This window comes from Lolium perenne, chromosome 7 (genome assembly GCF_019359855.2).
Source record: "Lolium perenne isolate Kyuss_39 chromosome 7, Kyuss_2.0, whole genome shotgun sequence".
Lineage (NCBI taxonomy): Eukaryota > Viridiplantae > Streptophyta > Magnoliopsida > Poales > Poaceae > Lolium > Lolium perenne.
Genome location: NC_067250.2, coordinates 42,449,986 through 42,520,651, shown reverse-complemented (window position 1 = coordinate 42,520,651; position 70,666 = coordinate 42,449,986). Strand labels below are relative to the sequence as shown.

Sequence of the window (70,666 nt, the reverse complement as noted above, 5' to 3'; positions counted from 1 at the left end):
TTTGTTGAAAGCTTAATTCTAGACACAAAATTCATCAAATTTCGAGTTTGTATGCCCTCGGTGGCGGTTTTACTAGAGGTTACAAAAGTTGTTTTGGAAATATATATGAAGGTTGGTGACATCATTGACTCAACTTCTTATCATATATGATAGATTTGACCATATATCAGTTTGGAGGACTTGTGGAAATAGAGGACCGCTAGGAAGCTTGTGGAAGTTTCGAATAGCCGTTAAATCAAAAGGGTTTAGATCCCATGTACAAGATAAAGTCTCCATGACTTTATATGTTTGAGAAACCCTATTTTACGGTGAAGCCACCAAAAGCCACGAATGTTTGTCCCTTAGCTGGCAGCTACATCCACATCACCAAGAAGCTCCAAGGAAGAAGGGGCAAAGAGCTGCCATCCCCAAGTTTGTCTGCCACCTCTAGGATGCCATTGGCGCCTCCCTGCTACGGGCTGCCACCACCATGACCATCTCCTTCATTGTGGCTGCCACTCCCCTGTGGGGAGGCACTTCTCCATCACCATTGTCTACAACACCTATACATCACATCCCCACTATAATATCTTTTCAACATGATGCATGGTTGATGCAAAATATTTTGTATGTTGTATTTGCCTCTATGTCTAGTTTTAAGTCGTAACTTGTTTGTGGCAACAGTAAAATAGTCTTCTTGGTTGCATACATGTTTTTTTATCTTCTACGATGCTATTATGTATGTACGGATGTGTATGAATGAATGCATATGTTGGGGGATCACATACGGTCATCACTATTTCCCGTAACTTTGATGAGGGTGTGTGGGAGTGATAGAAACCTCGGTGGCGGTTTTACTAGAGGGTACAAAAGTTGTTTTCGAAATATGAAGGTTGGTGACATCATTGACTCAACTTCTTATCATATATGATGGATTCGACCATATATCAGTTTGGAGGACTTGTGGGGAAATACAGAACCGCTAGGAAGCTTGTGGAAGTTTTGAATAGCCGTTAAATCAAAAGGGTTTAGATCCCATGTACAAGATGAAGTCTCCATGACTTTATATGTATGAGAAACCCTATTTTACGGTGAAGCCACCAAAAGCCACGAATGTCTGTCCCTTAGCTGGCAGCTACATCCACATCACCAAGAAGCTCCAAGGAAGAAGGGGGCAAAGAGCTGCCATCCCCAAGTTTGTCTGCCACCCCTAGGATGCCATCGGCGCCTCCCTGCTACGGGCTGCCACCGCCATGACCATCTCCTTCGTTGTGGCTGCCACTCCCCTGTGGGGAGGCACTTCTCCATCACCATCGTCTACAACACCTATACATCACATCCCCACTATAATCTCTTTTCAAACATGATGCATGGTTGATGCAAAATATTTTTTTATGTTGCATTTGCCTCTATGTCTAGTTTTAAGTCGTAACTTGTTTGTGGCAATAGTAAAATAATTTGTCTTCTTGGTTGCATACATGTTTTTTTATCTTCTACGATGCTATTATGTATGTACGGATGTGTATGAATGAATGCATATGTTGGGGGATCACATACGGTCATCACTATTTCCCGTAACTTTGATGAGGGTGTGTGGGAGTGATAGAAACCTACTCCTGATATTTAGTTTGCATGTAATAAGGAGTATGATTATGGGGAACTTTAAACTCACAACGGTGGTTGAACTTATATCTTAATAAATCTCTTTCTTTATCATGAACTTGGCCTTAACATCAATCACTAGTGGTCTAGTTGCTTATGTATATGACTGCGCCTGTTTATGGCTCTTCTCTTAAAAAACAATAACATCTTTATATCTAGAAGCTAATGTGATGGTTAGACATAACCTTAATTAATTCCTTGATTGCTCATGAACGTGGCGTGGGGTGTTTAATCCTCAAGTTCATTAATCTTATGGCTTGTTTACCTATAAGGGGCAGGTAGGGGAGTTGTGGGACGCGCACAACATAAACAACTCATGCATCCAGCTAATATAATCTGCGGTTCAGTTAGAGACAATCAAAACAAATAAAATACTAACTTTTTTCCAAGAACATTTAATCTTGTTGGTTACCATTTGCTCACACCTTTCGCACATCTTTTAAGTTTAAGTTATTTAAGTTAAGCTCTTTAAGTTAAATACTTTGTAGGTTCAAGTTTAATAGTGTTAAGAAAAAATTAACCTTGTGCATTGCACGAATGGTCATATAAAAAGATTATTATGACCTTAGAGAACATTGGCTTACCTTGAGCTTTTCGTGTGTTCAACACTCGATACTTATCAAATTGCGCTACGACTACTCCTTGCACTTGAGGATTGTCAAGTATTTTTCTAGCGCCGTTGCCGGGAAGCGTTATGGTAAGCCCTTTTCTTATTTGCATTTTTTCACTCACTTTAGTTTCACTAGCTTGCATATAAAACGAAAATTATAAAAAAAAAACTTGGACAATGGCATTACATGCTAGTGCTACTAACGCAATCAACGACTCTCTATTGATGTATATGGAATATGTTTGCAATATTCATGTTGGTGCTAATGTGTTAAGTGCAGTAAATCATGTTGAGTGTCAATGAAGTACATGTGAAGGAGCACGATGAAAGAAAAGCGAAGGAAGAATGAAGTAGCTACTCATCTATTCCATAAAACCCTTTTTTATACAAAGTGATGATTGTCTTTATTTTGATGAACCAATACTTAATCTTTTTATATAAAAACTTTCTGTGAAAAATCATATGATATTGGCGTAGAAAAGATATTTGGAAAGGATAAAAATGATTTTATTAGTTCTAGTTCTCCCATTAAAGATGAAGATGATGAGTTTTGTATTGACTTATTATATATGGTATAGTGGTATAGATAATGGTGCTTTCTTGTGGAGCTTCTTGTTTGATAACCTTCCATGTGCAATTGCGTCTTGTTTATGAGAGGATGAGAGCTATATAGAGGCGTGGCGTTTTGGCTCATAGGAGCAAATGCTCTCATAATATAAAATAATAAAAATTAATTTTAAATTCTTCAAAAAAGTTGACATAATTTTTTTGATGTACATCGTGTATTTTATGTCCGTACACAAATTTTCGTGGAAAAACAACATTTTGTGTGATGTATACAAAAAAGACAAAAAAATATGTTGTACGTAGTCGTGTTACAACATCAAAATTTATCTTTTTTACAGGAGCCACGGAACTTTTTTTTTTTTTTGAGAACTTGTGTACCAACATAAAATGTCTAGTTGTACATATAAAAATTTAGTTTAGAATTTTTTGACACTTCAAAATGTAGATTCATACAATAGGAGCAAATGCTCCTATGAGCCAAAGTGCATTTTCCCTGAACCTTTTGCTTTATAAATGACAAATCTTTATGTGGTGGTTCTAATAAAAACTTTGCAACTATTATTAGGAGAGAGGAAGAAATAAGAATCCTCCTTTTGTGTCCACTCTACTTAACATTTAAGCATATAATCACTACATGCAATTTGCCACTACTTATTTATGTATAAGATGCCAACAAGAGAGTTTGATTCGAAGTCACATGTTGTGTTGTGGTGTGTTCCGACTATTCAGTTTGAGCACTCCATATATTATCCTTGTATCATATGAACAAGTTTAGCTATTGTTTTCTAGTAACTGAATTAGAGGTTTGAATAAAAATAAAATTGGGAGTTTAAACAAGAAAAATTGGAGTTAAAACAAATTAGGAGTTTGAATGAAAATAAATAAGTTTAACTTATGTTTTCTAGTATGAATAGAGGTGCTTACAAAAATAAATTATTTTTATACGCACTAGTGCTTATTTATACTAAGTAGCTGCCTAACAAGGCAGCTCTTGTGTACAAATAAGCACTAGTGCTTAACAAAACCTTTATTTTTGTAAGCACCTCACTAAGCAACTTGCACTGTAAATGACAATAATGAACAACATTTGAAATGGACAGCTCCAGTGTTTTCCCAGCTATATATATATCATCATTACAACACGGGGAAGGCAAAGAACAAGAACAAAGACGTATACAAGCTCGTGAGTGTACTGAATCAACAGCTGCGATGGGCACCACATGAAGGATCGATTTTAAACAGGGGAGCTCATAATCGAAGGCATGGAGTGGAGAACTGGAGATGCCCCCGAGAATGCTACAGGTTGAAGTAACTGAAACTTCAGTTTAATATCTACGGTTGTAACTCACGAGCACTGTCCATGGCTTCTTGAAGACTGGAAACGGCTTTGTCATACATCAGAAAGCCCATAAACCAAAACTCGTGGCCTTCAACTGAGACGACCTGAATATACTTCTCGGCAGAATTTACTTTGCTCACTGAAGGATTAGCTGTCCTTAGCTGATGCAGAGGAATGACGACCTGATTTTTGGAAAGAGAAAAACATTTTAATATGAAGGGATCCTAAGCATAGACAATCAGACATCAAACCAAATCAAGCAACCAGCGTGGAAACGAACAAGCATCCACCCACATCAAGCTAGCAGTGTGTTAAGAAACCACATCCTTATTTTACTAGTTTCCTCGATAATACAAAAATCAAAGGCCACTAACTATTAATAGTTTAATACAAAAACCACATCCTTATTTGATGCGATAAGTTAGGCTTCATGAAGTAGAAAATGCAAGTCAGTGGACTTCACTTGATCACTTCTAGCAACGGACTAGGTAAAAAAGATGATAAACTCAAGCTACTAACAAACATGATTGATTTCATAATCTAATTTATTAGATAGATGCTAAAAGTTACTACCTCCAGTCAAGATTAATCGACGCATGATACTACTAAGCCGCTATGTACTTTGTGCGCGGGCCGCGTCAATCTAATCTGAACGGAGAAAGTACTTCGGTAGTGAATAACCCTTACCTTGTAGTAACTCCATTCAGTTTTATCTCCAGCTTTGTAAGAAAGAGGGTTGTCACTGCAGAATGCAATTTTCGCTGTAGAAATGTACATTACTCCCATGACAGGACCAGCAGATGTTGATAGATAGCATGCGTAAGATATTTTCAGCTGCTCATCCGGAAGAATCTCAAAAGTCTGCTTAAATATTTTCTCATAGCCACCTTCTGCTAAGACTTTAGTTCCTTGAGCAAGCCGTCCCATAGCCGCTTCAGTAAAACTCGGTCCAGTCTTGACTGTTAAGAAAAACAGTCATATTATTAGACATATACCATGTTAACAGGGAGTTACAAGGTACTAAATTATCCTACTGACTATATGTTCTGCCAGTCCAACACGTGTGTATATTCTCTAGTTAATACAATATCCTATAGAACATCAGGTTAGCTATGTACACAGAGGGGAGAGATCCTACAAAGTACCTAAACTTCATCATTCTATATATCAAGCTAACAATCTGAAACAAGCAAACTGGAAGATTATTCAAGGAGCAACAATCGCTATCTTCAGTTGGAAATATCATTGGTTGTTCATAAGGTATTGTGGCTTATTTGACAAATGTACACCCTACTTTGTGAATTCTTGAATCTTCTCTTTGAAATATGTTCTCGTAGAGAAAAAGGTGTTGGTTCCATGAAATGCTGGCATTAAAAATGCATCTCTGGAGTTGGGTACGCACCCATAAACCCCCAACTGAAAGGCTGTAACCTAAAGGTAAGTGCAGATCTGATGTCAACATGCCACAGATTCTAATAAAATAGTCTCTATTTCTCCTAAGGAATTTGCACCAATTGCAAGAAACAAAAAGCTACACATGCATATGCTGATTCGCACAGATGAACTGTGTAGTTAAATGTCTAATATTTAGCGCTCTTTTGACCATTTCATTAACAAAAATCATGATATAGAACCAATGACGTGAACTGCCTACATATGAATGATTAAGCATACTACATACTGGAAATTTTCTATGATTCTGAATTTAATAGAAAGATGAAGAAGGCCACCAGTACGATTATAAGTTTTCAGTGCCTTGTTGCACAAATATGAGGTTCCTATCCACCTAGTCTCATTATTTCAGAATATAGGTCTTCAGGTAGAGAATAAATTAGCATACACAATCCAAAAGGCCAGGTGGTTAACCCTGAGCCCCTAAGCAAATGGTCAGCACCTTAAAGTCAGAGAAAATCAAATGCCAATATGCCATGTTTCTCCTAAAGTGGTTTACATTATTTCCAGTGCATTTGTGCTAATTGCAGGGAAAGGCGTTCTACATGCATACGCTGACTTGCACTGATGAATAGATTGGGTAAACCTCTAATATTCGATGCTGCTGCGACTATCCACAGTAGAAACAATACAAAGTCCAGACACATGATGTGAACTGGATAACCCGAAGAAACACGCAAAAGGAAAGCTTCTTCTGCTTGAATACTATGTAATGGAAATTCACTAGATACTGGAAGAAGGTCATGGCCTCATGGGTATTAAGTTTCCGTAAGCTGGTCACAAATTTGAAGTTTTAAACACTAATGAACTTAAAACACATGCCAAGCATATAGAGTAGGCATGAAAAGCTACAGCTAAATACCAGGTACTTCTCTTCTTGGGGAAAAGATACCTATCCTGCTCCCCCAGCTATTCCAATCCCCGCATGCTCTTCAAAGAATCTCCTAAGGTTTTATTACTTTATTTAGTACTCATTATTTCTTTCATCATCCTTAAAAGGATGTAAAAGCCTAGAACCTTGGCCCACATGGCGCAATCCTGCCTCTCAAGAAATGAATCTTACGAACAATCGAACGAAGAAAGAACAAAGTGCTCCCTAAGAAATCGCAGGGGGTAACTGGGGGTGCTGAGATCTCACAGTGCTGCCACGTGTCGCGGCTGAGGCTCTCGACCATCTTGGTGGTCTCCCCCATCGACTTTCCCCACCTCGACAGCGTGTCCTTCATCGCCTCCACCGCGCCTGCGCAGAAACATAGTGAGAACCAAGAACTTGTCCCCCAAATAGAGTGCGGAACCGAGCGGATCAGCGGGTTTATTACCCTTGGACGAGGAGGCGGCGGGCCCGCGGGAGACGTACTGGCTGGACTCCGCGGCGGCGGCGGCCGGCACGTGGGTCGGCGACTCCGACGTCAGCTTCTCGCTCCACGTGACGGTCTTCGGCTGCCCCTGCGGCTGCAGCTGCACCGAGGCCAGCGAGGGTGCGGACGCGGGCGGATCGGCCGCCTCGGGAGCCGGTGCCGGCGGAGAGGATGGATCGGAGGGTGGAGGTGCCTGCGGAGGGTCGGATTGGGGCGCGGCGGGGGAGCCGACGGGCGGCTGCATCTCGGCGGCGGGCTGCATCTGGAGGGTTGTCTTGGCGGTGGGCGCTGTCGGGGCAAGAGGAAATGCGTTGGGTTCGAGCCTTGGAGCGGTGGTGGTGGGGAGGTTGGGCAGTAGTGGTGGGGTCAAACCTTCTCGCTTTTTCTTGTCTGTCAGAAAGTCGCCGGACGCACGCCAGCAACGGGCAACTGCGATTCCATTCGGCTCGACTTCCAAATTGGACCAGTGTTCTGGGCCCTGGCTTATCAGCTGCCTAGCCCATAGAAATTGTTCTGGACCCTGGCTTTTTTTGCGAGGACTAATAAGGGGCAAAACCTATACATCGCCCATTAACTATTACCGCACGCTAATGGGGTGACATAGGCCGCGGCCCATTACCAATGCATGGCAATGTTTTCTGCACAGTTTTCTGGTTTTTTCTTTTTCCTCGGATTTTCATGATTTGTACGGTTTTCTGTCTGTTTTTCTATTTTTCTAAACATTTTCGAAATTAATTTTTCCCTTTTTCCTTTTCCTGTTTTTTATTTTTTTCTGTATTTTCTTTAATATTTTTTAAATACGATAAGAAAATTGAGGATTTTCTTGAATTTTTTTGCTAAACAAAAAAATAGCAAATTTTAAGTTGGAGGATGAATGGGAGCAAAATTTAAACTGCAACAAATTTCAAAATTTTGTTCGATTTTGAAATTTGCTCAGATTTAAATTTTGCACGGTTTTTAAATTTCCTCATATTTAAATTTTGCTCGTTTCCGAAATTTGCTCATATTTAAATTTTGTTTAGCTAGAATTTGCTCAAAATTACAATTTGTTCAGATTCAAATAAATTATTGCAAATCGTCCACACTAGGTTTGAACTTGGGTCTCCTCACTCGTGGACAGTTGTTGTAACCAACAAGGCAGTGGTCTAATGTTGTACGAAAACGAAAAAATATTGCACTATTTCGTTAGCCAACCAACAAATTAATGGGCTGGCCCACTTAAAATTGCCTTCAGGCGATGCCTTGTAGCTCCCGCCAATGAGCAGCAACTAGGCGCTCTCCTCATAAGTTGGGTGGTGTGTCCCGACCTGGTCAACACGGAACAGGCGCCGCACACCCTCCACGCAGATGTTTGGGCCAGCCCAGTCGTTCCTCTCACCTTTCTTATTGTTTTTTTATTTTTTGTTTTCTCTTTTGCTTTCCTGTTTTTTCTTCTTACGTTTTTTAAAAACTGAAATATTTCTAAATACGATTTTAAATAATTAGTAATTTTTGTTATTTAAATTCTAAAATTGTTAGAAATCGATTTTTTAATCTAAATATTTTAAAAAATTGAAAATTATTTTCATCGTACATTTTTTCAAATTTTCAATTTTTCCCAAAATTTGAATATTTTTTGAATACGAACATATTTAAAATTTGAACATTTTTGATATGAACATATTTCGAATAGGAACAATTTTTTACTTTGAACATTTTTCAAATTTGGACAGTTTTTGAATTTGGACATTTTTTACATTTGAATATTTTTCAAATTTGAACTATTTCAAAATCAAACTTTTTTGAATTTGAACAAAAGAAAATAAACAGAAAATAAAAGGAAACAAAAAAGAAAACAGAAAATAGAAAAAACAAACAAAAGAGAAAGAAAAAAGAAATAGAAAAGGAAAGGGAAAGGGAAAAACAGAAAAACAGGCCATGCCAAATACCCGACCAGGGTGTGCGGTGCCTACCCTGGTGTGCGATTTGTTGGGTGTATAGGGTTGGCCCTCATAAGGCAAGCTAGCTCCCCTCTTAAGGTAAAACAACAGGATTTCCTCCTTGGCACACGCAGTCAGCGCGACTAATTAGAACCCTACTGTAGGAGTGCGAGCTTTGGAGAGATGACCTAGCGGCACTGGTCCGGTGGAAGAAGTGCTCGACATAGATTAGGGCCGCGACGCATCAATACATGCAACTTGATTTATTGATGGTTGGCGCATGATATGGCACAATAATGATACATTAAGCGCAAAAGTACTTGGATTTAGTAAGGGATCGACAACATCCACATGGGCCATAGTGGACACCTCTGGTGGCATTCATGAGCTCGCTGTCGGCGCCATGGCCATCAACAATGACCACCGCCACCATCAGCACCACCACCAGGCAGTCTCCTTACCCTAGCACGATGGACTACTAGTGTGCCTTCCAACAAAATCATGTATCCCTCTTGTAGCTACATATATAATACATCATCCATTCATCGAGAAAACTATCATAAATCTTGCTTACATCGATAATGAATCCTTGCCAAAAAAAATTGTGAGATGGAGGGAACTAAGGAGGACATGTGGGAGACAACACTGCGCGGGTTAAAAAAGAATGACGTGGAGGCAGGAGACTGTAGCAAAATCAAGTAGTGGGGAACACCTATTTAGAAATAAAAGATTATAGAACCGAACCACTTTGGGTCATATTTCTTTTTATAGAGAAATATAAGGATTTAGTCCGGCCTGTTCATACAATTCTAAACAAGGAAGTTAGATTCGACAATGGGCGGGGGGCATTCTGATTTCCCTAGTATCATCACTTTTTGTTGCCCGAATTTATATTGCGTTCCTTTTTCTGTTGTTTGTATCCGGAGTACTTCACCTAATTTTCTCTGCTAGAATAAGAAAAAACGATTCTGAATTGATCTCATCCTTTATAATATACATAAAAATATTGACCCTATACATATGGCATGCGATTAAAAAACAATAGCAATAAATAAAATGTTGGTGCGCAATATTAGTCATCCATAGACCATGAAATTTGCTTGGCAAGGTATATATAAAGGGCGTCATGGATATTGCAGTGTGGTGCTTGAAGCTGTGGCAGATTATGACCTATGGATTTGACATTCTTTCTTTGGCATGGCGGGATCACACAATGACATTAACATGTTGCAGCAGTCTCCGGTGTTCGGTAAACTAGTGAAAGGTCATGTTCCACCATTCAACTATGAGATCAATGGACACCAATATACCAAAGGCTATTATCTACCCGATGGTATATATTCAAAATAGGCCACTTTTTTCAAAATAATCCCGGCTCCATCACGTCAGAAGAATTTTCACTTTGCTTCGCGAGAGGAGACTTGCAGGAAGGATGTCGAGCGGGCATTTGGTGTGCTTCAAGCTTAATTTGCAATTGTCTGGTACCCTACTCTAAGCTGGTCTCACAATCAAATGTGGGAGGTGATGCAGGCTTGTGTGATCATGCACAACATGATCATCTAAGATAACCGCAAGAATCAGGTGAGGTGATATGTTGGTCCCTATGAGTGTTAGGGCGCTCTTGCGGAGGTTGATCATGAGTTGCCTGCAGATTTTGCTGATTTTCTCGCCATGCACATAGAGATCCGTGACAGCAATGTTCACGAGCAACTTCAAAATGATCTTGTTGAGCATATGTGGAGGATCAAAGAATTATCAGCAAATGCCGCGGCGCCTTGATCTAGCCCCATTTATTACATTTGTTTAGTTATTTTATTGTTTGTTATATTTCAATTTGAAAACAATTTTGGCAAACATATTTCTTTGTATGCTATGATTAATAAATGGTTGTGTTTTCGAAAACCCTATAAAAAATAAAGACAGCGTTTGGGAGAAACGCGGCTGGGGAGTGACGTCTCTAAACGCACCACAAATAAAACATGTCCCTAAACCCTCGATGAGCGCCGTTTGAGGGACGCCCGTCCCGACGCCACCCTAGTCCAACGTATCCTCGACGTCTCGCAGCTAGGCCGGTGCCCAACCCGGCGTGTAGCTCGCTTTTTCCTTTGCGCGGATCGCAGGGATTAGCACGTCCAGTCGAGATCCTCGGAAGGCCGGGTCCGGGCCCCGGATCGCCGTGCATGCGACCACTCTGCTAACAAGATTGGGCGGTGCCGTGCATGCGACCACTCTGCTAACGAGATTGGGCGGGCAAAGGACGGCGATACAAGGACATGGCAAAGCCAAGCACGAACCGATCTTTTCTCTATTCCCGCTGTCCAGCTGAGTGAAACTGAGCGCCGGCCGGGCCGGCTAGCGTCGTCGCGCATAGTACCCGAACTCGCCCGGTGGTCGGTCGTGGCCTCGTGGGATATGCTTGAATAATTGGACGCGGACCACATTCACGTTACACATTGTACCTGAAGGGCACGTAGCCATCAAGCACGTACGTACGCGCCATGTACTATGTACTGACGCGAACATTTATTGGAGGACTTGACTGGCCATTGGCCTAGCTAGCTACTGTTGTTCAACACCACTTTCTTCTGCCGGGTATCCATCTATCTATGCACGCAGATCTTGACCGGAGGAGTACAGAGCAGAAAGTGTGTGTATTTGATTAGGGTATCTTCAGCAGGGCGTCGCATTTCGAACGCCTAAATTATCCGTGGGCGTTCGTTTGCGTCGTCAGGCTGACCGCGAGGGGCAAAATGTTCGTTTCCATCGGGTGCTACCTCCAGCCGTCCGACGCATTTTGGACATCCCAGTGCTTTGTTTTCTTGCTTTTTTTTTCTTTTTTATTGAATGCGCAAGTTTAAACGGTAAAATAAGTAGTACTGAATGTCTTGTTTCTCGAATCGAAACAATTCATCGGATAGATTACTTCAATCGAAAAAGTTCTAACATATTTAACATACAAATAAGAACAAATTTTAAAACATATATAAACTAAAAACTAATTTTTGGCCTTCTTTTTAGAAGGTCCTGCCTCGTCGTCCAAAATCCTGCGCCTCTTGCTTGTCACCTCCTCGTCGAAAGAGGAACTGGAGGCCGACGCGCCCATCGAGGAGTTGGAACTGGAAGAAATGACATCTTCGTCGTCGTCGTCGGTGAACGGACGACGACGACGACGCGCCTCCCGCGCCTGCACCCTTGCCCGGGCCATGGACTTCTTCCTTGCCGCCGCCTTGTTGTCTGCCGCCTCCTGCGCCTCCAGCCGGGCGAACTTGGCGTCAGAGTTCTCCTCCTCGTCCTCGGCGTCGCTGCCAGCGCGGCCTCCGTCCTCCTCCTGGCCTTCACTGGAATTGCCGCCTCCGTCCTCCTGCTCCTCACTTGGCGTGGAGGCAGGGTCGCTGGGCGTGGAGCCCGGATCGCTTGGCGTCGCAGGGGATTCCCACCAATGCAGAAATCCGGGCGACTTTTGCCCTCGCTCTTCGAGTCCGACGGCAGCGTGTAGTCGCTCATGGCGTGCTGGTGTTGGAGAAGAAGAAGAAGAAGAAGAGGAAGAAGAAGGAGGCGGTTCGACTTCAATTACCGTAGACGCAAGGGTTATAATCTGCGAGGATTAACGGCGGCACGTATAACGAAGAGGCCGGTGGTTGCTCTTCCACGGCGGTTCCGCGCTCCATTGCGGCGGTTGGCGGGTTGATCGGCGCGGTTGCCACACCGGCGGTTGACATTCGCGTGCTTGCTGTGAATTCGAGACCGGTCGAACCTGGGTCGCTGCCATACGGGCCTGTAGGTGAAGCGAGCGAACGCTAGGCGCGACCGCGCAGTGTCCACGGAGACGCAAACCTGACGCATATTTGCGTCGTGTTTGCGTCGCTGCGGATGCCCCGAACACGGTACGTCGCCCGCTGGAGCAGGGTGCAGACGTATTTTCGATCCGCGAGGACGCTGCGTCTGTTCAGGTCGCGCCACTGGAGATGCCTTTACCCAGCTAGCCGGCCGACTGGCTTGCTAGCTAGTACAAGCCTCATGCTACCTGTCGAAGGAGGCTGGGGTGACGCCGACTATACTGCTGGTACCGCCATTGATCTCGGTGCAGAGGCCTAGTACAAGGCAAGAAGGCTAGAGCACATGGCTCGTGATAGGTTGGTTATGCTATCCCTGCACGCCTGCACTGGAACCGGATCCGAAATGAACGATGGTACCGTGAGCTGTTAGGGCATGTCCAATGGGACGACGGATTTCGGAGCCTAAACGGACGTGCGCCGGCTAAAATTGTTGAAATCGTCTGCGCATCCGTTTGCGTTGGGTGGCTCCAGCGGCATGACGCATAATTTTTTCCCATTCATAAAAGTCATAATTTACATTAATAAAAAATATAAAAATGTCATAAAGGCATGGTAGGTACTGCCTACTGGTCGTTGTCATGGACGAGGTCGATGAGCTCACGCGTCGGCCATGGAAGCTGGTACGCCGGCGGTGGAGGAGGTAGGGCAGGCTGCGGCAACTGCGGCCAGGCCGTTGCATGCGCAGGAGGTTGTGGTGAAGGTGGCCAGGGATCCCAGGCCGAAGCAGCAGCCGGAGCGCGGTCGTTGGAATGCGTCGACGTGGCCGGAGTAGTCGTCGGCTCCCCTGCGCGAGCGCGCACTCGCGGAGCTGGATTGCGAGCCCGTCCCACAAAGCGAGCTTGTTGAGCTCGTCGAGCTCGCTGTTGGCCAGTGCCATGGCAATGGCCTCCTCCTCGGTAATGTCCGACAGCTGGGTCTCCGGATCCCACGCGCGGCCCGCCGTCGTCGTGGTCGTACTCTGCCATGTCCGTGTCCTCGTCCTCCTGGTCGTTCTCTTCTTCTTTCACGGTGATCTCGCGGTCGAAGTAGTCGACGTTGCCGAATATACTGCGGGACTTTGAGCCCGACGAAGACTACGGTGTCCTCGCCTCCGCCAGCCAGTGAGGACGAGGAGGAGGAGGAGGAGGAATACGACGGCGATGATGAAAACATGAAGGATGACGCGCATCCCACTTCGGTGAAGCTTGAGTAGTCCAAGACCAAGAAGGAGGCCAAGTGGTCCTGCCCAGGTCTGGAGCATGTCGACGATCTCACGGTCATGGTGGCGAACCACGTAGCCTCGTTGGTACAACCGCACACGCCTCCCCAGGATGAGTGGGACGGCCAAATGGTTACATCATAATTTTTCAATTTTTTTAATTTAGAAAAAAAATATTTTAATTTTTTTTTAACAAAGAAATAACTTATACCCATGTGCGCCAAATCTCTATCCACTATTACAAGGCCATACATTATCCAAGATAACCATACTCAAATTGAATTGAGCAAAATTCAGGTTGTTAGCGGAAACCTAGGCAATACATCGTTGGAAGACCTTTGGACGCTGGCAACGGAGGGAGAAGCCGGATGTGGGCGGAGGGGACCGTCGAGGCCAGCGACTCCTCTCACTTTCCCGCAACAAAGTCGAAGGTGCAGCCGGTGGTGGGGGAAGGGAACAACCAGAGGTTGGGGACACCGAGGTCCGAGCGACTCCCCTCCTTTCGCCGCAGCGGCGACGTAGGTGCAACCTGGCTGGCGGGGCCTGCAGCTGCAGCGGGAAGGGAAATCCCTGTTAGAGAAGACACACGAAAGTTTTCCCCTACCCACGATGTCCTAGGTATAGAATCTTGCGTGTTTGTAGGTGGAGACGCTGATGTTCGTTACTCCTCTGGTCGCAATTAATTGACGCAGCTAGCTGCCTGACACATGCATACAGAAGCCTCCTTCAGCGTCGATTAAATCCGACCGGAGGGAGTAGATGTGAACGAAGAACAAGGCAATGGATCTCGGTTGAGTAGTACAACCTTCGTGAGAGATTGTTTGGCACGATGTTGGCATCTCTTCGGCCGTCCTCGTAAATTTATGCGATGTTGATGCATACATCAACGAACAGAAAACAGAATGACATAGGCTTGAGATAAAACCAGGGTTGGAAACGTGATCCCACCAAAGTCCCACTTCTAGTTTAGCTTATTGTGTCATTCGTAGTGTAAAAAAAATTGGGTAAAATTTTAAACAAGAAATGACAAAATGGACTAGAACGAGACTTTCGCGTGATCCCGCTTCTAGCCCCATATACAACAACGATCCACATCGAGATATACCCAAGTTCGTCATCTGAAGCTTCGTGTATTGTACTGTACTAGCACAAAACCCGTGCGTTGCTACGGCGTTATGCTAAATTAAAATAAATGACCTTTTAAAATTCTTATGTCAATCGAATTAAAATTAAATTAGCAACATGCTCTCGACGACCACAGAGGTTACTACAAATTTAATGATGAAAGTTTCACTTTATCACTTGTAAGGACATCATGGTTAATTCAGCCTATAGTGACAAATTAGCACTTGTAAATATAGAAAAGAGCCCAAAATAAGTATTTTTTTTCAGGTTGTAGCCACGGTTCTGAGCTCAGGCCGGTAGTAAAAATCATATATCGCACAGGACACTCTGCTGGCGTCGGCCCGAGTAAAATTCGTGGATGAATTTGCTCAGCCACGTTCTGAGTCCGGCTGATCCTCATGCTCTTCAAATCAATGCTGTCACACTTGTGGAGAATCAAAATTAGACAATCGTTTTACTCCTCTAGTCTAGACCAAATCACTGGCCATGCAGTTACCCAGTCTGAAGAGATGGAGGATATGGCCATGGAGTCTGAACATACAGTTTGGCACGTATAATATTCATTGAAATAAAAGTACATTCCAGCATAATGAATCACCTAGAGTGAAACATTCGTTTTCTTTGTTGCTCTATTATCATCTGCTACTTCATCTTGTCTCTGCACTTAACATTTAACAACCAACTTCTGCGAAAATTTAGTGTGCAAGTGTAGGCATAGAAGAGAACAGAAACTGGCCATACTGAATATTAACAACCGAATTAATCAGTAAACCTACCTTGGTCCATAGCACTCCATATACCGGCTACATCGGAATATTGAATAGCCAATCAGAATGTTGTTCCTAATGATACACAGGGAAACACCAGCACTTCTGCAGTTCTGCTTATACAGGGGCAAAAGTAAGGTACCTGAATTCGTTGTTACTGAAATCCTTGTGTGCCTTGCTGAAGCTCAAGCGACGGGAAACACCAACACAAATGAAACTTGAGAATGAGACAAAGAGCAAGGCTAACTGAGTTTCAGTTCCTCACATGCCATCACAACTATACTCGATTAACTGGCGCGTGGTTGTCTCTTTTTGAACAGCAATTATGCTTGCACTTGCTGATGAATTAGGAGAAAAATATTCTAGGTCTTACTGCTGATTTATATATTATCTGCTGGGAAGAGTCCTCTTCATAGAATCTTGGTGAAATCCAGGAGTGGAGAGCGAAGCGAAGGATCAAATGCACTGAATTGGACAAATCGGGCCACCAGGTGCCGCAAGCAGCCCCAGGCAAGGCAAGTAGCGCTCACGGGCCGGTCTATTCCTTTTCAGCAAGAACCTTCACCGTATGTGCTCTGCTCCTGCCTGCTGCTTTGTGCGCCGGCGGCCACGGCCATATTCCTTGCCACTACTCACAAATTTGATTTCGCTGCTCCTCCTCAAACCTAACAAATCTAAGCTTAGGCGCACCACATCCTGCAACCATCATAGCTTCTCCTCACTCCTCAGTTGTTAAAAAAAACAATAAGGGAAGGCTTGAGATGCATCTGCTTCACCCTGTACAACACAGCCCGGGAGTATCCACCGCATCCTCGTTGTCTTCCTGCTCTATCTGCAATCGACCACGTCCCACTTCTGCCGCCGCTACTCAACCTTGTCATCCGTCGCCGTACTACGACCAGTGTTGGCGTTGGGCCCTTTTTCCTGCGCGCGCCGCCGGTCCCACCTCTGCCGCCGCTACTCAACCTCGTCGTCCATCGCAGTAACACGAAGCTTCGGACCGTTGGAGCTCCGTCGATGCTGGGAACTGGTCTGGCAGGAGAAAGAAAGCATGTCGGGACATTGACTCGGGAGGTTTCGGGGACGGCGGACGGGGGCTCGGCTGCAGGCACTCAGATCTCGGCGGGAGCAGAGGGATCGGGAGCGGGCGATTCCGTTCCTCCCACCGATTCCAATCGAAATCGAGGGCACCGGCGCCGCCCCGATTTGAGGAGCCGATTTGAGGGATAGATTGAAGGGACTGTGTATAAGTAGAGGAAGAGGTCGGTTACGGCAGGAGAGGAGATCGGGCCGAATTGGAGTTGGGATGAACACGGGGAGGTTGGGAATAGCGCGAGGATGAACGACACACGAACCGGTATAAGGGTATTTTGCTGTATTATGCGATTTGGTGGGAGGGCAAAACGGTCCAAAAAAAGTTGGACGAAAATTTTGGCAGAAACCTTAGCTCCTTTATTATTAGGTATAGATCACTATATCACCATGATTCTGTTGAAATATTGGGCCCACTTTTAGTGGCCCAAATTAGATTTCAGTTTTTCCTATAAATCTCAAAGCCCACATAGTGGCAGCCTTGTGAGTTTGAGCCCAAGTTGGTGGCAACTCACTAGGGAGTGGCAAGAGGTGGGAAGTTTAGTCCCACATGGAAAGTTGGGAGAAAGTTAGACCACCTTATAAGGTGGGTTGTTCCACCACTAGTAAGTGAGTGAGAATAGGAGTGCTACACGCGCGCTCCTCCTCCTCGCTCGTCTCGTCTCGACACGACACGACACGCCGCGCCGCGCCGCGCCGCGCCGCGCTCGTGGTTAGTGGATTGAGCCTCGAGCCGAGACTTTCCTTACTTTTTGCAGCTCAGGAAAACGAACAGAGTCCTAGACGAACGGGAGAGCAGGTCTCCGGAACCGCTCGTCCTTGCGATCCTGTACGGGAGGGTTGCCTTCCGTCCAAGTCGGGCGGTGCTACCTACCGTCGTCTTCGACCCGTCGTCCCCGTCGTCCCCGTCGTCAACAACGTTGTCATCAACAACGTTACTGCTGCGACATCATCTGCTACACCTCCACCGCCACCTCCACCAGATCGGTACGTGCGACATATCTCGATCTGTTTAGCGATGGATGCAATACCGTTTGCGCTGCTGCTACTCATGTTGATTAATGCATCTAGTATGTTTGAGTTTCACATGTTAGTAGTTGCTGCCATCATGTTTTATATTCTGGAACTAATCATGGAAATTGTGCCTAATTATCCAACAATCCAAAAACCTAATTGTAGGCAATTTCCTGAGTTAACAATGGCTGGTTTTGCTGATGCACTGAGGCCGGATAAGTTTACCGGTGTGCACTTTAAGAGGTGGCAAGTGAAGGCCACGCTCTGGCTTACTCATCTGAAAGTGTTCGAAGTTAATGATGGTTTACCTGAAGGAACTATATCTGACCAAGATCAGAACAAGTTCAAGGAAAACAATACTCTCTTCGTCGGATGCGTTCTGAGTATTCTTGCTGATCGTCTGTGTGATGTGTACATGCACATAACAGATGGTAAAGAGCTCTGGGATGCACTGAATGCTAAATTCGGTGCAACCGATGCGACGATGTTGTACATCATGGAGAGCTTCCATGACATCAGGATGGTAAACAACCGTTCTGTAGTCTAACAAGCTCATGAGATACAGTGCATTGCGAAAGAGCTCGAACTCCTTAAGTGTGCCTTACCTGACAAGTTTGTGGCTGGATGCATCATCGCTAAGTTGCCCCCTTCATGGAGGAACTTTGCCACAACTCTCAAACACAAGAGACAGGAGATATCAGTTGAAAATCTGATAGCGTCTCTTGATGTTGAGGAGAAAGCTCGGGCTAAGGATAATACTGAGAAAGGAGAGGGTCAGTCTAGCGCCAACATGGTGCAGAAGAAACCCTACAGCAAGAACAAAGGGAATACCAAGCCCTTCTTCAATAAGCCTATGAAGACTACAACCTTCAAGAAGAAGATGATAAACAAAGCAGATCTGAGCTGCTTTACCTGTGGAGAGGCTGTCCACTTTTCTAAGGACTGTCCAGAGAGGGCAGACCGCAAGAAAAAGGGGAGGCAAGTCAACACTGTGACCGCTAGCAATGCTGATGGGTACGGTAATCTCTTTACTGTTCTTTCGGTATTTCAATCTCCATGTTGGTGGATTGATACAGGTGCTAATGTTCATGTGTGTGCTGACATATCCATGTTCACTTCTTACCAGGTCGCCCGGGATTCTTCCGTCTTGATGGGGAATGGGTCACATGCTTCTGTTCGTGGTGTTGGCACGGTAGATCTGAAGTTCACTTCGGGGAAGATCGTGCAGCTGAGGAACGTGCAGCATGTCCCTACTATGAACAAGAATCTCGTTAGCGGCTCCCTTCTATGCAGAGATGGGTTTAAGGTTGTTTTAGAGTCGAATAAAGTAGTTGTTTCCAAGTTTGGACAATTTATTGGTAAAGGCTATGAGTGCGGAGGCTTGTTCCGCTTTTCGCTTTCTGATTTCAGTAATAAGTCTGTGAACCATATTTGTGGCAATGTTAGTGATGATACCAGTGTTTTGCATTCTCGTTTATGTCACATTAATTTTGGTTTAATGTCTCGGCTATCCAGTTTAAGTTTAATTCCGAATTTCACCATTGCCAAAGGTTCTAAGTGCCATAGTTGTGTGCAATCAAAGCAACCTCGGAAGCCTCACAAGGCGGCCGAGGAGAGAAACCTGGCACCTCTAGAACTCATACATTCTGATCTATGCGAGATGAATGGTGTGTTGACAAAAGGTGGAAAGAGATATTTCATGACATTGATTGATGATGCGACTAGATTCTGCTATGTTTATTTGTTGCGAACTAAAGATGAAGCTTTAGACTACTTTAAAATTTATAAGGCCGAAGTTGAAAATCAACTAGAGAGAAAGATCAAGCGTCTTAGGTCGGATCGTGGTGGTGAATATTTTCCTAAAATCTTTGATGAATTCTGTGAGGAACATGGTATTATTCATGAGAGGACGCCTCCCTATTCACCCCAATCAAACGGGGTTGCCGAGAGGAAAAACCGCACGCTGACTGACTTGGTGAATTCCATGTTAGCCAACTTTGGTTTATCAAAGGCATGGTGGGGGAGGCTTTGTTGACTTCATGTCATGTCCTGAATAGAGTTCCTAACAAGAATAAAGATAAAACCCCTTACGAGGAGTGGGCTGGGAGAAAACCATCACTTTCGTATTTGCGCACATGGGGATGTTTGGCGAAAGTCAATATTCCAATTACTAAGAAGCGCAAACTTGGACCAAAAATAGTGGATTGCATCTTTCTAGGTTATGCTCCTCGGAGTGTAGGATATAGATTTTTAGTAGTTCAATCCGAGGTACCTGATATGCATGTTGATACTATTATGGAATCTCGTGATGCAACATTTTTTGAGAATATGTTTCCTATGAAAGATATGCATAGCATTGCTAGAATTTCTACCGAGATAATTCACGAGTCCAGTACATCTAATGAGTATTTTGAACAATCACATGAGAATGTTACTGAGAAGGATGACAATGAAGCTCCTAAACGGAGCAAGAGACGAAGGATTGAAAAATCCTTTGGTGATGATTTCATTGTGTACCTTGTGGATGATACTCCCACGTCCATTGCGAGAGGCATATGCATCTCCAGGATGCGAGATATTTGGAAAGAAGTTGTCCATAATGAGATGGACTCGATTCTTTCTAATGGAACTTGGGAGTTGTCAGAACGACCTCATGGATGCAAGCCAGTAGGCTGCAAATGGGTGTTCAAGAAGAAGCTAAGACCTGATGGTACTATTGAAAAGTACAAGGCACGGCTTGTAGCGAAAGGCTACACACAGAGAGAAGGCGAAGATTACTTCGACATCTATTCACCTGTCGCTAGACTTACCACCATTCGAGTACTACTATCCATGGCTGCCTCCTATGGTCTTATCGTTCATCAAATGGACGTAAAGACAGCTTTCCTTAATGGAGAGTTGGAAGAGGAAATCTATATGGATCAGCCTGATGGGTTTGTAGTAAAAGGTGAAGAAAGAAAGGTGTGCAAGTTGCTGAAATCTTTATATGGCCTAAAACAAGCACCTAAGAAATGGCATGAGAAGTTTGACAGAACTTTAACTTCGTAGGCTTTGTTGTCAATGAGGTGACAAGTGCGTTTACTATCGCCATGGTGGGGGCGAAGGTGTTATACTATGTTTGTATGTGGATGATATTCTGATCTTTGGTACAAACATGAAAGTAATACACGAGGTCAAGTCTTTCTTGTCAAAGAGCTTTGATATGAAAGATCTGGGAGAAGCTGATGTGATTCTGAACATCAAGCTGATTAAGAACGAGAGTGGGATTACTCTAACGCAATCCCATTATGTTGAGAAGATCTTGAGCCGGTTCGGCTATATTGATAGCAAGCCTTCTTCAACACCTTATGATCCCAGTGTGACACTACGCAAGAACCGGAGGATTGCCATAGATCAATTGAGATATTCTCAGATCGTTGGCTCACTCATGTACTTAGCGAGCACGACTAGATCCGACATCTCTTTTGCTGTTAGCAAGTTGAGTAGGTTCATGTCAAACCCAGGTACTGATCATTGTCATGCACTTGATAGGGTCATGCGCTACCTATGTGGTACAATGAGTTATGGGATTCACTATTCAGGGCACCCAGCTGTGCTTGAAGGATATAGTGATTCGAATTGGATCTCAGATGTAGCTGATCTGTACGCCACAAGTGGGTATGTATTTACCTTTGGAGGTGGCGCAGTGTCATGGAGATCTTGTAAGCAAACCATATTGACGAGGTCAACTATGGAAGCAGAACTTACTGCTTTAGACACAACCACTGTTGAATCAGAATGGTTGCGTGAGCTCTTGATGGACTTGCCTGTGGTTGAAAAACCTGTTTCGGCAATCCTTTTGAATTGTGACAATCAAACTGTAATTGTCAAAGTGAACAATTCTAAGGATAACGCGAAGTCATCAAGACACGTCAAGAGACGTTTGAAGTCTGTCAGGAAATTGCGAAACTCCGGAGTAATAAATGTTACATATATTCAAACAGACAAAAACCTGGCAGATCCCTTTACAAAGGGACTATGACGTAATGTGATAGAAAGTGCATCGAGGGAGATGGGTTTGAGACCCGTTGATGTTACACCATAGTGGTAATCCAACCTTTGTGATCGGAGATCCCGTGAATTAGGACCTGGAAAGAACAAACTAGTGGTTTAATTGAGGAGAGTATTATGTAACCCTCTCTATGTGAAGATGCACAACTCTCAGTTGCTGTAAGGCAGGTTGGCAACAAGCCTTAATGTGTTTATGTTGGCTATTTTAGCAAAGATGCTGTCCTACAGAGCATTCTTGAAATAACACACCTATATGAGTCCGATTGTTAAACGTCGCAATCTATGAGATTTGGGTGATCTCTAGTAAACTCATGAAGAGACCATGAAGTATGACGCATATGCTTCACCCGCGGGGTAGGCTACTGGCAGCCGTGTACTGGTCATGACTTTGAGTGAAACCCTGTTCACGCAAAACTTGCAATTCAAGGCTTAGTCCATTGTTCAAGTGTGAGTGGATGTAGCTTAAGGTTCTAGGCGGAAGTTCAACTTAACAGTCTCCGCTGAAATACTGGTATATAAACAAGCAGCGAGTATTGGTAAATCTCTAAATGGGGATTTGAGATCTGGTGGGGGATTGTTGAAATATTGGGCCCACTTTTAGTGGCCCAAATTAGATTTCAGTTTTTCCTATAAATCTCAAAGCCCACATAGTGGCAGCCTTGTGAGTTTGAGCCCAAGTTGGTGGCAGCTCACTAGGGAGTGGCAAGAGGTGGGAAGTTTAGTCCCACATGGAAAGTTGGGAGGAAGTTAGACCACCTTATAAGGTGGGTTGTTCCACCACTAGTAAGTGAGTGAGAATAGGAGTGCTACACGCGCGCTCCTCCTCCTCCTCGCTCGCTCGTCTCGTCTCGACTCGACACGTCACGTCACGACGCGACTTTCCTTACTTTTTGCAGCTCAGGAAAACGAACAGAGTCCTAGACGGACGCGTCGCAGTTAGTCGGTTCGGGTCGCTCCCGGATCGTGGGCTATCTGTAACCGACTCGAAACGTTCGTGCGACGTGAGCGTGACCCACGCTGCCTAGAGTTTCCCGAGCCTATATAATCTCCTGCCCGGCTACCGCAGAAACACATCCAATACACGAGTTAGGGTTTCCACCTCTCTCTGCTTGCACCGCCATCGTAGCCTACTCCATCCCGCGAGCCGACGTGCACGGCGAACGGGAGAGCAGGTCTCCGGAACCGCTCGTCCTTGCGATCCTGTACGGGAGAGGGCGAATTAGGTTTTTGGGAAGCGCTTTGCGCGACTGCTCAAGCTCTTCATCACGGGTTGCCTTCCGTCCAAGTCGGGCGGTGCTGCCTACCGTCGTCTTCAACGCCGTCTACTTCGACCCGTCGTCCCCGTCGTCAACAATGTTGTCATCAACAACGTTACTGCTGCGACATCATCTGCTACACCTCCACCGCCACCTCCACCAGATCGGTACGTGCGACATATCTCGATCTGTTTAGCGATGGATGCTTTACCGTTTGCGCTGCTGCTACTCATGTTGATTAATGCATCTAGTATGTTTGAGTTTCACATGTTAGTAGTTGCTGCCATCATGTTTTATATTCTGGAATTAATCATGGAAATTGTGCCTAATTATCCAACAGATTCTGCTAGTAGATAAATTGCAGAAGACCAGACTCGTACAAGCTGTACTATGCGACACGAACCACCCATCACTTTGTCGTTTAACGGAGTTTCAGTTCTCTCTGTGATGTTTCATTTTTCCCCCTTTGTTATTCTTTTTCTTTGTATGTTGGTTTTTTGTTATAATATTAAAATTATATTTGTACTTCCTTCAATCATATGAAGGACTCATTTAATTCATATGATTTGGATAGGGATTGTGTAGGACTTGGATCCTATAATTTTTTTATATAGATTGTTTATTCATAGGGACATATCCTAAAGAAGTAATCTTATAAGAATCTTGTAGTGTAAATCTGTCAAAAAAAAATTTAAAGGCTAATTTGGTATAGGAATCTTGTAGTGCAAATCTTATAAGAAGTAATCTTATGTTTATATGTCCTTTAATATATTAAGGGCTTGTTTGATCCATACGATTTGTATAGAAATTATGTAGAATTTAAATCCTATAAAAATTATATAAATTGTTTGATTCATAGAAACATATCCTATAAGAAGTAATCTTATAAGTATAGTGTAGCGTAAATATGCAGGAAAAAAATATTACTAGATCACATCTCATGAAGAAGTTCTTTGGTACAACCAAACAGACCTCTTGTTTCGGAGGGGGTATTTCATTATACTTGATCATCTGACTTTGATAAGTGAACAATAGGAAAAAACATTCATCCCTCTGGATTTTACTTTTTTTTTCTTCGAAATGGTTGGTACCCGGCCTCTGATGCACACAAAGTTTTATTAAAAATCAATATAAATATTTATAGTTTACACATTATGGATCAGAGAGGGTCGATACAAAAATCAACCATCGAAGGAAACATAATTTCTTCTATCGCAAAACATCGTGGTATGCCGCCAGGTAGCCTGGTAGAAGATATCCTGAGCAACCATCAGCAGCCAGTTGCATCCAGAAACCATACATTCCGATGATCCTCCGGGGAAAGGAACCGCCATTGCTGGATCCAATGTATAGTCATGTAAATAACCTGCAAAAAAATTCATAGAGTCTTTTCTGTTAAAAATAATATTGTTACGACAATTCTAATTTGAGCAAACTAAAGCTGAGACACCAATCCGAATTTTCGCGAAAGAAGTCTAAATAACCCCCCTAAGTATTGGATTTGGGATACTAAACCCCCTTAAGTTTGGACTGGGGCACTTAACCCCCCTAACTATCAAATACCAGGCAAATTACCCCCTCTGCCGGTGATAGCTGTTTTGGTAAGTGGTTTGAGCCGGCAGCTATTCCAGCGTGGCACCGTACCAAGATTGAGCTATCTCACCACCGTGCTCGACTTCAGCAGCAGCATGCGAGACAGAAGATCGAGCTGCTGAAGGTGTCCTTCTCACAGCACGACACCCGCCTGTCCATCGTATGACGGAGGCTGGCAAGGTCGTGGCGGAGCTAACCGTGGGGGTACATTTCCGCCGAAGTGGGTAGCACAATCGTCTGGCCTCTGCTGGCACAAAAACGTGGTCGTGCTCCTCTCTGACTCTGACGGGCAGGACGCAGGACTCGCTCAAGCCGAAGGGCGCCGGTCAAAACCTTGTTCGGCTTCTGTTCAGACTTCAGACAAGGCCCGTACCCAGCCCAATCCGATCCAAACGTTCTGCGTCGACCACGACGCGGCGGTGACGCACGCCATCCCAGAGGTCATGGCACCTTCTGCTTCATCCAGAACCAGGTCACGATCCAGGATCCGTTCGTGCAATGCATCAGCAGGCGCCTGGCGGGCTCCTCTCCGTGCCTGTGCAGGAGGCGCGCAACGGCATCACGTGCCTGAAGCCCTGAACCAGCTCTATGAGGGCAAGGAGAGGCGCTTCCAAGAATTGATTATACATGCCGCCTGAAAGGACACGGATGTCGCCTAGAGGGGGGGGTGAATAGGCGATTTAAAACTTTTACGAGATGGGCTTAACTAATGCGGAATAAAACTAGCGTTTACTTTGTCAAGCCCAAAGCATATATACTATGGTTCACCTATGTGCACCAACAACTTATTCTAAGCAAGAGTTCACCTATGTGCACCAACAACTTATGCTAAGCAATACAAGCAAGTATGTGATAGCAAGATATATATATAACTTCAAGCACGATGGCTATCACAAGGTAAGGTGCATAAGTAAAGAGCTCGGGTATAGAGATAACCGAGGCACGCGGGAGACGATGATTTATCCCGGAGTTCACACTCTTGCGAGTGCTAATCTCCGGTGGAGAGGTGCGGTTGCTTAGTGCTCCCGAACGCCACAAGAGGCTCACCTTGAGGTGTGGTTGCTCGATGCACACCAACGCCACAAAGGCCTCACCCCAAGATGCGGTACTCACACCACACACCGAACGCCACGAAGGCGCCTCACCTAAATCTCCGGTGACCCTCGCCACAAAGGCCTAGGTCACGGTTCCACTAAGGGATTTCCTTCGAGGCGGAAACCGGGCCTTACACAAAGATTGGGGCACACATCCACAACTTAATTGGAGGCTCCCAACAAATCGCCACAAAGGCCTAGAATCCGTCTAGGGTTCCAAGAACCCAAGAGTAACAACTTCCTTGCTTTCACCTCCACGAATCACCGTGGAGAACTCAAACCGATGCACCAAATGCAATGGCAAGAACACCACAAAGATGCTCAAGTCCTTCTCTCTCAAATTCCAACAAAGCTACAAAAGCTATTGGGGGAATAAGAGAGGAAGAACAAAGGAATTCACAAAGAACACCAAGATCAAGATCTAGAGGATTCCACTCACAAAGAGATGGATTTGATTGGTAGAAATGTAGATCTAGATCTCCTCTCTCTTTTCCCTCAAATGGGGGCAAGAATCATGGAGGGATTGAGAGATGGAGCAAGCTTCTCTAGTTCAACAATGGAGGGGTGAGAGAGTGAGAGTAGCACAGCCCAAGGAGGAAGAAGGGGGGTATTTATACCCCCAAGAAAATCGAGCCGTTTGGGCAAAAACGGGGCCGGATATTCCGGCCCAAGTTGGGGCCGGATTATCAGGGGCGGATAATCCGGCCTCGAGACAAAACCTGGACAAAATCCGGCCAAAAATCCGGCCCCTATCCAGAGCTGCTTTTCTTCCGGTCCTTAGACGATTTCGGGGGGGCCGGATATTTCGAAATATCCGGCCCGGATAATCCGGCCCGGATATTTCCAAAATATCCGGCCTAAGAAAGCTGCGAAACACCAAAACTAAAACGGGCATAACTTTTGCATCCGGACTCCGATTTCGATGATCTTGGGCTCGTTGAAATCACAACAATGAGCTCTACAACAATATGCATAGAAACATCATAGTCCAGCAAAGGAGGATAGAAACAAATGAAGAAAGGTTTGACCTATCTCAAAAAGACATACCGGTAAAACCTCCAATCTTGAAAATGCAACAAGTTGCCCATGGAAAAACCATTCTCAATGAACTAGAGCTTGTCATGAGAATAAGCACAAGCTCTAAAACATCACATGGATAAGATCCAAATAAAACCAAGAAAGATGATGAACCAAACTCGAAAACGCAACAAGTGATCTATGCGAAATACCATTTCGATGAACTAGAGCTTGTCATGAGAATAAGCACAAGCTCTAAAACATCACATGGATAAGGTCCAAATAACAACCAAGAAAGATGATGAACCAAACTCGAAAACGCAACAAGTGATCTATGCGAAATCCGTTTTCGATGAACTAGAGCTTGTCATGAGAATAAGCACAAGCTCTAAAACATCACATGGATAAGGTCCAAATAACAACCAAGAAAGATGATGCAAGGATGCAAAGGTTTGAGCTCTCTCCGAACGATACGATCGAGTTACTCACTCGAGAGCCCTCTTGATAGTACGGCAACTAAACTATAAACCGGTCTCCAACTACACTATGAGACCGGTGAGAAACAAACCCTATCAAGAGCAAACCTTATACTTGCGCATTCCACTTGAGCTCGATGACGACGATCTTGACCTCAACAAGATGGAACGCCTTTCTTGCTTGTGCTTGCTTGACGAAGTCTTGTGGATTGCTCCCCCATAATCCACCATGGGAGAGCTTCTTCTTCGAGCGCATCTTCACATATCCATGATCACCATATGGATGGCAAGACTCAAGCAAAGGATCTCTTCGAGATGGCTCATCTTGAACTTGCACTTCATTTCTTCATTCTTCATCATGTTGATGTCTTGAAGTAGCTTGAGGGCTCACTTCATCTTCATCTTCAAGACATACTTGACACTTGATATCCTTCATCAATTTCTTCTTATTGCAACCTTGAAGCCAACATATGGTTCAAGAATTGCCTATGGACAACTCCTACAAATATAACTCAATGCAAACATTAGTCCATAGGGATTGTCATTAATTACCAAAACCACACATGGGGGCTCCATGCACTTTCAATCTCCCCATTTTGGTAATTGATGACAATCTCTTTGAGAGGGTTTATATAAGGAATTTAAGTAACAAATAAGTTGAATATATAGAGCAAACTCCCCCATAATATATGCATGTGTGAATGATCTTGACTTTCATTGCATATATTGGCATTCAAAGCCTAGTGGAGTTTCCTCTAAATATTCAACTATGCAAAGCAACAAGATGCAATGCAATAAAGGCACATGCTTAAGCACAAAGCAAAGACATAACCAAATTCCCTTAAACCCTCCAAACTTCTCCCCCATTGGCACCAATTGCCGAAATGGGTGAAAAATTTAAAAGGCTAATATAGTGAGAGTTCCTCCATAGCGTGTGCATTTCTCATAATTTGAGTGGAATCAAATGCACATATCCAATGGCGAATATTCGGAAGGAATCACACTATAGATAGGATCAAAAGATTGCAAAAAGATAACAAAGTCAAGAAGCTTCAACAAATGAAGCAAGCAACCAAATGAATCACAAAGAGGATACCAAAAGAAAGATAGATATTATGATAAGATCAAGAAGATTGCTCTAAATAATATGAGGAAGCTCCCCAAGGTTTGTGCACAAAACTAGACAATTTGCATTGGAGTATAAAGTGCACAAACATGGAATCATCACTCCCATAATATCATTCAAAAACAAAAGATACCAAGTGAATCAAACTCTAATGATCACCACAAGATAGTGCTCTAAATCAAATGAGGAAGCTCCCCAAGGTACATGCATAAATTAAAATGTTGTATTTGAATACAATATGCATAACATGGAATCCTCACTCCCTCATTACCATTTAAAACACAAACATTTGGAATAGATCATAGATAGAGAAATAAGCTTAACACTTGCAACAAACAAATAGTTGAGCAAAAAGTAAGAGGCACCATAATAAAAGGCTCAACCAAGAAGATATGTGAAAGGCATGATAAAGCATATTATAAGACTATTATATGGATGAGCAAAAAGCATCATCATAGTCTTCAATGAATTATATTTCTTAGCATGACCAATCAACATGCAACAAATAAAAAAGATATCAAATGGAGATGTATCATCTCTTATGTGTATAAGTTTCTCTAAGTGGACAATATCACAAAGATATTTATCCACAAAGAAACATGCACACACCAAATAGATACACAAGAAAAATAGCATGATATCCAAGACGAAGTCATGCAATATACCAATAAGATTTTTGCTTAATAGCATGGCCAAAGGCTCAATATTATCTTATTGTACATTCATGAACTTCAACCACAAACAACTAAAATACATCACAAATATCAACAAGGGATAGAAGATAGTTGGGATGCATTTGAGAAAGGCAACAAGTATCACAAAGCGGGGATACCAAAAGAAGTAACTAAATTTGCACTTTCATCTATATTGCACATGTGAGAGCCTTGAGGAATTGATATGCAACAAAATTGCTAGATAGGCATAGTTGGGATGGATGAATCATGAGCATGATTTAAAATACTTCCCAACACATGCACTCATCTCAAATTACTCACATTCACAATAAAGAGGTTTCATTAAGACTTTTGCAAGAAGCACAACATTTGCAAATCAAGAGATTCATGCCAAGATGCAACCATAAGGTTGGATACAAGAAAAGTATGCATGAGAAGATACTTGTTACCAAGATAGCATTGGTGTGGATGTAGTAGATATGTGTTCGTTGATCATCCTAGCTTGCCTCACGTTACCATTGAGTCACCACTTCTTTCCAAGAGTGAGACAAGCATTCAATGCATATCCATTGTACCTAACACAAAGGTAAGTACAAAATGGTCCCCAAACTAATTGGGTCCAAGTAGTTAGACACACTACAACATATAGGACAAACTCCACAATTCTATGTGCATATAGATATGAAATTGAATTTCATGCACATCTTAGCCAAATTAGGATTTGATGGAGTTTACCCTATATATTGGATCAAAGAAAGTGACACATGCCATAAGATATACATATATTAAATATGCATGCACAATACTTTCAAGAACCAAAGGAAGATACAATTTGGACAAAACACCAAATAAACCAAGAGACAATGGTTGTCCAAATTATATCAAAGAATCAAATCAACACAAGATTGACTCCAAAGACTTATCTCATTATAAGAAGCTAATTAAACCTAAGCACAAAGGAATGAGATAACCAACTCCCAAGAGAGCAAGGTTCCAACAAATAAACCAAACCCTCGACACTTTTTATGATGGCACACAGTACCAAAAAGAAAATTTATGACTCCCAAAACCAAATTTTTGATAAAGATCAAGAGAAGTTTATATAACAAATATAGGAGAGCTCCCCCAAGATTAGTGCATTATCTAGGATTTAGAATATGGATACAAAATGCACACAACTAGGATCATCACACTACCTATATCTACTAAAAAAAGCTAAGAAAGTTTGAATAGAAAAAAGAACACATGGGAGTCAAAGCACAACAAATTCATGGCAATAAATAAGGCAATTTAAACACAAGATCCATAAGATGCAAGGAAGACACATGGGAGTCAAAGCACAACAAATTCATGGCAATAAATAAGGCAATTTAAACACAAGAGCCAATGTAGATATGATCAATAAATATCTACCTCATAATTGATTACCAATTGTCCTAGGACAAGAGGTATTAGGAAATATTTCGGTGGTAGTTTGTAAGTATACATAAGATCATATTTACAACGAACAAAGCATATGGTAAAAGATAAGAGTTAACCATCATGCAAAGATAGTTTCTTGATAGCTTCATTTAGTCATACCAACATGCAAGGCAATTAATAGTATTCATACCAACATGCGAAGCAATTAATAGTATTCATACCAACATGCAAAGCAATTAATAGTATGACTTGAAGCACATGGTTTTCCAAAAATGTATTGATGGACACGTTGTGAAAAACCATGCCAAGAAAAACTTTCACAAATAAGATCCACAAAGATATTAGCAATGAAGCCATTTAAGCAAATTGGAGCTTGTTTGAGCAAACATGCCACATAGGAGAGAGATAAATTACGGTATCAATTCTATGTGACACAACCTCAAATGTTCACATTTTCTAGGCTTGTAATATGCACAAAGCTTATTACTCCCCCATAATGTGATAAGGAATTTATTTTCACAAGAGGCAAATAAGATCCAAGTAGAGATATTAATGGACATTAGAATTTGAATTTCTCATGAAGATGACATACCACATAGAGACTAGATAATCTTGCAATATCAATTCTAAGTGGTATTCCTCATGTACACACATTGTTAGGATCATGAAATTCCCAAAGGAATGTCACTCCCCCAAAATGGGATTGTCCATTAATCGCTCATAAGAGCCATATAGGATACAACAAGATGCAAAGAGGCTCCAACACACACACAAATACATGGTGTGCAACCTAACATACATAGACTTGATTTCTCAAGAAAAACTAGTAGGATGCACAACATATACAAACATATGTTAGGAACAAAACTAACACATGCAAAGGGGCGAGTAACTTTCAATATAAAAGAGTTGAGCACATGTTACCGCAAGGAGGAACATTGGGTGTATGATAGAAGTAAGATAACCAAAAGACTTGGCTTGAGATAAGATAAGTGATGAAGATCCCTTAATTCTTCATGATGTAACCAAGTCTCCAATGCCCACCAACAAGCACCTATTGATCAAGTTTTGGATTGTTGGTCCCCAACTAAGTTGGGTCCTAAGAGGTTAGTCACAATAGGCTTGGCAACCCAAATGGTTCTTTTCTTGACACCACTTTGAGCACCAACATATTTGGCAAACACATTGCCACCCTCATCCTTACGAAGAGAATAAACATCATCAATGGAGATAGAGTTGGATGAGGTACCAATAGTGCAAAAAGAGGAGATGTGGCCCTTCTCACGGCATATGTAGCAAGTTCTTTTCCTCTCCTTCTTCTCACTAGATTTCTCCACAATGGGAGCATTGGCTTGATTCTTCTTGGGAAGTGGAATTTCTTCAACTTGAGGTTGAATATGAGTTTGAGCTTGAGGCCGCTTCCCTTTTTGCTTCTTCTTCAAAGGGCAAGATCTAACATGGTGCCCTTCAATTTTGCACTTGAAGCAAACAATCTTGGCCGGGTCTTTGACTTGTACTTGGCCCTTCTTCTTGTTGTTGTTGTTGTTGTTGGACTTGTTCTTGTTGTTGGATTTGAATCCAAGTCCACTCTTGTCATTGGGGGATTGTTGCACACTTAACATCGTGTCAAGTTTGCATTTCCCTTCATGACTCTTTACCAAGTCGGTCTTCAAAGAAGTGACTTGGGCCTTGAGCTCTTTGATTTCCTCTACATGGTTAGTAACAACACAAGTACTAGAGGAAGTAGAACCTTCATTGTTAGAGCAACAAGGCAAGGAAGATAATTCATCACAAGATTTAGCAATACTATGAGTGGATGAATTACTAGGACTAGCACATGGCAATATAGCATTTTGGGTAGTAGTGCTAGTATCCACATGAGGCTCACAAGGTGTTGCCTTCGATATGATAGTCTCATGAGCTAACTTTAGCCTATCATGGGAGGCTAGAAGATCCTCATGGGAGCTAGAAAGCTTTCCATGATTTTCTTCCAATTTCCCATAATTGCTAGTTAGCAATTCAAGTTGAGCCCTTAGCTCAACATTCTCCTTCAAGATAGATGCTTCACAAGAAGTAGAGTTAGTAGCACAAGCATCATCACAAGACATATTAAGAAGAGAAGGTAACATAGCATGCTCTTTTAAATATGAAGCTTGTAGTTGCTCATATGACTTGGTGAGGATAGAGTGTTCGCTCTCCAAGGCCTTGTGGGCCTTGTCTAGATCATCTAGATCCTTAACAAGTTTATCATGGCCAACACCAACTTTGAACTTTTCATTTTTAAGCAATTTTAATTTAGCTTTAGCATGGTCTCTTTCTTTAGTGAGTTTAGCAAATATTTCATTTTGAGACACCTCAAGGGTTTGAAGTTGCTCCTCAAGAGAGGCTACGGTCTCTTGTTCTTCTTCAAGATCATTCTTTAAAGATGCTACATCATCGGCATACTCTCGTTCAAGAGCACCCTTTTTATCAATGGTGTTCTCATGCATCCAAATAAGTTTTTGGCTCTCAATAGCGGTAGTCAAGATTTCAAAGAAGTGAGAGCTAGCAATTTTATCTTTGTAAAGAACCTTGAATACACTCTCACCTTTATCGCGTAGAGAGACAACCCAATCCTCTTCTTCATATTCATCCTCATTCTTATCACCACGAGACATATTAGGTTCCATGGTAGGAGGTACCGTGGAACCCTTGGCCATAAGGCATATATGAGGACCGTGAAATAAAGATGAGGAGTTACTTGAGGCTCCTTTCAAGATCTTGTCTTGACCAATAGAATCTTTGGTTTCCTCTACATTGTTAGACACACAACAACTAGAGGAAATAGAATCATTTTTATCATGGCCACAAGACAATGCAAGCATATCATCATTAGATTTTTTCAAGCAACTTACACATGATATGCAAGGACTATCAACACAAGCATGTAAATCATTTCTAGTGCTAGATGTGTTTAAGTCCAAAGATGAACCATTGCAATGAGATATAGATGAAGGATCATCAATAGTAAGCTCAATACCAACATTGCAATTTCCATCACCACTCACCATATCATTACCTTGTGTCTTGAAACACTTTGGTGAAGTGGATGAAGATGAGAACTCATCACGGCCGGAAGTGGAAGCAATACAATCATCCTCAATGATATTGGACACATCATATTTATCTCGAAGCTTTGTCCATAATTCATGAGCGCTCCCAAAAGGCATGATTGAAGAAGTAACTACATTGCTCACAACAATGGAAAACACATGAGAAGCAAGAGCATCGAGACAAGAGTTTTTCTTCTCCTCATAAGATAAATTTTGGGGATCCTTAGGAGAAGAAAAACCCATGTCAAGAAATCGCTCCATGTTCGGGAAATACCCGCAAAATATTAATCACATAAATTTTACATAGATATTTATTTGTGCCATCAAATATAAACAAGTTATTGTGATCTAATCCCCTAACCGACATCTTTACTCTCAAGGCGGTGAAGCCTAAGAATGAGAGACCTTGCTACTGATACCAATTGAAAGGACACGGATGTCGCCTAGAGGGGGGGGTGAATAGGCGATTTAAAACTTTTACGAGATGGGCTTAACTAATGCGGAATAAAACTAGCGTTTACTTTGTCAAGCCCAAAGCATATATACTATGGTTCACCTATGTGCACCAACAACTTATTCTAAGCAAGAGTTCACCTATGTGCACCAACAACTTATGCTAAGCAATACAAGCAAGTATGTGATAGCAAGATATATATAACTTCAAGCACGATGGCTATCACAAGGTAAGGTGCATAAGTAAAGAGCTCGGGTATAGAGATAACCGAGGCACGCGGGAGACGATGATTTATCCCGGAGTTCACACTCTTGCGAGTGCTAATCTCCGGTGGAGAGGTGCGGTTGCTTAGTGCTCCCGAACGCCACAAGAGGCTCACCTTGAGGTGTGGTTGCTCGATGCACACCAACGCCACAAAGGCCTCACCCCAAGATGCGGTACTCACACCACACACCGAACGCCACGAAGGCGCCTCACCTAAATCTCCGGTGACCCTCGCCACAAAGGCCTAGGTCACGGTTCCACTAAGGGATTTCCTTCGAGGCGGAAACCGGGCCTTACACAAAGATTGGGGCACACATCCACAACTTAATTGGAGGCTCCCAACAAATCGCCACAAAGGCCTAGAATCCGTCTAGGGTTCCAAGAACCCAAGAGTAACAACTTCCTTGCTTTCACCTCCACGAATCACCGTGGAGAACTCAAACCGATGCACCAAATGCAATGGCAAGAACACCACAAAGATGCTCAAGTCCTTCTCTCTCAAATTCCAACAAAGCTACAAAAGCTATTGGGGGAATAAGAGAGGAAGAACAAAGGAATTCACAAAGAACACCAAGATCAAGATCTAGAGGATTCCACTCACAAAGAGATGGATTTGATTGGTAGAAATGTAGATCTAGATCTCCTCTCTCTTTTCCCTCAAATGGGGGCAAGAATCATGGAGGGATTGAGAGATGGAGCAAGCTTCTCTAGTTCAACAATGGAGGAGAGAGAGTGAGAGTAGCACAGCCCAAGGAGGAAGAAGGGGGTATTTATACCCCCAAGAAAATCGAGCCGTTTGGGCAAAAACGGGCGGATATTCCGGCCCAAGTTGAGCCGGATTATCAGGGGCCGGATAATCCGGCCTCGGGGACAAAACCTGGACAAAATCCGGCCAAAAATCCGGCCCCTATCCAGAGCTGCTTTTCTTCCGGTCCTTAGACGATTTCGGGGGGGCCGGATATTTCGAAATATCCGGCCGGATAATCCGACAGGATATTTCCAAAATATCCGGCCTAAGAAAGCTGAAACACCAAAACTAAAACGGGCATAACTTTTGCATCCGGACTCCGATTTCGATGATCTTGGGCTCGTTGAAATCACAACAATGAGCTCTACAACAATATGCATAGAAACATCATAGTCCAGCAAAGGAGGATAGAAACAAATGAAGAAAGGTTTGACCTATCTCAAAAAGACATCTAGGTAAAACCTCCAATCTTGAAAATGCAACAAGTTGCCCATGGAAAAACCATTCTCAATGAACTAGAGCTTGTCATGAGAATAAGCACAAGCTCTAAAACATCACATGGATAAGATCCAAATAAAACCAAGAAAGATGATGAACCAAACTCGAAAACGCAACAAGTGATCTATGCGAAATCCGTTTTCGATGAACTAGAGCTTGTCATGAGAATAAGCACAAGCTCTAAAACATCACATGGATAAGGTCCAAATAACAACCAAGAAAGATGATGAACCAAACTCGAAAACGCAACAAGTGATCTATGCGAAATCCGTTTTCGATGAACTAGAGCTTGTCATGAGAATAAGCACAAGCTCTAAAACATCACATGGATAAGGTCCAAATAACAACCAAGAAAGATGATGCAAGGATGCAAAGGTTTGAGCTCTCTCCGAACGATACGATCGAGTTACTCACTCGAGAGCCCTCTTGATAGTACGGCAACTAAACTATAAACCGGTCTCCAACTACACTATGAGACCGGTGAGAAACAAACCCTATCAAGAGCAAACCTTATACTTGCGCATTCCACTTGAGCTCGATGACGACGATCTTGACCTCAACAAGATGGAACGCCTTTCTTGCTTGTGCTTGCTTGACGAAGTCTTGTGGATTGCTCCCCCATAATCCACCATGGGAGAGCTTCTTCTTCGGCGCATCTTCACATATCCATGATCACCATATGGATGGCAAGACTCAAGCAAAGGATCTCTTCGAGATGGCTCATCTTGAACTTGCACTTCATTTCTTCATTCTTCATCATGTTGATGTCTTGAAGTAGCTTGAGGGCTCACTTCATCTTCATCTTCAAGACATACTTGACACTTGATATCCTTCATCAATTTCTTCTTATTGCAACCTTGAAGCCAACATATGGTTCAAGAATTGCCTATGGACAACTCCTACAAATATAACTCAATGCAAACATTAGTCCATAGGGATTGTCATTAATTACCAAAACCACACATGGGGGCTCCATGCACTTTCACCGCCTTCAGCCACAGTTACAACGTATGGATTACAACTGAAAAGGGAGAGTGGCACCTAAGCTTGCGTACTGAATGCGTGCTTGGCGTGAGGCGCGAGCGCGGAGCTCGTGGTGACCGTGCTAGCTTGACGTGCAAGTAGGTAGCAGTGCAGCACTGCAGGGTGCAGGTTCAGAGTGTGCGTTCCAACATGGAGAGCATGCCGATCCTGTGTGCGGGGCGTTCAAGGAGGAGCTGCAAGACCTTAGCGCCCGCGTCGGCGACCGGCAGGAGTACCCAGAACACGGGGCGCGCTCGCCTGCTGGCCGGCATGAACTCGCATGCGCAGCAGCACATCTCGGTGACCTCCTCCGTTGGCAAGGATCCTCGGGCGTACCTCATTCCAAGATGGAGGATATGGTGGAGATGTCGCGTGAGAAGAGCCAGCGACCAGCTTTCGAAACAGCCATCAGAGTAGAAGATGGTGGAGACGTTGCCTGAGCAGAGCAGGATGCCACGCTGGACTAGCTGCTACACGTGGCTAAAACCACTTGCCAATGTGGACAAAACCGCTAGCAAAACAGGCCGGAGGGGTAATTTGACTGGTTTTTGATAGTTAGGGGGGTTAAGTGCTCCAATCCAAACTTGAGGGGGGTTAGCGTCCCCAACTCAATAGTTAGGGGGGTTATTTGGACTTCTTTCGAATTTTCGCCTTAGTTTTTGTGCCAATACCATTCAACCAATTTCCAAACATATTGATAATACTCGTAGGTGGCGAAATATCAAAAGTAGCATGAACAACACGCCAGACTAATTTAACAAAAGGACAAGAGATAATAAAAAATGATTCACTGTCTCCTCTAAGTCACAAAAATAACATTTTGCACCCCGTTCCAATTCCTTTAAGCTAAATTATCTCGTGTAAATAGTTTTTTCTTATTTAGGAACCACATAAAAACTTTTATCTTGGGTGGGATTTTCAGCTTCTAAAGGTATTTTTTAAGACCGTACCTTGCGGATCGTATTATTTCAGTTCTTATCCACCCTGTTGTGCGTGCGTGACTGCTTCTGAGATCAGGGTACGTACGTACCCTGTGTGGTCACTGGCGCCAACATGATGATTGACGGTGCGATCCGGGGTGAGCTTATCCGGAGAAGCCATAGTCGTCCATCGCTGGTACGCGCGTCGTGTGAGCATTTCGCTCGCCGCAGCCTACTCAAGGAAAGATCCGGGGCTTGGCCTCGCAACGGAAACCACGTCACCAACGTGCTTGTGGTCACGCCCAGGTACGCACATGCACGTACGTACGCATCCGTGCTGTCCAGCACCGTACCGTACAACTGCGCTACACGCTGTAACGTGGGCCCTACGGTAGCGTGGGTCCCTTGACTCAGAGGCGGAAGCAGCGGCCAGGTGGGGCGACGCAGTCCAGTCCAGCGTTTGGCTCGTGCGCGGAGCCAAAAGGCAGCGACGAGAAAAAAAAGAGCGGCAGGTGCCCCGCTTTTCCCCGTCCCCGTCCGATGGATTTTTAAAAACGGGAACAAAAGACCCGGAAAAGGCTTCCTAGTCCTAGCTGTGGAATATTTTCTAGTTTGTTTTGAAACTCCACAATGCGTTTAAAGTCCTTTTGGAAATTACGGTACTAGTAAAAGGATATATACGCCACAGTGAAAATTCGGTCTATCACTTTATCTCGATTTTTTTATATAGAATTTAACACTTTCACTATATATATAGCAAGCAAGCCGCCTCATGAAAAATCTTTCAGTTCCCATAGGTACCCTGGTAAGGAAAAGAGTGCGTAGAAAACTTGCTGCCCATTACATAATCGTTACATCATTTGCAATAACCGCTCTAATAGCGTCAAGGGGATCACCATGCGAAACAGTTTGGGTCACCTCCATGAGCTTGGCGAAGCTATCAGCTGCCTCATTTGCCTCCCTAGGACAGTGGGAGAAAATAACACGGGCAAAACCCCTACACAGGAAAGTAGCCTCCTCATATATTGCTGCTGCTACTCCCAATGAATTGCCCCCGTCGCGCATAGTTGTAATCACCTAGGGGACATCACTTCATTTTGATGGGGGACGTTGGCAACCGTTCTTTTTTTTTTTTCTATAGAGTGCACTAGCAGGAGCTTGTTTTGTATCGGCAACTCCAATAAGACCTATTAGGGTTGCTATTTGGATCGTCGGTGGAGATGCTCTAACAAGATTAGGCAATTTCTATTCATAGGACACCTTGTAAAAAGTAAATCCCGACGAGCTATTTTCAACCGCCGGATACCCTGTAATAAGCTTCTCCCCACCAATTTGTTTTGGCTTATAATCTAGTTTAGCCCAAACTCAATTATAAGCCAGAACAAATTTGGGGTCCAAGCTTCTAGGTGAAGTGGCGGGAAGAAGCTTCTCCCATAAGCCACCGGAGAAGGCGTGTCCTAAATGCACGTTTCTACTAGTAGTTTCTTTCGAAATTACGGTAGTGAGAGGATATGTGCCACCGTGAAAAATTTGTCTATCACTTCACTTCGATTTTTTAGTAATTTGCAGCAACGTCACTTCATTTTGATTGATGACAAATGAAAAATCAGAAGTATCTTCATTATCTCATTGATAACAGCTAGAGATGAATAGGGAAACAATGTAAAAATCAACCCAACATGTGATATAGTATTGGGTCGCGTAACACCAACATTACTAGAGGCAAGACTTTCCTTGACAAGATCAAGCATGGAATAAGAAGAAGATGAAGAAATGATTGTCATTACAATAATCATATGGACTATTACGATGTTATGCCTTCATGTGTTTTTCTTTCTTGTATAAATGTACTCTACCATACTAGGGCTGGAAATTTTTATGCACTATACTAGCCTATAAACGTTCTTGCTACGTCATGTGGGTAGTCAGGTAGTGTACATTCCTAAATCTATGTGTGAGTGCATGCTTTGTGATTCCGTTCGTTGATGCAATTTTTTTTTTGTATTTACCATGTTTTCTTCAACAGTGTTGTATCACAACAAACATATATACCTCATTAATGCCAAAACTACACATTTGAGGAGAAAATAACAAAGCCAATGCAATGAACCCTTTGATTCGGCCATCGTTTTCTTTTAGTGTGATAACCTATCAACAGCTTAACATAGCGTGGAGAACCAACCTGAGGTTGGGTGGTTAGGAGGGTGGTTGTACCCCCAGCCCACCAGAGTTCAAACCCCAGGTTTGACATCTGTGTGTCTCATAAAGGCGGAATATTAATTCAGTGGGAGGCGACGTTCCCGTCGACAGCGATGCGCCTGTGGTGACTTCGTCAATTTCAAGATTCAATCCGCTAGCTCAGTCTTCCGGAGGTGCTCATAGGGGTAGGGTGTGCGTGTGTGCGTTCATAGGGGTGAGTGTATGCGCGTGTATGTGAGCGTCTGCGTTTGTACTGTGTTTCTCAAAAAAAAAACTTAACATAGCGTGGAAACGCAAAATTATGGGAAAAAAAGCATGACCTTGAGCTAAAAGACACGTAACACAGGGCGTACACATACTATGCCGCAGGCCCACAGTAAAGTAAAACCAATCCCACTATCTCAAGTGAATCTCTGATGTCTAAAAAAAAAGTGAATCTCTGATGTCATAAAATGCTGTTTCAGCTTTTTCAAAATTTGAATATATCTATATACACTAGATCAAGTGTATATGCATCCAAATTTTGATAATGTTGAGCAAATTTCTGTATACTAGATGTTGTTCGTCCAAACGACAAAGGTATACGTATAAAAGTACACAAAGGTACTCCTACTTGGTGACCGTAGCGCAACGAAAAATATACTCTCAAAAAAAAAAAAAAGCTTCCTCCCCCGTCCACCTCGCTTCGCTTCTCCGATCTAATCATTATTTAATCCTTTTCTAGTCTCACATGAGCACTACAGCCCCAACTCCCCACCCTTGTCCGATCCCCCAACCACTACCACCACCACCGATCCCATCACACTCCTCCTCCTCCTCCTCCCCCGCCTCCGGCATGAGCGAGGCGGCGGAGGAGCCGGACTCGCCGCCCACGCACATGTCCGAGGACTCCAGCTCCTCCGGCGACAGGTGGACCCCGGATCTGCGGGGCGGCAACGGCGGCGGGCCGCGCTCCGCGCCTCCCGACCAGGTCCTGGAGAACGTGCTGGAGAGCGTGCTCGAGTTCCTCACGGCGGCGCGGGACCGCAACGCGGCGTCGCTCGTCTGCCGCTCCTGGTACCGCGCCGAGGCGCAGACGCGGCGCGAGCTCTTCATCGGCAACTGCTACGCCGTCTCCCCCGGGCGCGCCGTCGAGCGCTTCGGCGGCGTGCGCTCCGTCGTGCTCAAGGGGAAGCCGCGCTTCGCGGACTTCAGCCTCGTCCCCGAGGGCTGGGGCGCCTACGTGCAACCCTGGGTGGCGGCCATGGGCCGCGCCTACCCGCGCCTCGAGCGCATCTGCCTCAAGCGGATGACCGTCACCGACGACGACCTCGCGCTCGTCGCGCAGTCCTTCCCGCTCTTCAAGGAGCTCTCGCTGGTCTGCTGTGACGGCTTCAGCACCCTGGGCCTCGCCATCATCGCCGAGCGGTGCCGGTATGTTCCCAACCTCTTCTCGTCATGTGTCGCTGGCGACGCATTTTCCCTGGCTTGGGGTCAGCAGCTTGATTGGATCTCTGGCTGAGCAACCTCCACTGCATTAGGGCTTCTCCTTTGTCACTTAGTATTATGCATTTGTGCCATCCTTGAGCTTATCGTACTTGCGATGTCTGTCTGGTTGCTACATTTACTTGCATTTTTTTAGCTCAGAATATAGCTTCGCCAGCTAAGCTTGATGCCTATTCGTATTAATGGGGAGTACTTCCACTTTGAGCTTATCCCAGTTAGGACAAAACAGCATGCCTTTATTTAGTCAGTGCTCCAAGGAGGGCATTTGTGCCCATTGAGGAATGAGAAATCTAATCTTGGCTAGGGAACATTACAATTTATATCCCTCCGTTTGTAGTAGTAGACAATTTTGTGTACCGTTACATTATTCACGGTCCAGTTATAGCTTAATGCTCATCTACTTCGGCAACTCCTAGATTTGGACGTTTCCAGATGTGCTTGTTTTCCTACTATGCCTAAGTGAGCAATATGAGTATAAGCTGCCGTCTCATGGCTTGATGTGCTTACTTTGTAGGCATCTGAAAGTTCTGGAACTAATCGAGAACTCTGTGGAGGATGAGGAGGACGCACTAGTGGATTGGATCTCCAAGTTCCCGGTGTCAAACACATCAATGGAGTCCCTCATGTTTGACTGCGTTGGTGTCCCGTTCAACTTCGAGGCCCTGGAGGCCCTTGTGGCACGCTCACCCTCTCTTCGTCGGCTGCGTGTGAACCACCATGTTTCGCTGGAGCAGCTCCGCCGTCTCATGGCACGGGCTCCACAGCTCACACACCTTGGCACTGGCTCCTTCCGGTCTGACGCACCAGAAGGTGGGGGCATGTCGGTGTCTGAACTTGTGCCCTCTTTTGCTGCCTCCAGGTCTATTGTCTGCCTCTCAGGTTTCCGTGAGGTCAATCCAGAATACCTTCCAGCTATATACCCTGTGTGTGGTAACCTCACGTCCCTGAACTTTAGCTTTGCAAGCCTCAATGCTGATGATCTCATACCAGTCATTCGCCAATGCCACAAACTTCAGACGTTCTGGGTAAGTCCATAATAACTTTTATCCCAGGGTACTAGTTTTATCTGTTACTTCGTCTCATTTGAACCAAACTGCATCTTGTTTAGGTTCTTGATACCGTGGGTGATGAAGGCCTCCGTGCTGTGGCTGAGACGTGTTCTGATCTTCGTGAGCTGCGAGTATTTCCGCTGGATGCGACTGAGGACTCTGATGGGTCTGTGTCCGATGTTGGTCTTCAGGCTATCTCGGAAGGCTGTCGGAAGCTTGAATACATACTTTACTTTTGCCAGCGGATGACAAATACTGCTGTCATAGCTATGTCTAAGAACTGCCCTGACCTAGTGGTGTTCCGCCTTTGCATTATGGGTCGCCGCCGTCCTGATCGTATCACTGGGGAGCCCATGGATGAAGGCTTTGGCTCAATAGTGATGAACTGCAAGAAACTTACTAGGCTCTCTGTCTCTGGTCTTCTCACGGACAAGGCATTTACATACATTGGAAAATACGGGAAACTAATAAAGACTCTGTCTCTTGCCTTCTCTGGGGACAGTGACCTGTCGCTTCAGTATTTGTTTGAGGGATGCACCAGGTTACAGAAGCTTGAGGTCAGAGATAGCCCTTTCAGCGATAAGGGATTGCTTTCAGGTCTGGATAGTTTCTACAATATGAGGTTCCTGTGGATGAATTCATGCAGTCTAACCACGAGAGGTTGTAGAGAGGTAGCTCAGCGGATGCCTAACTTGGTGGTTGAAGTAATTAGGGAGCAGGATGAGATGGAAACAGAGAATGTTGATAAGGTGTACCTCTACCGATCATTAGCAGGGGCAAGGAGTGATAAACCTAAATTTGTGAAAGTTTTGTAGTCATCTTTTGTCTTCTGGAAGTTTGGCTGCAATTAGAAGCAGATTTTTCTTCTCCTATTGACCTGGTCGTGCTGCTTGGTCCGCTGCTCCTGATCGAGCTAGTTATAATTGGTTTAGTCCTGATCAAGTTAACCGGAGGAGCCAGTGGATTTCCTGCAAATGGTTTTCATGATTTTGCAGGGAATAATAATTTATCTTTCAGTGGACTGAAGAAGCACCAGATATGTTTACCCCTCATTGAAGTTCACTAGTTGCTTTGTTGATGGAGTGGCATTTGCCGTTGAAGGAGGAGTTCTATAATTTGTTTATGTGTATCTTCATGAGCAGCATCTGCTACATGAGAAAGTTCAAGACATAGAAAGCATACTTTGTTCTCTCACTTCGTCTGATCCAAGTATTACCTCATAGATAGATGAGGAGCAGAGCAGGGGCTGATTGCACTCAAGACTCCATGTAGCAGATTTTAGACAGTTTCTTTTCTCTCAAGCCTCAAAATATGGATTTCGTTGTTCAATTTTGCTCTGGCCATCACAAAGGACTAAGCAGCGCCCATTCCAGCATGGATTGCTGTTCTGTCATCTGCTTCATGTGTTACGATGATGCCAGTATCAGCTATGGTAAAAGTTCTCCCTTGTTTGTACTTTGTAGCCTGTAGATGCTGGTTTTGTATCCATCTGTAGCCCTTTATCCTTCACTACGTTGCACCTTATTTCTGCTATTAGTCAGAAAACTATTGGAGGACTTGAAATTTTAGTACTAGCAATCTTGGTGTTTTTATCGTACTACCCTATTGCTTGCCTTGTGTCCTGTTGCCGTTAATATAATGATTCTTGAATCCTGAGTAGTACAACAACAACAACAGCATCACTGTTCCAGCGTTGCGATGAATGTCCCTACAAATGATTTTGATCTTTACGTACAGCCCCTTGTTAATCAATTCACATGGGTCTGGCTGTGCCCCTTCTGTTGCTAAAATTTTCTTTTTGTGATATGCTAATCTGCATTGTTTTCTCCCCGAACCTGCCTTGTCGCTGCCACTACTCTGAACCTCTTGGTGATGGAGGCACACACGCACGTGCCCAGTGGTTGGGGGGCATGTGCCACTGTTTTTCTATGGTTACGAACTGCATCTGGGTGGCCAGCACTTGGATCTGGTTAGGTTAGTTTTATGAGGAGGGTTAGTTAGTTGAGATCCTGAGTGGCATTATGTGCAGCAGCAGCATCAGTTTTTCCTCATCTTGTCCTATTGTTTAGGCCGCAACCCATGTTTTGCCATTGGGCGGGGCTGTTGGCCCAGCTGGCTGGCCTTTTGTTTGTTTGCTAGTGGAGCGAATTAATCAGCCCGTCTCCAACACGGCGGCGTATTTGGGACGCATAATTTGTCCACGACGCAAAAATGGCCTGCGGTTTTTGTTCGCGCGTCCGTTTGCGCGGGGTGCCTCCAGCGGACTGACGTATTTGCGTGTTGGTATGAATTGAGATGTTTCAGAATAACAAAATAAACAGTTTTAACGAAGTCATAGTTATTACATCAAATTTTAAAAAGTCTACATGAAAATAAGATGATATATTCGTCTAGGCATTGTCTTCATGGCCAGCCAATACAGATTCGTCTGTAGGCGTCTGCACACGACCTCGTCAGTGACTTCTATATTCATATGTATATAGTCCTCCCAAGATAATGCCCCAGGGATTGAGGGATTGACGCAACCAGGTCACCTTAGAAATTCCACTGGTGCTCATTGCGGCCATCGGGATGCTTATTCTCAACAATCATGTTGTGCATGATCACGCAGCATGTCATCACCTCGTGCATGGTCTTTAGCGACCATGTTCTTGCCAGATGACGGATAATTGCCCACCGAGCTTGCAGCACACCAAATTCTCGCTCCACATCTTTCCTGCAAGCCTCTTGCATCTTGGCAAACCTCATTGTCTTCTTCGAGTTTGGATTATGGACAGTCTTCACGAGTGTGGCTCAGTGAGGTTAGATGCCATCATCAAAATAATATGGCTTGTCATATGTATTTCCATTGACCTCGTAGCTCACCCGGGAAGTTTTACCTTGCATAAGCCTGTTGAAAACTGGTGATCGGTGCAACACATTGATGTCGTTGTTGGACCGGCCATGCCAAAGAAATGAATGCCAATCCATAAATATTGAGATATGACTGCTTCAAGAATGACAGTTCGCCCTTCGCATGTCCGTTGTGCTGACCGTGCCATCCAAATGGACAATTTTTCCACTCCCAATGCATGCAATCTATGCTGCCAATTATTCTTGGGAAGCCTCTAGACTCGTTGATAGACACCAGCCGCCTTGCACCCTCAACTATTGGCTTCCTATAGTAATGTTGTTCGAACATGGCAATCACGGCTCGGCAAAACCGGTATATAAACTCAAGGCAGGTGCTCTCACCCATTCAAAAATACTCATCGAATATATCAGCAGTCATTCCATATGAGATAACATGCGAATAGCTGCGGAGCATTTTTGGTAGGAGGTAAAGTCTAGCGCACCTGTTGCATCGGGCCTGCATTAGAATTAGGGGTCGTAGTCTCTGACGACCCGTAAAATGACCATGAACAGGTCCCTTGACATCCTGTACCGGCATCCGAACATTTTTTCCTTGAACACCGAATCGGTGCGGTGGAAGTAGTCATTGTGGAGCCGCATGTGCCCTTCCACTCTGTTGCGAGGTAGGTTTTTTGAGCGGCCCTTCACAGAGTCCCGGTGCACCGGTGTCTGGCTTGAATTGTACTTGTGGAGGATGGAGACCGCAGTAGTAGCCATTGTCTGAGTTGACTGGTCGGACTCCTCGTCGGAAGAGTATTCAACGATCTCCGCGCGGAACTTGTCCAGCTGCGGATCAATGGCCGTGCACAATAGCGCTGAAAACACGAGTAAGAAGCCTACAGACGCAATTGATCGAGCAGGTCGCGGGCGGCGAGGCTGGGCTACGCAACCGGTAAATTTTGGCCCCCAAACAGGCGACATGTGCGCGCTAGAGCGTACCCCAACTGAGATCTTGATGTCCTGCGCGGCGAGGACCGAGCCGACGGCGTGTACTACAGCGGTGCGGCGTGGCGGCGGCGGGTGGGTTGGGTGTTAGCGTCGCAATAGGACAACAAAGAAGAGAAAAAAGAAGTAAATCGAAGCCGTCGATTTCGCTGTTCCTGATGTGTGGGACCGGGTAAAAAAAAGATGACGCTCGGCGCGTCCACGACGCATGTTTATGCCCGGTTTGCATCGCTGCGGACGGTCCGATCACTTCGTTGTTCCGTTGGAGATGCGCTCACGTTTACCCAGGCAGCAGCACAAGAGCCAAAACCGCTACCGAACAATTCGCCAAACATTTGGCCGAAGGAGCGCTTTTCCCGCGTGGTGTGCGATGGGCGATCGAATAGCTGCTGCCTAGACGAGATAGGCGTAGGTTTTGCTACATGTGCGTGCTGGCACATCAGCGTCCCCGTCTAGCTCGAAAGGTGATGGGAGCGTGAGCAGTGGGCAGACGCGCGTACGATCCGGGCTTTCGAATCTGATAACGTCTCGTCTTTTCGGACTCATCACGAGGTTCTGATCTGATGAATGGTGCTGTGTAGTTGTACTAGCAGCAGCGTGGGCAATGATGGCTTATCGCGTCCTGCAACGCAGGCTAGCTTGCGCCCGGTTTGGTCATCCGTGCCTTCCTCCTAAAACCGTCGTCCAGTTTCAGTTTAGCAATGGATTGCTGTTTTCCGTCATGGACCAGTTGGAGAAAGCTACGGTACCAAACGTACTACTTCCTACGATCTCCAGCGCTCGTTTGGCCCTGGTTTGCCGGTGTGGTATATACGAAGAGTCCTGCTATACGTACTACAGTACTTCCTACGACCTCCAGGGCTCGTTTGGCCCTGGTTTTCCGGTGTGGTATATACGAATACCTAAACACGGCTGTGGGTATAACCACGTGGAGTATTCCAGTCTACTGTAAACGTCTTCGCTCATGTGATCCGGTGACGCCCTCGACGCGCAAGCAAAGCAAAATCTTCCCCTTCTTTTGATAGGAATGTATCCGTACGTAGCCATCAAGGCATCAACGTATCCTGCTCGTGCGTCAGAGGTCATGGCGTCCAGTGGCGAATCTAGATGAAATCGGTGGGGTTCCAAGCTTAAAAACTTTCCTATTAACCTTTACATTTGGTAGGATCAACACAAATTTTTGGTAGATAAAAGAGCATTTGTAGTTTTAGAGGGGGTGCCATGCACCCATGACCCCTAGTGGATACGCCACTGATGGTGTCCTGTCCAGGTAGGTTCCATTTTTCGTGTCTGCGATTTTGATGATTCGTATTGTCTCTTCGTTGCAAAAACTTAGGGTTTATGCTTTTTTTTTATTTCACCTTTGATTTTACAGAATTGATCTAATAATTTTGTATTTTTTTTCACTTTCGACATTATAAGCAAATTTGGACATTATAAGCACCCATGAACCCTAAGTTTTATTGATCTAATAATTTGATTTTACAGAATTTTGATCTAATAAATTTGGAAGGAATATTTATATAAGCAGTTCTCATTGGAAAGTCACGTGATAAACAATAAACAAGCAAATGGCGGTGATTTGAGATTTGTAGTTTTATTGTTTTAAATATTTCCCAACTTGTCTTGTTAGTACTGGTTATTAATTAATGAAATTTTCTTTATGTAGATATGTCAATGTTCATGGCCATGTAATTGAGAGGTTTCTTGGTGTGAAGATACTACATCAGCTTCTCTTAAAATAGGTTTGAATTCTATATCTATAGACATGATCTATCTATGCCGAGATAATGAGGGCACGTATATGGTGGAGCCTAACATGTTTTCTACATCCACTTTTTGCTCATCAACCGTAGTTAGTGTTTGACACTAATTACAACCAATGAGCAAAAGAATGGATGCAAAAGGCATACATATTTTCATCCATGAAAGTGTCTTTGCAGCACATGAAAATTGCAGGGACCACTCATGTTGAAGACTCCATCATATACTTTCCGTGAAAATCCACAAATAGATAAAAAATTGTTCTATAAACATAGTATCAGATAATATTTTAAGCGACGTGGATGTACTACCTGAAACTTGCTTCATGCCAAGAAACTCGTAACTACATGGCGATGACAATCGACATATGTGCATGAGAAAGTATTTTACTTGCTAATATAATAAATCTGAAAAACAAAGCTATAAACCGCAGAATCACCAGTATTTGCTCTTTGTTGATTCATCACAAGTGTCGACAATAAAACTTCAAAATGATGTCCTCCAAGTCCTAACTCAAACATAATAGCATTGGTTGTCTTGTATGCACAAGACTTCACCAAGCTCTCCTATTAATCTGTCATGTTAATTACCCGCGCTTGCTGTATTTTTATGAAGATTGTCCACAAAATCAGCTGAATCGAGTAGCAGTAATCAACCTAGTCAGTGCGCAGGCTGCTAGGATGTACAATGACCGTTGTTTAGTCTGATGCTTGCTAATGTCATGAGATGTATCTCTAACCTGACACCACTCGGTAATGCTGCCATGTGTGTGTCATCGCAAAACATCTCAGGGAGAGGGAGAAAAATACCTTGTAAATATCCTTAGCGACTTAGCCTGACAAAACAGCGACAATGTCTGAACATACACATGTAGTACTCTCTTATACAACCCAGACTGAAATAATAATTGATTAAACATAAACTAGACGAAGAATTGACATTACCATCAGCATATGAAGGTAGGTTGGATCCTCACACTATTTGATATGTAGCATCGATCGTAGTAGTTCGTCGAGATCGAATTCATCCATACCCAAAGTAGCAAACTGAAGCACAGGGAAACTAAAATTCAGCAAACAAAAATAAAAGGCAAACAAGGAGTAACAGAGTATGGATGAATTTCTTGCTCGTAATAAAGTGCGATCAGTGCTCGTCCCCTTTCTTCACCTTAGCCATGAATTGATCAAGGTCGAAGGGGTCGTCGCTCTCCTCCGGCTCGTCGAGCTCGACCGGCCTCTCCCTCTTGCCGGCTGCCCTCGCCGGAGTCCCCTCGTCTGTCTTCTTGGTAACCTTCTCCAACTGCTCATCTGCATGGGCGCCGCAGATGTCAGAGTCGCCGTGTTTTGCCTTGGGCTTCTCGTCTTCTGGATCATCTGTCACGCTCACCGGCGGCGCCGCCGGGACAACAGCCTTTGCGGCCCTCTCGGCGCGCGCACTGGCGGCGAGCCGTTGCAGCTCCTGCTCCCGCCGCAGCACCAACTTGGCCCTCATCTCCATCAGCCTGGCCTTCACCTCCGCGGCGCGCAGCGACTCCGTCACCTCCAACTGCTCATCTGCATGGGCGCCGCAGATGTCAGAGTCGCCGTGCTTTGCCTTGGGCTTCTCGTCTTCTGGATCCTCTGTCACGCTCACCGGCGGCGCCGCCGGAACAACAGCCTTTGCTGCCCTCTCACCGCGCGCACTGGCGGCGAGCCGTCGCAGCTCCTGCTCCCGCCGCAGCACCAACTTGGCCCTCATCTCCATCAGCCTGGCCTTCACCTCCGCGGCGCGCAGCGACTCCGTCAGGCTGACGAAGTTGTCGCTGATCCGGTTTCGAAGTTCCTCGCCGCCCTCCGACGGCCTCTGCCGCTTGTCGAGGGGGATCGTGTACCCCCTGAGGTTCTTCCATGGCGACATGCAAGGCGGGACCTTCCAGTCGAGCTGGTCCTTCTGCGACGGCAGCCGAGGCGGCGAGCTCATTACCGGCGTCGGCCGCGACCGGCCCGGGCGGGGCAGCCGCCTGCTCTTAAACTTGGGCGGCACGAGAAGATCCAGCGGTATCTCCGAGAGACTGACGAACCTGCTCGTCACGGAGTCGAACGCCGCGGAGTTCAGGGATGGATCGTAGTTGATGAAGGTCGGGTGGACGTTCGTGCCGGCGCGGCGAGCCCGCTGCCGAGCGATATTCTTCAGCGCGGTGACGGCATCTGACTCGTCGACGGACATGTGGTGGTCGTCGTCGACGGGAGAGGAGCCCGGGATGGTGGACGAGGATTCCATGGCTAGGGCTTGGGAGTTTTGGAGTACAAGGCAGATCATACGACGGCAACCCGAGAACGGATCGATCCCGAGAAACCTGCGAGCGCGATCGATACGACCCTAGGAAGTAGGAACCGACGTTTTCTTTTCGGGAAACTGGGAACCGACCTTGTGGGCAGATTCAGCTTGGTGATGGAAACGGGCCAGCCCGCAAGGGCTACAGATACTCGGCCCACTCAAGTTGGGAGTCGAGACTTATTCTGATGTGACGGGGCAGGATGTTTTTGGAAACCACTGATCGTCTTCTAAAAAGAACAAATTGGAGACCGATGATCACTAGAAAGTAGAAACGCAAGCAGATCAGGATCATAGCCGTGACATGGACATGGTATGTGCTCAAGGTGCGATTGAAAAATGTTGGTAGAAACAAACAAGCTGAAATAGAAAGTGTTCTGAACCTGATGGTAGAACAGCCCACATCACATGCATGGACCCTGCAGCCAAAGCTTGTGTACACTCCAGTGATACGGGCATACGGCACACATTGGAGTACACTTGCACTGCAACAGAGCAAGCTGCTTCATAACTCATAAGGCGATGTCGGCCTTGCTCCGCATCGACGCCGCCGGCAGGTTCCCCGTCCCGCGCGGCCGCACAGCAAAGTACAACGTCGCCCTTACCGCACCGGTCTCCGCCCGTCGCCGCGGCAGTTTTCCGTCTCGAGGTCTCGCCGGGGAGCAGAGCAGGATGCATCGAACGTTACCTCAAAACTTGTTTGTTGTTCCTGTACAGGGCTGCGCTGTGCCGGCGCGGAAGTGGGCGCCGCGGAGAAGCCTGACGCGGCGGCGGTGGCAATAAAGGAGGCCGTGGATGTGCCATTACCGCCGTTCGAACAGAGCTTGGTGGCGGTGGGCAGCGCCAGTGACAGCGCGGCAGCCAACAAGGTAACTTCCCTGTTCTGCACGCAGCATGTTTGTTATATTGCGTCCATTAGTGGAGTAATGCAGAAACAAGTAGTCTAATAACATTGACTATGTTTTGGTAAGTATCAGACATTCAGGGTTATGCTACAGTCGAAGTGCCTCTGAACTTTAGCTTGTACTGGATTAGTTGATTTAAGTTGTTATCCCACAATACGCATCTCTAGAGTCCCATTTTGCTATGAGGTTATCAGAATTTCGCCTAGAACCGAAGCCATGTATGTTTTCATTATTTCTTTTTTTGTTCTACCCGCAGTTGAGAATTCTCTCAGATTCATCAATCAGCTTACTGCCTAAGCGTAGAGATGTACTTGTGCTGATGATTATTGCATTAATTCGTCCATAATTCTTGATGGATTTAAATCATTTATTGTTTTTCAAACTCACAAATGTGCGCGGGTATAGTTGCTATACTAATCTTCTAGTTTTCCGTTTGTCCTTTTCTTACATCACATATCAATCAAATCTTTCAATTTCACAAGAGAGAGTGGTCATGTTACAACATGTAGTAGATTAAGATTTTTTCCCCATTTTGAAAACTTTGCGATGCGTATTCTCAACATAGGTGCACGCACAACTAGTTGTGAAGTATCGTGTTTTCCATCTCTTGTTCATGGAGAATTAATATCTTGTTCTACCGTTTGAACCACTAGGCTACATGTCATCCGCAGAAACAGTAGTATGGTTTGCTAAACCTTGTTTCCTTGCACATGTCATTGAGTTTCAGTTTATATTGTGGAATCTTCTTGTTTCAAATGTTCCAGTTGGGCTTCAAGGAGACCTTTACTTATGTCATGTATGGTACGGGTGCTTTCGTTGCCGGGTGGATTTTGTCTGCCTTTATTTCAGCAATTGAATCAATTCCCTTGGTGAGCAGTCATTAAATCTTTATTCTTTATTCGAAATTGTATTCTTTTTCTACCGTCAAAAAACTCTACTTGATTCACTGATTGCAATCATGCCCTCAGCTCCCAAGGATACTAGAGATTGTAGGCCTCGGATACACAATTTGGTTCAGCTCACGGTATCTTCTTTTCAAGGTGTGCCCCTATTTGCTTCTTTCCAACGACACTAGAGATTGTAGTCTTCGGAAGTTCGGATACACCATATGCCCTCAACACAGTATTGTTCTATTGTGTGCTCTACTATGTTTAACTTCTCACCGTGTGCTTAACTGTTTGTCACTCGCAGGAAAACAGGGATGAACTGTTTGCCAAAGCTTATGATCTCAAACTGAAAATTATTGGATCCGATGATGCATGATTTGGTGTGCATATGGTAGGGCTTCGGTGCATTTTTCTCTCCCTTTGTAACAAATAGATTAAATTGTGCGTTTCCAAAACATGTTACCAAATTTCAATGCTTGCGCTTTTAGTATCCGTGCTGTTTTGAACTACTCGGTGAAGAACTAGAGCATCTGTAGTAGATTCCGCGGAAACTCCAAAACCATAAAATAACCGGCACTTTGCAGTTTTGGCCAAAAAAAAGTCAGTTCCAGATATTGCAAATATGGTCGACCAGCACTCGTTCGAGGCCCCCGGGCTGAATTCCGGACGAAATTAGCTCCGGATTGGATCAATTTTTGGCATGGGGGCAACAAACTTCCAGCCATGTGCACCCCACGCCAAGCTGCTCATGAGGTGTTCGACCATGGACCATGCCGGCTACGACCTCGCCCACGCTGGTCTCGCTTGGCCTCGACCTACTGTGCCTCCGCCGGCCAGCCACGACCAGCCCGGCCACGACTTCGCCCGCGCTGGCCCCGCTTGGCCTCGACCTACTGCGCCTCCGCGGGTTCGAGGGCGCCACGGCCTCGCCTCGCTCAGGACGTGAGAAGGTGGGTGTGCGGGCCAGCCGAGTGAGAAGAACGGCGCCGACCAAGTGAGGAGAGCGGGCGGCCGCTGGTGGTGCGGCGGCGAGCTGGGACGGCCTCGCTCGGGGCGCGGCGGCGCGGATGGAAGAGACCCGGCCTCGACGCCTGGCAGCGGGAAGAGACCAGCGGGGACCAGGCGCCCGCCGCCGATGGCGTGGACGAAGGCGGAGTGGCGTGAGGGGCGGCGTGGCCGGAGGGTCGGGAGGGTGGGGCGGTGGGTCGGCTTGGCCGGTGGCCAGCGGGGCGGGAGAGCCAGGGCGTGGTCGGCGTGGCCGGGCCGTTTTTCGCCGTCCGAATGAAAAAAAGTGGTCATGGTGGGCTTCTCGGGGAGATCAGTGGGGATGCTCTAAAACCTTGTCCGGTAAACCGCCAAACAAGGCATGCATCTGAACCTTGTATGTGCAGTTTGGAGGGCAAGGTATAGCGTAAAAGGCAAAGAAAAAACCTTTGGCGGGACATAACTTTAAGGAAGGCACCGCCTCTAGACTCTCTAGAGTCCGGCCAATTTCCGGCGAGGAGGTTCAATCCCCCGCGTTGTTTGTCAGTTCTGAACATGAATTGTGGCTAGAGCTTGCGTCACAGAGCTCGTGCTAGCAGTGCTGTGACGAAAAGCTGCGGTGGAGGAGGAGGGCGGCACTTGAGCGGGGGCAATGTGGTTCTGGAGTTCCATGCGGAAATTTTTACCTTTGCTGAAACCGAACTTTTCCATAGAGAGTTCCACACTCCATTTATCCTTTATTGTCAAGGATCTTGTAAATTTCTCTCCTTCTCCTCAAACTGGTGCTTCCATTCTCCATGATATGCAACCCGGACAGAAAAAATTGTGTTCTTATTATGTCTCCATGCTACAAAACAAAATCCTCCATACCATAGGATATTGATAGAATTTTATTTGCATCGATCGAAAAGAAGTTGTCACGTATTATTTTATACGGAGTATATGTAAAGATGGAAAAGTTGTACAATGACAAAGCCAGGGAAAAAGAAAACGAAAATAAAACAAGGGAAAGACTAGTCGCGATAGGCAATCTTCAGGTTATCTAAATCGTCCCTAAATATGGTAAACAAACTCTTAGGCGAGGCAGAGATATTCTCAAAAATTCTGCGATTTGTGCCACACACTCCATAGACTGCAATTGAAAGTCTGATCGGAGTTTCAAGCTAATGGAAGCTCGATGAGACTAGGAACGCGATTCACTATGGTCGAAGAGCAAGCTGTCACTGGTTGCGCTGCTGCCCGTGTGGGTTGCCGGCAGGAGTGCCGGTTTGAAGTTGCGGCCGTGCGTCAGGAGCCAGTGATGGCGCGCTGATACCTACCCACAGTCCACATCCAAGCGAAAGAAGTTCACATAACCCCCCTATGTATTAGATTTGGGACGCTAAACCCCCCTAAGTATCAACCGGTACATATAACCCCCCTAAGTATCAGATACCGGATAAATTACCCCCTCAGGATGGTGATAGCTGTTTTAGTAGTGGTTTTGGTCCACGTGGACACTGGTGTATCGATTCAACAGCATCAATCTGGATGGGAATAAATGTATGTGCATCAGGAATCTTGGAGCTGCCGTTGGCTTGGATTAATCACAACCGAGACAGCAAGGATGAAACGGAGGAGAGGTCCTGCATGAGCGCGACCATGGCGTGTATCTGCATCTGGAGCGCGGCGTCCGGAAGGCACCCGGCCACCAGCCACCCCAGGTCTTTTGCCTTCCTCGCCAGCGCCGCCCTTGTGCGCTGGAGGTCGAGGCGAAGTGTGTAGCAAGATGCAGCTCACCGATGGCGCCGTGGTGCGGGAGGCGGGGAGGATCGCGCTGCTCCACCGCGAGCGGTCGCGCGCGCCGACGCCGAGTGCCCGGATGACCGCGTCACAGAACCTCACACACGGCGGCGCCAGGAACCTCGCGTCACAAAACTCGTGACTTCTTTCCGCTACTAAACCAAAACAAACCCAAACTAATCTGCCCCCTCTCCCCTGCTCTCGCCATCGCACACGCACACCAATCTCCCTCGATCGCACTCTCTTTGGCCTCCATGGCGGCCGTGAGCACACCTGGTCGTGGTGGAGGAGGAGTTCAGCAAGCGTGAGCTGGAGGTAGCCGCCATTCTCGCTGACCTGCCATCCATCGTGCAGGCGCAGTGCCGCCGCTACCGCCATCCATCGTCTCCTTGCTTGCGCTTGCGGCCCCTCTCATCTTCTATGTCTCGGCATCTATTTGATGAGAGACAGCGGCGGGAGAGATTGGAGCGGCGGCGCTGTGCCAAGCAGAGCGGCGCGGGAGGAGCGTGGACCAAAAACACCGTTGTCCACGTGGACCAAAACCACCACTAAAACAGCCATCAGCAGCCTGAGGGGGTGATTTGGCTGGTATCTCATACTTAAGGGGGTTATGTGTCCCACTTAATACTTAGGGGGATCTAGCATCCCAAACTCAATACATAGGGGGGTCATTTAGACTTCTTTCACATCCAAGCCAACGCCCAACGGCCGGCACTCCCACAAACACACTGCGGCCGCCCCGCCGCAAACAAACGGGCACCCAAATCAGCCGCCGCCCATCTCCAGTCCCCTACTTGCCGGCAGAAGCTCAGAAGACTCCCTGTCTCCCTCCCTTCCACCGCCGGCCATGAAACCTCCGCCACTGCCCGCGTCCGCCAAGGCCCCGCCGCTCCCGTGGATCTCGCCTCTCCAGTACCGCAGCCCCACCCGCGCCGCGCCGCCCCCGCCCCCTCCGCCGCCCTCCTCGCGGCCGCCGCGCTACGTCGACCACCCGGACCTCGCGCGCCTCATCGCCTCCTCCCAGTCCGGGCAGCGCGCGCTCGACCTCTTCAACGCCGCCGCCCAGCAGCGCGGCTTCTCGCACACCGCGGCCACCTTCTCCGCGCTCCTCATCCGCCTCGCGCGCGCGCGCCTCCCGTCCGCCGCCGCCGCCGTCCTCCGCCGCGCGGCCTCCACGCCCTGCCGCTTCCTCGAGCCGCACTTCCTGCCGCTCCTCCGCCTCCTGCCACCCGACCACGCGCTCACGCTCCTCCGCCTCCTGCCCTCGCTGCTCCGCCGCAGCCGCGTCTCGCACAAGGCCCTCGCCGTCTGCCTCGACCGCCTCGTCTCCTCCCGCTGCCCCGGCGTCCTCGCCGACCTCATCGCCGACCTGCGCGACCCCAGGAACAAGTACCTCCCCACCCCCAACACCTGCGTCTACAACATCCTCATCAAGCACTACGTCAAGAGCGGCGACTCGGAGACCGCCTTCAGGGTGCTCGACGAAATGCGCGTCTACGCTTGCGGCGACGTGAGCCCAGACCTGGTCACCTACTCAACCCTGATCGGCGGGCTGTCTCGTGCGGGTAAGATGCAGGAAGCGTTTCAACTGTTCGAGGAGATGATCGAGAAAGACCACATCGTGCCGGACCAGCTGACGTACAATGTGATCATCGGCGGATTCTGCAGGCTGGGGCAGGTGGAGAAGGCGCGGACACTCTTTGGATTTATGAGGAAGAATGACTGCGAGCCGAATGCTTTCAACTACGCCACCCTGATGAATGGGCATTGTAGGAAAGGGGAGGTGGACAACGCGAAGCAGGTGTTTGAGGAGATGAGGACTGCTGGGGTGGAGCCAGACGCTGTCAGCTACACGGCGCTGATCGGGTGCCTTTGCAGGCATGGGAGTGTCGACGAGGGGATCGATCTTGTGATGGAGATGAGGGAGAAGGGATGTAAGGCTGATGTTGTCACATACAATTTGCTGATCGAGGGGTTGTGCAAAGATGGGAGGATGGTGGAAGCCATGGACTTGCTCGGGAGAGTGCCACTGGAAGGAGTTCAGCTGAACGTCGCAAGCTATCGGATTGTGATGAATAGTCTGTGCTCACGTGGAGAGATGGAGAAGGCCGTTGGCTTGCTGGGGCTGATGCTCGGACGAGGATTTCGACCACACTATGCAGCCTCAAACACCCTGTTGATTGGTCTGTGTGACGTTGGCCGTGTAGCAGATGCCACGGTCGCGTTGTATGGATTGGCCAAAGTTGGATTCATGCCAGAGGCTAGTTGTTGGGAAAAGCTGATCGAGGCTGTGTGCCGGGACAGAAAGCTTAGGAGATCTGTTGAGCTTCTGGATGTCTTGATTACAGAAGGGTAAGCAAGTGAACTCAGCGCCCAGTATGGCTCAATATTTTTACCTGAAAGAGGATGCAAATCTAGTATGAAGATCGCTCAACAATGGAGTGATGACAGAGTGAAGAAAGCACTTCCACGCAAGATGATTATGATCTATATGCAATCCAGAACTGATCACAAGCAAGATGCAGTCCACAAAATAACGCAGGGCACGTGTGATCTGCAACAGAACCTTGTTCACAATCAAACTACAACAAGGCTGGCATCCTGGGGAAGTTTGCTACGATAAAGTCCACAACCATTCTGAGTTGGAGCATTGATTACTTCGATGTTTTCGTGCCCATATCAAAATAATTGGCATCAGCGCTGACCAAGGAAACTGAAGATGAAATAACCATGTGGAAGACAGGTGCTCATTTTCCTGGCGTGTCTTCTACTCAGTCTCAGGTAGATTTACCTGGCTTAATGCTGACCAATTGTCAGATCACTGAAACAACCTTTCATGAATTGCACCCATCTCTCATCTTCTTTTTTCATTCTTTTGCTGTCTCAATGAGACTCTTATCGCCCATGGTATCTAATTGTAGTTATTTGCTTCAGCACACATGTTTTAGAAAGGAAATAGTTATTATCCAGATATGATATGATTGAGATTTTTTCCTTGGACAGAAATCTTGTTCATTTTGGGAACTCAGTTCTCATGAACACGCTAGCTACTCATAGCCCCTCATTTCTCATTACACCCTCCTTCGATTTGTAACACAACACACACCACAATTCACATGCACAACCGAGTCTTGCATAAACAGTCTCACGCACCACAGATACACCACATGACACATATAAATGTACCAATTGATAACTTAGAAGCAAGCATAATAAATGATTTCAGCCAGCGGCAGCAACAAAGAAGGTGGCATGCAGAAGAAGGTCGACCACAAGAGCTGGGGCGCGGGTCAGTCGCGGCAGACTGAACTCTTGGGCTTGACGATGAACTTCATCTGGCCAGCGTTGCAGTGGATGCCGCCGCGCTCGCCGCAGACGAAGTAGTGCATCTTGCGCTTCTTGAGGACGAACTCGAAGCCGGATCCGGCGCCCTGCATCACGTCGGCCACCAGCTTGGACGCGTTGAGGTTGCACGATTGGTAGTCCGCCAAGTTCTTCATCATGTACACGCTGTGTGCGTGCGTCGTCGTGTTCGGCGGGTCGTACCTGAACACTGCATATGCACGCCCATCCAAACCCAGTAAGTATATCTAAGGATTTTGCAGTTCATATCTATATAGATCTACTGTCCGGTAAATACTTATGTGACGTGAAGTGAAAGCCAGGTAAGCAGGCTGGCAGTGAGAGCAGGCTGGTAGTGGTGGTGTCCGACCTGGGCTGCTGTGGGGTTAGGTACTTAGGTACATTAATTTTCTGTTATTGCATGAATTTTCATCTATATAGGATAGCTTTACCACAAAATTGTTGGATCGTCAGGCGTACCCTACGACTGTCCACAAGAAATGTCATTCCCATGTGCAAACCAACTACTAGTTTGCTGAATCTTTATGTAGTTGATGAAAGAATTTTGTTGTTGCTTAAAAAGTAGTTGCTGCAGTTAGTTATTGTATCTTGTTAGCAAGACATGAGGAGCTTTTAGAAGGCCAGCTAGTGTGAAATGACACCACGTAGAATGAACATATTTTATGCAAACTTGTTTAAAAACCGTATGTCGGCAGTTAGTTGCTCGAAGTGCTGTACATCCTATCATGGCAATGGCAAAACACAACACAAAGTGTTGCCCGCAAACCACACCAAGGACTGGACTGAATTAAGGCCAAAGAAAGGAAAGCAGAGCACCGAAGTGTCATACCAAGGATGTCGTTCTGGAAGAAGGGTCCCTTCTTAACGACCCAATCGGTGTAGTTGTAGCCCCATGTCCACCGGGCCGTGTCGCCGACGATGAACCGCTCCGCCCGGCATGCCTCCGGGACGAGAACTAGCAGCACGAGAACCGCGGCAGCAACCGCCGGCATGGCTCTACCCCTGGCCTCCATCGATCTCAACCACAAACGAAACTGTTGGTGCTACTTAGTTTGCTTGCTATTACTAGATGCTTTGCTGCTTTGGTTTGGTTTGGTTTGATTTGTGTTGAGCATGACATGGTGCAGGTATAAATAGGAGCCGCCGAGGAGTTACAGGACGGAGCTCTGGAGTGTGCGTGATGATGGTGCAAAGTTGACTTGCGCCGACCCCGAGTTCCGACCAGGTCGACAGAAAACAGCTCGATGGGTCGTTGTTTAGTTTTCAGATCAGACAGTTAAAGCGGCAATGCACTTAGGCTCCTCTCGTTTGGGGTTGGTCGTAACGTTGGTGCGCCATTAGCGACCTGAGCGAGCGTGCTTAGTGGCGGCACGAATAAGGGGGGTTTGGTGAGCATCAGTGGTGCGGAGCTTAGCGGCAGTAGCATCTACCGTCCGTCCCCTTCCCTCTCCAGTCATTTCTACGTCGCCGCTGAGGTGTTCCCCTAGTGCAGGGTCATTACTCATTAGGCATGGATGAATGATTAACTTAGAGGATTAAGGGGGCATGGCCATGATAACTGTGGAGGATTAGGGTGGCGCGATTGGTCCATGTAGTACGTACTTTTGTGCGTTTATTACTATTAGGCAGCAGAGTATATTTGCATACGTTGTAGTAATACAATGGTGCTTGCTGCCTTCATGGTCGCGTCATGCTGAGACGATGAGTGTTGCTTTCAGTAAGTGCTTAATGTGTGGCTGTAAATTAATAACCACCGGAGTGTTGCTTATTGGTTGTGTAGTAAGTGTAGAACTTTTTTGTGTTCCGCGACCACCGTCAAACAATCCAGCAACCCTTTGCTGGCACTGCACGAAAGGGTCAGCTTGCCGTCAAGATGGCGCGAATTCGTCGCCGCCCGGAGCATGATCTCTGAACGATTGCTGGGACTGATTTTATCTTGCAAGTCGACGACTGATCGCTTACCTTGAAATCGTTAATGCGTGCACGTTCCAGCAATTGACAAGAAGAATGTTCTCTCTGAGATTTTTCTCTATTTTTTCTACATCACACGCAAGATTAATCGGGGGGAGAGGCAACGCATACTCCGTGACACCTGCTTACATAACGTAATTCAGCCGCTAATTCCAACATGGCTCGAACCCTATAAGTACATGTGCGGAAACATTCAGTACAATTTGCACAGCCCTAGTATGTATGCACACGCAGTATTCATTTATCATTAACAGGCTCGTTTGATTCGCAGAATTTTCAGAAGCCAGGAATGGAAAAAACACATGATTGGAATGGCATGATTTTGGATCCAAGAGCGTTTGATTGCACGGGAAAATCAAAGAAATTTTAAAAAGAGGTTGGAGTGAAGAATTTTTTCCCTTTAAAACACAGTGCAAACAAATCTATAGGAATTTCAGTCAGAGACACCGCCGAGAAAAACCGGGCCGATCCTGAGCCCCTCCGGTGGCGATGCCGGCCGGAGGTGGCGGAGGGGAGGCGCCGGAGTAGGTTCCTAGGCTAGGATTAGTTTCCGGCGGTCTGCCGGTGAGTAGTGGAGTAGTAGCCCAAATTTCTCGGCCAGATCTTGGGCGGGCTGTGTTGGAGGTTCTCCTATGCTCCGGGGTCGGAGTCCAGGTGACCTCCACCCCGGCTGATCTCCAAATAAGGCCTTCGGCACCTCCCTCGAGCTCCTAATGGCGCCTCCTCTTCCGCTCCTGGCCGGCCTCGGTGGCGAGGGGGATTGGGCGGAGTCGTCGTCTTCGACTTGATCTGGAGGTGGCAGGGGCTGTGTGCCCTTTGGGTGCTCTGGCGCAACACCAGATGGCCGTCGCCGGTGGTCTCCTCCCAGATCCGTGGTTGATTGATACGTCCAAAACGTATCTACTTTCCCGAACACTTTTGCTATTGTTTTGCCTCTAGTTTGTGTATTTTGGATGCAACTAACACGGACTAACGCTGTTTTCAGCAGAACTGCTCTGGTGTCTCGTTTTTGTGCAGAAATCCAACTTTCGGGAAAATCCTCGGAATTTATGCAGAAGGCCCTATTTTCCCAGAATAATGACGGAGCCAGAAGGACAAACCAGGTGGAGGCCCGAGGGCCCCACACCATAGGGCGGCGCGGCCCAGGGGGGGCCCGCGCGGCCCTGTGGTGTGGCCCCCTCGGCCGGCCTCCGACGCCCTCCTTCGGACTATTTATCGGCCTCGACCTAAAAACGCACGGGGAGAAGTCGAAGTCGCCAGAAACCCTCCAGAACGCCGCCACATCGCGAAACTCCGTCGCGGGAGCCAGAAGTCTCCGTTCTGGCACTCCGCCGGGACGGGGAATTGGAGGAGATCATCACCGCCGTCACCGCCAACGCCTCTACATCAACCAGCCATGTTTCCCCCATCCATGTGTGAGTAATTTCCCCGCTGTAGGCTGAAGGGGATGGTAGGGATTGGATGAGATTGGTCATGTAATAGCATAAGATTGTTAGGGCATAGTGCCTAGTGTCCGTAATTGGTACTTTGATGATATTGTTGCAACTTGTTATGCTTAATGCTTGTCACTAGGGCCCGAGTGCCATGATCTCAGATCTGAACATGTTATTGTTTCATCATGATATTCATTGTTTATGGTCTTACCTATAAGTTGTATACACATGTCGCTGTCCGGAACCGATGGCCCCGAAGTGACAGAAATCGGGACAACCGGAGGGAATGGTAGTGATGTGAGGATCACATGTGTTCACGGAGTGTTAATGCTTTGCTCCGGTACTTTATTAAAAGGAGTACCTTAATATCCAGTAGTTTCCCTTGAGGCCCGGCTGCCACCGGCTGGTAGGACAAAAGATGTTGTGCAAGTTTCTCATTGCGAGCACGCACGACTATATATGGAACACATGCCTATTGATTGCTTTGTACTTGGACACCGTTTTATTATTATCTGCAAATGCCCTGCTATGATTGTTACATGAGTTTCTCTCATCCATGCAACGCCCGTCATCCGTCCCCGTGCCTACAGTATTTTAATCCTGCTGTTTACTAAAATCACTACTGCTGTCTTTGTTACTCTGCTGCTGTTATTTCACTCATCTCTTGCTATAAAGCTGTTACCTCTTGATAAACTCTTGCGAGCAAGTCTGTTTCAGTGCAGCTGAATTGACAACTCCGCTGTTAAGGCTTCCAAGTGTTCTTTGTCTCCCCTTGTGTCGAATCAATAAATTGGGTTTTACTTCCCTCGAAGGCTGTTGCGATCCCCTATACTTGTGGGTCATCAAGACTATTTTTAAGGCGCCGTTGCCGGGGAGCATAGCTTTATTTGGAAGTTCACTTGGATTAATATTGTTCGCTGTAAATTCTCCATCATGGGTAAACCTCGCGATACTAAGATCGCCATATTACCATCCACTACAAGAAAAGGTACAATTCTGAATACCTCCGCTGCTCTTGATTCACCATCTGTGATTGATAAACTTGTTTCACCGCCACATGCTTCACATGCGGGTACTTCTGCTGAATCTGAAAACTCTCATAATATTGATAATGTTTCTGCTGTGCTTGATGATAGTGGTTCATTGGGATCCTTTCTAGATGCTACAATTGCTAGGTCTAGACAAATTGAAAATACTGAAACTCCTAATGCTACTACACCTGTTAGTTCACCTGAACTTGATTATTTTAGTGATGATCCTGAGGAAGATTATGTGGAGCTTAATGATGATTTTATTGAAAAATGCAATGCTACTACTGATGCAAGAAAAATTAAAAAGTTGCTTGCAGAACATCGCCATTAGATATAAACCTGTCTCCTGATCCTAAATTTGCCACATCTCCTATAAACATTAAGGATAAAGATTATGATTTTTCTCTTGATCTATCTCATATAGCTATTGTTGAGAAAACACCCTTTTGTGGTACTGAAAAGAAAGTGCCGTTGAACACATGACTGAGTTATCTACTCTAAGTAGCTTGTTTTCTGATGATGTCAAGATGCGTACTTACTTTGTTGCTAAAATCTTTCCATTCTCATTAAAGGATGACGCTAAAACTTGGTATAATAATTTGCCACCTAATTCTATTAAAAGTCCGAAAGAATTGCTTGATGTTTTCTTCCGCAAATACTTTCCTGCTAGTGCTCAACATATTGCTTTGCAGAGAATTTATAATTTTGACCAGGGAGATGAAGAGAAATTGCCTGAGGCTTGGGCGAGATTTTGCTCTCTTATTAGAGCTCGGCCTGAGCATGATTTGGAAAAGCATGATTTGCTTGATATATTTTATAGTGGACTAACCATTGAGTCTAGGGCATACCTGGATAGTTGTGCTGGTTGTGTTTTCAGGAAAAGAACTCCAGGGGCAATTTGAAGAATTATTGGCTAAAATAAGCCGGAATCATGATGATTGGACTACACCTGAACCAACTCCAACGCCAATATTGAAGAAGAGGGGTATGATTAAATTAAATGATGAAGATATGAGGGAAGCCAAGAAGTCTCTCAAGGAGAAAGGTATTAAATCTGAAGATGTGTAGAATCTACCTCCTATAGAAGATATATGTGAGATAATTCCCCTTCATCCATGATTGAGGTAAACTCCCTTCAACGCTTTACTAGGGAAGATATTCCGTATTCGAAACCTCCTGCACAATGCTTAGATGAGTTTGATAATTATATTGTTAAGCAAGAAAATTTTAATATGAGAGTAGAGAATCATTTAATGGAAAATTCTCGAGCTATTAGTGAATTGCATGGTATTGTGGAGAGAACCTCCAATGATGTTAAGATGCTTGTTAAACATTTTCATATGATTCAAACTCAAATTGATCAACTCACTAAAGTGCAAAATGACTTGTTAGGGAATAATTCTAAAGAGAAACATGCTTATGAAGTAACAACTAGAGGTGGTGTCTCTACCCAGGATCCTCTATATCCTGAAGGGCATCCCAAAAGAATTGAACAAGATTCTCAACGCATTGAACCTAGTGCTCATTCTAGGAAGAAAAAGAAGAAGAAACATAAAAATGTTGTAGAATCCTCTGAACCTGTTAATGATCCTAATAGTATTTCTATTTCTGATGCTGAAACTGAAAGTGGTAATGAACATGATAAAGATAATGATAAGAATGATACTCCTGATAAAGAAGAGGTTGAAGAAGAACCTGAAAAGCATGCTAAAAATAAAAAGTATACTAAAGAAGACTTTATTGCTGAGAAACATGGTAATGAAAGAGAACCTTGGGTGCAAAAGCAAATGCCTTTTCCTGCTAAGAAACTAAAATCAAAGGAAGAAGAACACTATAATAAATTTTGTGATTGGATGAAACCTTTATTCTTACAAATCCCTTTGACTGATGCTATTAAATTGCCTCCTTATTCAAAGTATATGAAAGATATTGTTACTAACAAAAGGAAAATTCCCAATGAGGAAATTTCCACCATGCTTGCTAATTACTCTTTCAATGGCAAAATTCCAAAGAAGTTGGGCGACCCAGGTATACCTACTATTCCTTGTTCTATTAAGAATAATTATGTTAAAACTGCTCTATGTGATTTGGGAGCCGGTGTTAGTGTTATGCCTTTTTCTCTTTATAAGAGACTTTACTTAGATAAGTTGATACCTACTGATATATCTTTACAAATGGCTGATAAATCTACTGCTATTCCTGTTGGTATATGTGAGAATGTTCATGTTCAAGTTACTACTAACTGCTTGATATTAACTGATTTTGTTGTGTTGGAAATGCCTGAAGATGATAATATGTCTATTATTCTTGGGAGACCTTTTCTTAACACCGCAGGGGCTGTTATTGATTGCAATAAAGGAAAGGTTACTTTTAATGTTGATGATAAGGAGCATACCGTTTATTTCCCCAAGAAGATTGATAAAGTATGTGGAGTCAATACTATTACTAATGTGAGAAGTATTAAAGTGGGAACTATTGATTGTCCTATATATGAGCCTAAAGAAGAATATCAAACTCTCGTGATTGGATCCATATCAATACAATTCAAGGTAACACGATTGATTTGAGGTTTATTTCTTCTTATGCTATGTAAAATTTATTTGGTGGCAAGACTTGATCAACCTTGTTAACAAATACGTTTTATATGCATAGAGGAGGTAAACAACATCTCTTTCTTCCTCTACTTGCTCTAGTTGCTGTAGCATTTTTAATTTGCAAAGTTCCTTAGCTAATTGAAGATTTCAAAAATTTTCCTGGCTAGTAATAATAAATTAAATACCCAGAAATGTGCGTTTTTCAAAGGTTTCAAAAATTTACAAAAATTATACCGTTGGTCCTATTTTTCGACGAGGCACCTGGGAGCACCAGAGGATGACCTGTGGGGCACCAGAGGGCGCCAAACCACAGGCCGGCGCGGCCAAGGAGGTGGCCGCGCCACCATGTGGTGTGGGCCCCTCTTTGCCCCACTTTGTCATCTCTTTCTCCCAGCACCTTCTCTCTCCCGAAAAAACTCGTACCAAGTTCCTCTCTCTCGCGTTTTTGCTCCAGAGCTCCAGATTTCTCGATCTCTTTGCTCAGCCCAGATTTCCTGCTGAAATTTGGCACATTTGCTCTTCGGTATGTGACTCCTCCACCCATCCAAGTAGAATTTTGTTTAGTTGAGTATATCTTGAATATTTTGCTGCTGTAGGTAACATGTTTAGTAAGCTTGCATGCTTGTTCTAAGATATATAAACTTGTTTTGATGCATGATTAGTACTCTAGCAAGTTCCTATGGTAGTTTCCCTCAATTATATGTCACCAAACCAAATTTTATATCACTTGTTGAAAATTTCAGAGAAGCTATGAAGAAGTTCAACTTTGGAGAGTTGTTCAAGAAAGGAACAACCAGCACCGGGAGGCCTTCTAGGGCCGCCACCCGGATTAGGCGATCATACAATGAAGACATCATCGCGCCTAGCTTCGCGCCCGAAGAGGACAACGGGGCTCCTAATGCTTCGTCTTTTCCATGCTATGATTTTCTTAGGAATGCAGGAATATTGGAGGATTTCTTCGCCCTTGTCAACAGGGCAGGGTTAACCACCTATGTGGGCGATGAAAGGGAGCAATACTACATGCTCACCAAAATCTTCGTCGAGAGTTTCCAGTTCAACAACAAACAATATGAGCCGACGGTTGCATTCAGGATCTATGGTAATCCTGTTACTATGAAATTGGAGGATTTTTGTCGTGCATTGGATATTGTCCATGTAGGTACAGCAAGTAGGATTGATGACAACCCCCGGGACTTGTTGGAGCTCTATCGAGGGATTACCGATGATGATTGTCGCACCATTCAGCGTGGCAAGATAAGGAACATTCAACTCCCCGCCATTAAGTATTTTGCATACTACATTGCTACTAGCATTCTTGGTAGGGAGAACACTAGCAACATTTCTAGTTACCATCTTGCTTTCTTGAATATTGCACTTACTGGTCAGACATCTTATCACCTTGGTGCTCTTATTGCTCGCCGCCTGACTACCAGGGGGCCTATTTTTGGAGGAACTATTGCACTACGTGTTTTAACATATCTAAATCTTCCTATTGATCCTAATGATGTGCCATTGGCCCCTAGGAAACTTGATATTGCTGCTATGAAGAGTCATCATTTTGTTACCGCTGATTCTACTTTAGATAATATGGTCTATAGAATGTTGTTTTCTGACGGGGATGAGAAAGAAATTCCTCTTCCCCAACCAGGTTTGTTCAGTATTGACAGGCAATCATGGTCGTGCACTAAGGAGGAGGTGGATGAACATATGAAGATACAAGATTTCCACCAACAGCATGACTCCGAGGACGTCGAGCCCTCCTATGATTACACCGTCACATATCCCGGTGCTTCTTCTAGCACATACCCGGAATACGATCCATCTTCGTCATACTACGGAGACACTACCTCATGGGATCGATGGGATTGAACTCCACTTAGGCCAAAAGCCTAAGCTTGGGGGGAGGTATACCGGCATCACTCATTCTTTGCATATTATGGTTGCTGGATACTTGTACATACTTGTTTTGTTCGTTTGAGTGGTTTTCTAATGAGAGGAAGATGATATTTGGGGAAGTGCTGCCTGAAAACAGATTCTGGACTGTTACTAGAAAATTTCGTACGCACAGCCAGAGCGTTATTTTGAGCTGCCAATTTTTGTGCAGGTTCCCCAGGTTGTTATCTAACTTTCATTAGTTGAACACTTTTCGATCTGAGCAACGTAAGATTTTTGTAAAAATCGATTTCTGTACTGCTGTCAGGTTTTGGCAGATTTCTGCCATCTCGCTTTTCTGCGTTTCTTTTAGTTTGCTATTTCTTGTTTTTGCTTTGTTTCTTCCCCAAAACACAAAAAGACCAAAAATATTTCGGTTGTTTCTCTTCACCATTTGTTTGCTTTGGTTTCTTGCATTTGTTTCACTTTATTTGCTATTGCTAGTTTGCTATAAGAAAACCCAAAAAGATTTTGCTTTGTTTGTTTGTTTCCTCTTGTTCTTGTTTCTAATTCGAAAACACCAAAAATATTTGCTGTTCTTCTTTGGTTTGTAAAGTTCTTTATGAGTTCAATGGTCTTCGGTGGCTGGAGCGTGGTTTTCATTTCATATTATCCAAGCTACACAAGTGAAAAGGCAATAATGACGATCTACGACAATCTGATTGTGGTGAGAGGCTGGTATGAACTCTATTTGTTTTCATTTTTGTACATATACTCATCCATGTGAGCATGCTTAGTTGGTCCATGTGAGGTATATGTTATTTGAGAAAGTCTAGTAGTTTATGATCTCTCATGTTTAGCTCCAATCTATTAATATGAGTAGCATGTCATGGATGTTTGCTTGCATTGTTTTATTCATAAGTAAGTATGGCATTGTGGTATCCCCCTCTGAATAATTCATTTATATCGACTTGGCACATGCTCACGCATGCATATGACTGAACAAAAAAAGTCAATTAAGCCTCGATGATCTATATTGCTTCAGAGTTCTTGTATCACTTTTATGCCTCCGTTAATTTATTTTGCCGCAAGCATGATTATGACAGTTACTGCTCTCTTGATTTGTTGCTCCCTAGTCTTTTGCTAGCCTTCACTTGTACTGAGCGGGAACGCTGCTCGTGCTTCCAACCACATGAAAACCAAGTTATTCCAGCGTGTCCACCATAAATACCTATGCATGGCATTTCAAACCATTCCAAGTAAATTCTCATGCGCTACCTTTAAAACCTTCAAAATGCTTCTCAATTTGTGTTTATGTTTCATAGCTCATGAGGAAGTATGTGGTGTTTAACTTTCAACCTTGTCATTTACTCTTGACGGACTTTCATATGGACTAGTGGCACATCCGCTTATCCAATAATTTTGCAAAAAAAGCTGGCAATGGGATTCCCAGTCCCGAATTAATTAAACTAAATAGACACTCCTCCATGGTATGTGATTGATGGACGGCACCCGAAGGATTCGGTTAGCCATGGCTTGTGTAAGCAAAGGTTGAGGGGAGTGTCATCATCATAATAAATTACAATAAAAAGGGGCACTCCTTCATGGTATGAGATTGTTGGCAGGCACCCGAGGATTCGGTTAGCCATGGTTTGTGCAAGAAAGGTTGGAAGGAGTGCCACATAAATATGCAAATAATTCATGGGAGCCGCTCTTGAAAGTCCGGTTGGCGAGGTAGTTGGTGTACCCATTACCATTCGTTGACAACAACAAACACCTCTCAAAATAATTTTACTCCTGATTTCAAAAATGAAAAGCTCTAGCGCATGTTAATCCCTGCTTCCCTCTGCGAAGGGTCAATCTTTTACTTTTATGTTGTGTCTCCATTATTTCTTTGAGCACTATCTTGAGAGCACAACTGTCATTCTTAGTATAATATGCTTGTCTCAAAATATGATTGATCGTGGTATAACTTTGATGCATTTATCTTTTGACAATCACTACTTCTAGTCTTTCTATGAACTCCAAAGGTGCCCGGGCATTTATGTTTTGCCAATCAAACACAGGCAAGCGAGATACCACTTTATCATACTCTCTTATGAACATTGCAATCCTGCTTATATACATGATTCATGATGCTTATTATTAATTGTTGGTACCTCTCCATGATTGACATAGCTGTTAGATGATCTTATTTGCATGTATCTCATTATGAATTGCTTAAGTATTAACCATAGCATGAGAATATATACATCATATGAGCAAATGTGTTCGTGAAAGTTCTTTTATCGCTCAGTTGTTAACTGAATTGCTTGAGGACAAGCAATAAGCTAAGCTTGGGGGGAGTTTGATACGTCCAAAACGTATCTACTTTCCCGAACACTTTTGCTATTGTTTTGCCTCTAATTTGTGTATTTTGGATGCAACTAACACGGACTAACGCTGTTTTCAGCAGAACTGCTCTGGTGTCTCGTTTTTGTGCAGAAATCCAACTTTCGGGAAAATCCTCGGAATTTATGCAGAAGGCCCTATTTTTCCAGAATAATGACGGAGCCAGAAGGACAAACCAGGTGGAGGCCCGAGGGCCCCACACCATAGGGCGGCGCGGCCCAGGGGGGGCCCGCGCGGCCCTGTGGTGTGGCCCCCTCGGTCGGCCTCCGACGCCCTCCTTCGGACTATTTATCGGCCTCGACCTAAAAACGCACGGGGAGAAGTCGAAGTCGCCAGAAACCCTCCAGAACGCCGCCACATCGCGAAACGCCGTCGCGGGAGCCAGAAGTCTCCGTTCTGGCACTCCGCCGGGACGGGGAATTGGAGGAGATCATCACCGCCGTCACCGCCAACGCCTCTACATCAACCAGCCATGTTTCCCCCATCCATGTGTGAGTAATTTCCCCGCTGTAGGCTGAAGGGGATGGTAGGGATTGGATGAGATTGGTCATGTAATAGCATAAGATTGTTAGGGCATAGTGCCTAGTGTCCGTAATTGGTACTTTGATGATATTGTTGCAACTTGTTATGCTTAATGCTTGTCACTAGGGCCCGAGTGCCATGATCTCAGATCTGAACATGTTATTGTTTCATCATGATATTCATTGTTTATGGTCTTACCTATAAGTTGTATACACATGTCACTGTCCGGAACCGATGGCCCCGAAGTGACAGAAATCGGGACAACCGAAGGGAATGGTAGTGATGTGAGGATCACATGTGTTCACGGAGTGTTAATGCTTTGCTCCGGTACTTTATTAAAAGGAGTACCTTAATATCCAGTAGTTTCCCTTGAGGCCCGGCTGCCACCGGCTGGTAGGACAAAAGATGTTGTGCAAGTTTCTCATTGCGAGCACGCACGACTATATATGGAACACATGCCTATTGATTGCTTTGTACTTGGACACCGTTTAATTATTATCTGCAAATGCCCTGCTATGATTGTTACATGAGTTTCTCTCATCCATGCAACGCCCGTCATCCGTCCCCGTGCCTACAATATTTTAATCCTGCTGTTTACTAAAATCACTACTGCTGTCTTTGTTACTCTGCTGCTGTTATTTCACTCATCGTTGCTATAA

The 70,666-nt window shown here is 45.2% G+C and overlaps 6 protein-coding genes across 7 annotated transcripts; 3 read left to right on the top strand and 3 right to left on the bottom strand.

Annotated features, from left to right (window-relative positions):
• Positions 1-3,886: 3,886 nt before the first annotated feature.
• Positions 3,887-7,320, bottom strand: LOC127317700 (GEM-like protein 1). Its single transcript, XM_051348295.2, has 4 exons — positions 6,929-7,320; positions 6,748-6,849; positions 4,845-5,116; positions 3,887-4,339 (listed from the first exon to the last, which is right to left on the bottom strand). The coding sequence occupies exons 1-4, from the start codon at positions 7,227-7,229 to the stop codon at positions 4,151-4,153; spliced, it is 864 nt and encodes a 287-aa protein (XP_051204255.1). The 5' UTR covers positions 7,230-7,320; the 3' UTR covers positions 3,887-4,150.
• Positions 7,321-40,539: 33,219 nt separating this feature from the next.
• LOC127317701 (transport inhibitor response 1-like protein) lies at positions 40,540-43,955 on the top strand. The gene is made up of 3 exons (XM_051348297.1): positions 40,540-41,237; positions 41,824-42,334; positions 42,418-43,955. The coding sequence occupies exons 1-3, from the start codon at positions 40,555-40,557 to the stop codon at positions 43,171-43,173; spliced, it is 1,950 nt and encodes a 649-aa protein (XP_051204257.1). The 5' UTR covers positions 40,540-40,554; the 3' UTR covers positions 43,174-43,955.
• Positions 43,956-48,753: 4,798 nt separating this feature from the next.
• On the bottom strand, positions 48,754-50,314 carry LOC127317702 (SNW/SKI-interacting protein A). The gene is made up of 2 exons (XM_051348298.2): positions 49,127-50,314; positions 48,754-49,005 (listed from the first exon to the last, which is right to left on the bottom strand). Exons 1-2 carry the CDS (start codon positions 50,255-50,257, stop codon positions 48,937-48,939), a joined length of 1,200 nt encoding a protein of 399 aa, XP_051204258.1. The 5' UTR covers positions 50,258-50,314; the 3' UTR covers positions 48,754-48,936.
• Positions 50,315-50,778: 464 nt separating this feature from the next.
• Positions 50,779-52,537, top strand: LOC127313369 (uncharacterized). The gene is made up of 5 exons (XM_051343889.2): positions 50,779-50,921; positions 50,990-51,141; positions 51,942-52,046; positions 52,146-52,217; positions 52,369-52,537. Exons 1-5 carry the CDS (start codon positions 50,795-50,797, stop codon positions 52,438-52,440), a joined length of 528 nt encoding a protein of 175 aa, XP_051199849.1. The 5' UTR covers positions 50,779-50,794; the 3' UTR covers positions 52,441-52,537.
• A 3,046-nt stretch (positions 52,538-55,583) lies between these two features.
• LOC127316091 (uncharacterized) lies at positions 55,584-59,943 on the top strand. Of its 2 annotated transcripts, none has more exons than XM_071823022.1 (2): positions 55,584-57,611; positions 58,057-59,943. In XM_071823022.1, exon 1 carries the CDS (start codon positions 55,678-55,680, stop codon positions 57,184-57,186), a length of 1,509 nt encoding a protein of 502 aa, XP_071679123.1. In that variant the 5' UTR covers positions 55,584-55,677; the 3' UTR covers positions 57,187-57,611; positions 58,057-59,943. The 2 variants fall into 2 exon arrangements, with proteins under 2 accessions (XP_071679123.1, XP_051202473.2); XM_051346513.2 differs by having other exon boundaries at positions 55,584-58,410; positions 59,321-59,943.
• Positions 57,866-59,206, bottom strand: LOC127317703 (blue copper protein 1b). Its single transcript, XM_051348299.2, has 2 exons — positions 59,023-59,206; positions 57,866-58,383 (listed from the first exon to the last, which is right to left on the bottom strand). The coding sequence occupies exons 1-2, from the start codon at positions 59,204-59,206 to the stop codon at positions 58,121-58,123; spliced, it is 447 nt and encodes a 148-aa protein (XP_051204259.1). The 3' UTR covers positions 57,866-58,120.
• Positions 59,944-70,666: the final 10,723 nt, after the last annotated feature.

Coding starts and splice junctions, on each gene's coding strand:
- LOC127317700 (XM_051348295.2), bottom strand. CDS start 7,229: ATGCAGCCCGCCGCCGAGATGCAGCCGCCCGTCGGCTCCCCCGCCGCG. Junction 6,850..6,928: donor CGCCGCCTCCTCGTCCAAGG/GTAATAAACCCG, acceptor GTTTCTGCGCAG/GCGCGGTGGAGGCGATGAAG. Junction 4,340..4,844: donor CTGAATGGAGTTACTACAAG/GTAAGGGTTATT, acceptor TCCAAAAATCAG/GTCGTCATTCCTCTGCATCA.
- LOC127317701 (XM_051348297.1), top strand. CDS start 40,555: ATGAGCACTACAGCCCCAACTCCCCACCCTTGTCCGATCCCCCAACCA. Junction 41,238..41,823: donor ATCATCGCCGAGCGGTGCCG/GTATGTTCCCAA, acceptor CTTACTTTGTAG/GCATCTGAAAGTTCTGGAAC. Junction 42,335..42,417: donor ACAAACTTCAGACGTTCTGG/GTAAGTCCATAA, acceptor CATCTTGTTTAG/GTTCTTGATACCGTGGGTGA.
- LOC127317702 (XM_051348298.2), bottom strand. CDS start 50,257: ATGATCTGCCTTGTACTCCAAAACTCCCAAGCCCTAGCCATGGAATCC. Junction 49,006..49,126: donor TTGATCAATTCATGGCTAAG/GTGAAGAAAGGG, acceptor CCTGTGCTTCAG/TTTGCTACTTTGGGTATGGA.
- LOC127313369 (XM_051343889.2), top strand. CDS start 50,795: ATGTCGGCCTTGCTCCGCATCGACGCCGCCGGCAGGTTCCCCGTCCCG. Junction 50,922..50,989: donor CGGCAGTTTTCCGTCTCGAG/GTCTCGCCGGGG, acceptor GTTCCTGTACAG/GGCTGCGCTGTGCCGGCGCG. Junction 52,047..52,145: donor CAATTGAATCAATTCCCTTG/GTGAGCAGTCAT, acceptor TCATGCCCTCAG/CTCCCAAGGATACTAGAGAT.
- LOC127316091 (XM_071823022.1), top strand. CDS start 55,678: ATGAAACCTCCGCCACTGCCCGCGTCCGCCAAGGCCCCGCCGCTCCCG.
- LOC127317703 (XM_051348299.2), bottom strand. CDS start 59,206: ATGGAGGCCAGGGGTAGAGCCATGCCGGCGGTTGCTGCCGCGGTTCTC. Junction 58,384..59,022: donor CTTCCAGAACGACATCCTTG/GTATGACACTTC, acceptor GTGCATATGCAG/TGTTCAGGTACGACCCGCCG.